General features: G+C 45.2%; 3 protein-coding genes and 1 long non-coding RNA gene across 4 annotated transcripts; 3 read left to right on the top strand and 1 right to left on the bottom strand.

Annotated features, from left to right (window-relative positions):
- Nucleotides 1-34,999: 34,999 nt before the first annotated feature.
- On the top strand, nt 35,000-41,514 carry LOC123134105 (cytokinin dehydrogenase 7-like). Its single transcript, XM_044553445.1, has 4 exons — nt 35,000-35,810; nt 37,512-37,699; nt 37,854-38,257; nt 41,190-41,514. Exons 1-4 carry the CDS (start codon nt 35,079-35,081, stop codon nt 41,498-41,500), a joined length of 1,635 nt encoding a protein of 544 aa, XP_044409380.1. The 5' UTR covers nt 35,000-35,078; the 3' UTR covers nt 41,501-41,514.
- Nucleotides 41,515-49,675: 8,161 nt separating this feature from the next.
- LOC123134104 (uncharacterized) lies at nt 49,676-51,560 on the top strand. The gene is made up of 3 exons (XR_006465498.1): nt 49,676-49,824; nt 49,934-50,303; nt 50,894-51,560. It is a non-coding gene; the product is annotated as an uncharacterized lncRNA (long non-coding RNA).
- A 1,054-nt stretch (nt 51,561-52,614) lies between these two features.
- On the bottom strand, nt 52,615-54,216 carry LOC101290671 (cytokinin dehydrogenase 7). The gene has a single exon (XM_044553444.1). The coding sequence runs from the start codon at nt 54,214-54,216 to the stop codon at nt 52,615-52,617; it is 1,602 nt and encodes a 533-aa protein (XP_044409379.1).
- Nucleotides 54,217-65,324: 11,108 nt separating this feature from the next.
- LOC123136999 (nicotinate N-methyltransferase 1) lies at nt 65,325-67,713 on the top strand. Its single transcript, XM_044556530.1, has 2 exons — nt 65,325-65,782; nt 67,476-67,713. The coding sequence occupies exons 1-2, from the start codon at nt 65,566-65,568 to the stop codon at nt 67,538-67,540; spliced, it is 282 nt and encodes a 93-aa protein (XP_044412465.1). The 5' UTR covers nt 65,325-65,565; the 3' UTR covers nt 67,541-67,713.
- The last annotated feature ends 4,376 nt before the right edge of the window (nt 67,714-72,089 follow it).

The raw sequence follows: 72,089 nt of genomic DNA, 5'->3' as shown, positions 1-72,089 counted from the left end.
TTTGATGTTCATCATCTTTATTAGTAAAATTAGCTTCCAAAGAAATCGCTCATTTCCAAATGAATGACGACCGTTGTTAGATCATGAGTTGGAATGTGCAGGGTCTGAATTCACCTGCAAAGGGGAGCCATGGTCTATGAAGCCGCATGGGAACACAAGCTCACCATTCTCTGGCTCCAGGAGACAAAGATAGATGCCTGGACACCTGCCTTAGTTTGAGACATAGGCGGCCATTCACGAGATGGCTGCGCGCCCTCCCGTCGATCGGGACGTGCGGTGGGTCTGCCATCTTCTGGGAATCCTCCATCGTTGGCCTAGCCACCCACATGGCAGGACGCTTTTCCATCACTGCTTGGGCCACCATGCTGCACTCCAGTAGCGCTTTCTGGCTAACAACAGTTCATGGGCCGGCTGATGAGGCGACGAAGGATGATTTCCTTCAGGAGCTGGCCGCGGATGCTCCACCCCGAGGGCAACCATGGCTGATATACTAGGATTTCAACATCATCTACGAAGCACGAGACAAGAACAATGCAATCACAAACAGAAGAATCATGGGAAAATTCCGAGCGGCGATCGATCGGGCGGGGCTAAGGGAGATAAAGGGAAAAAATAGAAGATTCACATGGAGCAACGAGTGTCAAAACCCCACTTCGGTTAGCACTGACAATTTTTCTGCACCACTGAATGGGAGGCTTTATTCCCTTCGCACACGCTAATGGTGGCATCAACGACGTGCTCCGACCACTGCCCGCTGCTTCTGGCCAACGCTAATTCCCCTCGCAGAATGGTTCATTTTCGTTTTGAAAACTTTTGGCCGCGCTTCCCTCAGTTTCGGCAGACAGTGGAAAGGGCTCGGGAGAGGCCAATAAACCATGATTTCTCTCTCGTAAGGATCAAAACCAAGATTCAGAGAACAGCGGTGGACCTGAAGATCTGGGGGAAGGCCGTATTCAGCAACGCAAAGCTGCAGTTCTAGCTGACGTCTGAACTTGTTATGCAGCTTGACGTAGCCCAGGAAAAGAGGGCGTTGACCCCGTCGGAATTCTAGCTCAGAAAGGCACTCAAGCTGTGGGTGGTCGGTCTGGCTGCGCTGGAACGTGAGCGAAAGAGACAAGCATCGTGGGTAACTTGGCTGAAGGCCGGGGATGCAAAGACAGCATTTTTCCAAGCAAAAATCTGCTCGAGATGAAGGAAAAACTTCATCCAATATCTGCAGCAGGGGGAACGCAGGCAATAGTTCATGAGGACAAAGCAAAATTGGTGCAAGATCACTTTGATTCTTTGCTAGGGCAGAGGGAAGCACGCCCGAGCACAATCAACTGGGATGAGCTCGACATGCCTGTGCTAGGGAACTGCGACATCGATAATCCTTTCTCTAAACCCGAGGTGTGGGCAGCAGTGTGTGTGTGTGTCGTCGGAGGAGAAGGCGTCGGTGCCGGATGGTTTCACGTGCACTTTCTTCAGGGCATGTTGGGGCACGATCAAGGGTGACATTATGGTCGTGTTCAACAAGTTCCATTGCCTTGCAGCGGGGGATTTCCGAGAAATCAACGAGGTAATGGTCACTCTGTTACCAAAGAAAAGCGAGGCTATGCAGATGGGGGATTTCCGGCCAATTAGCCTCATCCACTCGGTCGCCAAACTAATTGCTAAGGTACTCTCCATGAGGCTGGCGGGCGTCATCGATCAGTTGATTTCGCCAGCACAGAGTGCCATACAGAAGCGCAAGGGGATACATGACAGCTACATGCATGTCCAGAACACGGTCAAGCTACTGCACAGGACAAACAAAGCTCGCACTTCTGATGAAATTGGACATAGCCAAGGCCTTCGACAGTGTATCTTGAGAATACCTCATGGAACTTATGCAAAAGCTCGGCTTCCTTGTGCGCTGGAGGGATTGGGTTGCTCTCCTACTGTCATCGGCGACTTCTTCATGCTTCTTGGATGGCGTCGAGGGCGCGCCCATCCTGCACAGGAGGTGGCTGCAAGAGGGCGACCCGCTATCACCGTTGTTGTTCATTCTAGCGATCGACCCGTTGCATAGACTGATCGAGACGACATCGCGCGCAGGGTTGCTCCAACACATGCCGGCGGGCGCCGGTCTGCTTCGTGTCAGCCTCTATGCTGACAACGTAGTCGTCTTCATTAATCTAGTATGAGATGAGGTAGATAGGATTGTGGAGCTGCCGCAGGGATTCGACAATGCTTAGAGGCTGCACCTCAACCACACCAAATCCACCGTCGCGCCAATTTGCTGCGGTGACATCGACCTGCAACATGTCCTGCTCAATTTCGGGGTCCAGATAGTTAGCTTCCCCATTCATTACCTCTGGTTGTCACTTACTCTTGGTCGAATCAAATTGGTCCACCTGCAATACATACTAGATAGGATCCGAGCTCGGCTTGCCGGCTGGAAGGGGCGCCTCATGCCACTCTCGGGCCACCGGGTGCTTGTCAGTTGTGTACTCTCGGCGCTTGTGGAGTTTGTGATTACCGTCTTACGAGCTCCGACAAAGTTCTTCAAGGATGTAGACAAGGCACTAAGGAAGTTACTGTGGGCGCAGGACGAAGGGACTATGGGTGGCAAATGCAAGGTTAGCTGCCTGGTCGTCACATCGGCGCTCGATAACACTGGCCTGGGCATCCCAGGCTTATTAAAGTTCATGTGTGCGCTGAGACTGCGATGGCTCTGGCTCAGCATGGAAGCACCCTGGTCGGCCAGGGGTGGGGTTGGGCACACCATGTGATGGCAAGGACCAAGCACTCTTCTCCTCCGCTACGTTCGTCTCCATCAGAACCGGCAAACAAGCGAAGTTTTGGCACTGCCACTAGTTAGGGGACCGGCCGCTGCTGCTGCAGTTTCCCGACATGTTCAGACACTCCAGCCGCAAGAATCGAACTGTAGCGGCAGCTCTGCAGTAGGATCACTAGATTCAAGACCTCCAGCATGGCAACATCACCGGCATCCTACCGTAATTCGTCTCCATGTCGAGGCTGATCAGGACAGCGAGCATCATGCTGCAGGACGACACGCCTGACAAGATCGCCTGGATGGCCAGAGGCGGCGCTGAATACTATGCACGGTCGGCATTGCCGACCAGCCACGGACGAAGCTCAGGTCCCTGGTCTGGAGGACGTGGGCGCCCGACCACACAAAAATGCTCAACTGGTTGTTGCACCACAACCTGTTGTGGTGCAACGATCATCTCTAGTGCCGGGGGTGGGAAAACAGTAACTTTTGTGCTCTATGCAATAGGAGCCTAGAGTCATCGGTGCATTTGTTCTGGGAGTGCCCATTCGCTCAGGTGATCTGGGCACAAGTGGCGTCTTGGAGGGGGTGCGAGGCACTCAAACCAGATGTGCAGACCTAGGGGAGGTCCACGATGGAGATCGTGAGCTGCATGGTGGACAGGGCAGCCCCAGGAACACGAAGAGGGAGGAAGATGATGTTGGCCATGGCTATCTAGCGCATCCGGTTGCAGAGAAATGGTTGCACCTCTAGAGAGTAGATCCCAAGCTCCACGAAAGTGATAAATGCAATCAGGAGTGACTTAGAGCAATGGCGACTCGCCGGAGCAAAATGTCTAGCGCCCTCGTTCGGGGACCCGATGTGAGTAGTAGACATTTTGTGCAGAGAAATAGAAGGCACCCCTTCTATTGTCCCTTTGGTCGTCTAGCGCAAATTTTCCCTGCCTTTGTCCTTCTAGACAAAAACTTTTTGTAATCCCCCTCTAAATTAATGAAAAGCCAGTGATATGCTGGATCTTTCAAAAAAAATGCGGGATTCTATACAACACATAGGTCACCCGCTAGCGACATAGTGCACACCCCCCGAGCACCCCTTTCAGCGTATGGGCCGGCCCGTTTTGCGGCTTATTTTGCCATCGATTTTTGGAAGGTTCTAGAACCTTCCCAGAACCAGCTTTTTTGTTTTTTATGTTTTCTATACTGGTTTTTCATTTTTCTTTTCTTTTCAACTTTTTTCTTTATTTTCTTATTTTTTTCTCTTGTTTTTCCTTTTCCTTTTTCTTATTTGTTTCCTTTTTATTTTCTATTTTCTTTTTCTTCACTTTTTAACTATTTTTCAAATTCGTTAACACCTTTTTTACTCATCGAATTCAAAAATGTTCAACCATGTAAAAAAATGTTCAACAATCCAATAAATGTTCATCGGATTCAATTTTTTGTTCATCGGATTTAAAAAATCGCTTGTTTCCTAATGAACGACAATCGTTGTTAGATCATGAGTTGGAATGTGCAGGGTCTGAATTCACCTGCAAGGGGAGCCATGGTCTATGAAGCCGCACGGGTGCACAAGCTCACCATTCTCTGGCTCCAGGAGACAAAGATAGATGCCTGGACCCCTGCCTTAGTTTGAGACATAGGCGGCGGTTCACGGGATGGCTGCGCCACCCTCCCGTCGATCGGGACGCGCTGTGGGTCTGCCATCTTCTGGGACTCCTCCGTCGTTGGCCTAGCCACCCACATGGTGGGACGCTTTTCCATCACTGCTCGGGACACCATGCTGCACTCCGGTAGCACTTTCTGGCTAACAACTGTTTATGGGCCGGCTGATGAGGCGAGGAAGGATGATTTCCTTCAGGAGCTGGCCGCGGCTGCTCCACCCCCAGGGCAACCATGGCTGATATACGGGGATTTTAACATCATCTATGAAGCACGAGACAAGAACAATGCAATCACAAACAGAAGAATCATGGGAATATTCCGATCGGCGATCGATCGGGCAGAGCTAAGGGAGATAAAGTGAAAAAATAGAAGATTTACATGGAGCAACGAGCGTCAAAACCCCACTTCGGTTAGCATTGACAATTTTTCTGCACCACTGAATGGGAGGCTTTCTTCCCTTCGCACACGCTAATGGCGGCATCGACGACGTGCTCCGACCACTGCCCGCTGCTTCTGGCCAACGCCACTTCCCCTCGTAGAAAGGTTCATTTTCGTTTTGAAAACTTTTGGCCGCGTTTCCCTCGGTTTCAGCAAACAGAGGCAAGGGCTCGGGAGAGGCCAGTAATCCATGATTTCCCTCTCGTAAGGATCAAAACCAAGATTCAGAGAACAGTGGTGGACATGAAGATCTGGGGGAAGGCCCTATTCAGCGACGCAAAGCTGCAGTTCCAACTGGCGTCTGAAGTTGTTATGCGGCTTGACGTAGCCCAGGAAAAGAGGGCGCTGACCCTGTCGGAATTCCAGCTCGGAAAGGCACTCTAAGTTGTGGGTGGTCGGTCTGGCTACGCTGGAACATGAGCGAAAGAGACAAGCATCATGGGTAATGATACGTCTCCAACGTATCTACTTTCCAAACACTTTTGCCCTTGTTTTGGACTCTAACTTGCATGATTTGAATGAAACTAACCCGGACTAACGTTGTTTTCAGCAGAACTGCCATGATGTTGTTTTATGTGTAGAAAAGAAAAGTTCTCGGAATGTCCTGAAAATCCACGGAGGCACTTTTTGGAATTAATAAGAATTTCTGGGCGAAAGAAATACACCAGGGGGCCCACACCCTGTCCACGAGACAGGGGGCACGCCCCCCGCCCCCTCCTGGGCGCGCCCCCCTATCTCGTGGGCCCCCTGGACCTCCACCGACCTCAACTCCAACTCCATATATTCACGTTCGGGGAGAAAAAATCAAAGAGAAAGTTTCGTCGCGTTTTACGACACAGAGCCGCCTCCAAGCCCTAATCTCTCTCGGGAGGGCTGATCTGGAGTCCGTTCGGGGCTTCGGAGAGGGGGATTACTCGCCGTCGTCATCATCAACCATCCTCCATCACCAATTTCATGATGCTCACCGCCGTGCGTGAGTAATTCCATCGTAGGCTTGCTAGACGGTGATGGGTTGGATGAGATTTACCATGTAATCAAGTTAGTTTTGTTAGGGTTTGATCCCTAGTATCCACTATGTTCTGAGATTGATGTTGCTATGACTTTGATATGCTTAATGCTTGTCACTAGGGCCCGAGTGCCATGATTTCAGATCTGAACCTATTATGTTTTCATGAATATATGTGTGTTCTTGATCCTATCTTGCAAGTCTATAGTCACCTATTATGTGTTATGATCCGACAACCCCGAAGTGACAATAATCAGGATACTTCTCGGTGATGACCATAGTTCGAGGAGTTCATGTATTCACTATGTGCTAATTCTTTGTTCCGGTTCTCTATTTTTTTAGAGAAAAGGCCTAAGCCCGACTTTATAAATAAAGCCACAAGGCAGCGTCATAAGACCAACATCAACACCCAGGGCTATACACCCACCAACCACAGTAATAGAATAAAACCAGGACACACGAGAGTATAAGGGGTACATGGCAACCTGCCAAACACGGCACGCAGGCCGGAGGGATAACATAAACACCAACAGATAGGAGGGACGATGAACCACCAAACAAGATTAGACGTCATGAGCCTGCCCAGATATGGAGGACGCCGAGGCCCGAATTTTAGAGATTAGCATGTCCAGAGCTCCCCGATCGCCCTCTTTAGTCAATGATCTCCACTGCTGCAAGAATATACAAGATTTGAAAAGAACATCAACCGCTTTCGAAGGAAAGACGTGCTTAATAGTAAATTTGTTCCTAATCGTCGAGAGAGACCAGCAAATCGCACCCAAGCCAACCCAAAAAACCCTCTTAGTGACCCCAACCAACGAGCTGGCAAGGTTTCTCATCTCATGAAAGGAGGAGGGGTTCCAAGTAACCTGAAGCCATGACCGGACACAACACCAAACAACCTTAGCCAAAACACAATGAAAGAAGATATGCTCCGTGTTTTCCACCACACCGCAAAGAGCACAAAATTCCGAGCCCAGACCATTACGCTTGTGGATTTGATCAGCAGCTGGGAGCCGGCCCCTAAAGGCTTGCCAAAGAAAGATTTTAACCTTAGGAGGAACTTTGGCCCTCCAAATGCAAGAGAACCTGTTGGAAGGGACACCACCGATGAGCCTCGCGTACAAAGACTTAACCGAAAACTGACTAGAGGCAGAATGAGGCCAGACAACAGAGTCCGGCGACTCCGAGAGCGTGGGGAAGAAGGTAGTAAGACTTTGCCAATCTTCCAACTCTTCAGGAGATAGGGAGCGGCGCAAGGCCAAATCCCAGTTATTGGCTGCCACTCCACGATGGAGATGTGAGGGTTAGGACAGAAAGAAAACAAAACAGGAAACCTACTAGCCAAAGGGGCATCACCACACCACCAGTCGCGCCAAAAACGGACCGAGGTGCCATCACCAACAACAAACTTAACATGATCCAAGAAAAGAGGCCTGACTTTAATAAGATCTTTCCAGAACTGAGAACCCCGCCGGGATCCCGCAAACATAGGACTCGAAAGGGGAAAGTATTTAGCCTTAAGAATAGAATACCAAAGAGAGCCGACCCCAGTGGTCATAATTTTCCACCACCATTTAATTAACAGGCACTTGTTCATGACCTGGGTATTAATAATGCCTAACCCTCCAAGGTTTTTTGGCCTGCACATCAGCTTCCATTTAACCAGCGTATACTTACGTTTATTATCAGCAGCGTTCCAGTAGAAAGCACCCCTCTGTTTGTTGAAACCAGCATGGGTGCCAACCAAAAGGAGATAGAAGCCCATCAGAAACATTGGGAGGGAGGAGAGGCAAGCATTAATGAGAGCAACTTTTCCTGCATTGGTATTGTATCTACCACGCCAGGGGAGAACCCTGTTTCCCACCTTAGACACAGCCGGAGCAAAGTCCTTGGCATGAAGCACCACAGGAGATATAGGCAGCCCCAAATACTTGAAGGGGAAGGAGCCCAAAGAGCAGTTTAGCAGCCTAGCAACTCTAAGGCCTCAGTATCGTCGACGCCAGTGACAAGAACCTCACTTTTGGAAAAGTTGATTTTCAGACCCGAGACAGCCTCAAAGCAAAGCAGGATGAATTTAAGGTGGGCAATGTAGGCATCATTCAGCTCAACCATAATGATGGTGTCATCAGCATACTGCAGGTGGGTAATACCATCCGGAACTAGGTGAGAGGCCACAGGCAAGATATGCCCATGCTGAGTCACCCTAAGAAGAATGCGGGAGAAGGCGTCGGCCACAAAATTAAAGAGCACAGGGGAGGAAGGGTCCCCTTGACGCAGGCCTCGGCTGTTAACAAAGAAATACTAATATGATCGTTCACAGAGACTGCGGTGTGCCCGCCCGAGACCAGCTGCATAATACGATGCACATAAGCCCCATCGAAGCCTTTCGCAAGCAAGACCTGCCTTAAAAAAGGCCAGCTAACCGAGTCATAGGCTTTCTCGAAGTCAAGTTTTAAAATGATCGCTTTGGAGTTGCGAGCCCGTAAGTCATGCACAATTTCATGAAGACAGAGAACCCCATCTAGAATGTAGTGCCCTTTGATGAAAGCAGACTGGTATGGGCTGATGACTCTATGGGCAACGGGGGATAGACGATTAGCGAAACCCTTCGCAGGGAATTTAGCAAAGTTGTTAATCAAAGCGATGGGTCTAAACTGAGAAATCAATTCAGCACCTTTAACCTTAGGAATCAGGGAAATCATTGCATAATTAAGACGAGAAATATCAACCGTGCCTAGGCAAAACCGTTGAGTGACATTACAAACTAGCTGCCTCAACTGAGGCCAAAACTTCCTGAAGAAAGGAATAGAAAAACCGTCCGGCCCAGATGCAGCGTTCGGGTTGGCAGAGTTAACGACATCCCAGATTTCCTTATCCGAGAAGGGAATCATCAACGCAGCGTTCTCCTCGGTCAAAACCCTCGAACTAAGGTCCCATAGGGAAGGGGAGATGGACAGACCTGAAGGGGGTTTAGCCCCTAATAGTGTAGAAAAGAACTCAACCACCTGCGAAAGAATTAACGATTGGTCCGAAGTACGCACACCATTAATGATCAGGCTATTAATACCACAACGCCTTCGCCTTCCATTAGCAATGGCAAAGAAGTAAGCCGTGGGGGAGTCCCCTTTTAGTGTCCAGTTAAGAGTGCCCCACTGACGCCAGTAAACTTCAGTCTGATGATGCAACTGCATCAAGGCAGCCTCTAGGTTATACCTTAAAGACCACCCATCGTCAGAGAGCCCGGAGGAGTCAGCCGCAAGATCAAGAGACATGATTTGGGCTTCGAGAAGATCTTTGGAGCGACGCTCCTCTGCTGCATGGTTACGGGACCACCCTTTCAAAAATTTCCGCACACCGTAAGAGCACGAGTGCCAATCATCTAAAGGATCGAAAGAGCGGGCATTGGAGGAGAGGAGGAGGGTAATCTTCAAGGCGAGCATGTCACTGAAGCCATCAATCAACAGCCAAGAAGCGTCGAACTGGAAACGGGCAGTGGTCTATGAAGCTGTGATCCATCGTCCATAAGAAGAGGAGTATGATCTGAACCCACAATACATTTGGCAATGAGGGAGGCCCTGGGAAATAACGAGTCCCACCTAGAGCAAACAAAGACTCTGTCTAGAACCGATCTGATTGGGTTAGTCTGGTGATTAGACCAAGTGAAGCGGGCTCCAACCCTAGGAAGCTCGCGGATGGCATTAGAACTGATAAAGTCATTGAAAGCATTAGCCAGAGGCCAGGAGAAGTTGTTATTATTTTTATTAGAAGGGGAACGAAGGAGATTGAAGTCTCCACCGATAACCATCGGTAGGTTACAAGCCTCAATCTTTTCAGAGAGCTCGTCCAGAGATAGAGAGGACAGAGAATGATCAGCAGGCCCATAAACTACAATGAACTCCCATAACAAATTAAGGGCTTTGTGGCAAACAACTGTGCTGGCCCAAAAAATACCGTGATCAAAGGCAACGAAATCAAAAACATCTCTTTTGGAGCCAATGAGGATGCCACCCAAATGGCCTGATGCGGGTAACACATGCCAATCAAATCTATCCATACCCGCAATAGATGACAACTCATGAGGGGAAAAAGAAGTTTTGAAAGTCTCCATGAACCCTACCAAATCAACATTATTCCCACGCACCAAATCTTTAATTTGATCACGGCGCCCCCTAGCACTGAAACCCCTAATGTTCCAGAATAAGGCCCTCATTTATACGACAGGTTTTTAATGCGGAGGCTAGACCTGCTAGGAGCCATGCAAGGTTTTGAGCGTTTGGAAGGGCCCGTTTTAGAAGTGCTAGACAAAGGTTGGCCACTACCAACCTCCACCCCCTCACCCTGAGCCCGAGTATCTACGGAAGCAGCAGCCGAAGAGGCAACGACCTCTTTAGCTTTAGCAATAGCCGCCTGGGCTAGCTCGTTAGCCCGAATAGTAGAAAGAAGAGTAATAAGAGAACAAACTTTAGGATCTACCGACACTCCCACATCCGACATAATATTTAACAAGAAATCATCAGATAAAGATGGAAGGACTAGCCGGGGTGGGCAAAAAGAAGGGCAGGGGCCATGTTGATTACCTGGAGGAGGAGGAAGATCCTTAGCAGCAGCCCGCCTTTCCGCCCGCTCCATGATGGAACCACCCACATCGGCGACCTGCCTACCTATGCGAGCCGTGGACGCGGGCGACCGAATCGCAGGAGATGGAGCCATAGGAGAAGCCGGGACGGGGCCAGAGCGACACATCGAGCCGAGATCCTTGTCGAGGCGGCGACAAACGCCAGTCATGGACTGCTTGGAGCCCAAAGAGTTTCTGCTCTTGGTCGAAAACTTGCGCACAGAGGATTTCTTCTTTTTCTTCGACTGGGCTCCCACCACATCATGATCAGGAGAAACAGGCAGGTCCTCAATCCCAGAGCGAGTGGGTGAAATCGAGTGAACCGGGAGGTTGGAGCAAGCACCAGAGGTGGGAGTAGCAGAGATCGGCTGATCCTTTAGATGCACATCATCAACAGGGGGAATCAGGGAGTCATCCTTGGGGATAGCCGCCGCCTCACGCGGAGCCGTACCAGCAGGGGCCTGGGAATGAAACAACTCACGCTCCGACTTAGCCAGCCCATCCCATTCAGACTGGGTAAACCTTAGGTTAGAACCGTCACTAGGATTGTGACCACCAGTAGAACCATCACCCTCCTTGTCATGCTTGTCAGAGGGGTTGGAAGGGGGAGGAGGGGGGAGGGGGTTGAAAAGCAGTCGCGCCCTCCACCCGAACCCGGAGACGAACACCACTTGGGGAAGGGAAGACATCAATACATCCATGAACACACAACGGATCCACGCACCAAATCTTAATCCGAGCAGGGCCAACTTTGTCCAGAGATTCAAGGTCCACCTCCACAGGTTTCCCGATCAACACCCCGAACGCCATGAGAAAAGCAGACGAGCGAAGCCCCACTGGCAGATCATCAATCAACACCCAAACCTGGGACAAAGGGCCAACCGTCCTGGAAATGCAAGAGGCCGGATTGACAGAAACCACCAACTGGTTTAGGGGGAGGGTAAAGCTTGTATATGAAGCAATCATCCGCAGGCATTCTTTGGAGGGGAAGACAACAGAGAATTCAAAGTCCAAGATCTGATTGACTTGCCAGTCCCATCCCTCAATATCCCAAATCCGAAGCCCTTCCAGAAGAGTCTGAGGCGAGATCTTTTGGTCTTTCACAGTCACAATAGCAGCATTAGAGAGGGAGGGCGCTGCCGTAAGGACAGGAAGGTCACTGTTCAAGGCAAAGAAAGCGCAACCAGGGAGCCCCAACCCAAACTGGATGACCGACGGGGGTTTTAGGAGGTTCATGCAGTTGACAGTAAGGTGTCCGTCAGAGCGGCAAATCAGGCAAAACGGTGGATTGGTGCATCTGGACTGAAAGTGCCCAGGCCTATGGCACGCGAAACAGGTGAGCGCAGACGGATTGCTTGGGGTGCAGGAAAAGGGCGAAGCTATGGGAGGGAGGCGGGAGGTGGCAGAAGACCGTCCCCCACCCCCGACGAGGAGGAGGCACCAGGGAAAGAACCACCAGGCCGGCGTGCCGGCCCCACAAAGGAGCGCGGCAGAGGACGAGGACCCGCACCCGCACCGACCGGGCGCGGAGGAGGAGGGGGGATCCGAGCCAAAGCTGACGCGCCACGCCCTGCACCAAGGGTCGGAGCAGCACCAGAGGAGGAAGAGATCCCCCCACCAGCCACCGCCGCTGCCTCCCAGGGATCCATCGTCAGAGAGAGGGAGGCCCCAGATCCAGACCCTTGCGGGCCAGATCCGGACGCACGCTCCCGCTCCGAACGCTGAAGCCACTCCAGGCCGGCAGCCCAAGCCGCGCGGTCGCGAGCCACCTGCTCACGAGCCGCGTGCTCTGCCACCAGCTTGGAGCGGAGCGAGGCCTCAAGCTCCAGATCCGCAGCGGAGCCCGGCGAATCCTCCCGCCTCCGCTTGCTACCAGACATGGCCTCACGGGAAGAGCCCCACGACTTGTCCATGGACAGCACCGAGGCGAAGGAGAGGAGAAGGGGAGGGGGAGGGCTAGAGCGAATGAGACGGGGATGGGCAGATGGTGGTGACGCAGATCTGCGGAGGAAGCAGGAAACCCTAATAGAGGTGGAGAGGCACCGCGGGGGATCCATATATACCCTGACCGTGTCGTGCCCTCCAGGGCTCGACGGGCCAGGCGGGCCGAGGGGAGAGAGGGAGGGCCCAAAGAAGAGAGGGGCCGCACTGGGTCCACAGAGGGGAGGGAGAAGTCGACAGTAGACGCCAAAGGGGGGGGAGCAGGCCGACAGGACACCTCACCGCCAGGCGGCCCAACAGGCCCAACAGACGGGCCAGCCCGTGATCCACTGGTCAACAAAGAGGAGACCAGATCTAGGGCAAGCGGAACCAGCGCCGCGCCCAGCCCCGGCGGCGCCGCTGCCGGCGTCGGGGAGGCCGAACCAGGGGAAGAGGAGGGGGAGGAGGGGCAAGCCATGCCCGGAGCGGCCCCCAAAATCCCAGGGGGCAGCGAGCAGAAGGAGACCTTACTAGATTTGCAACGGCAACGACACACCTGAAACCAACCATCAACAGACGGAGGCAACGGCACCGGCCGTCCCCGGCCCCCCGGAGCGAACTTGCGGAGGTGCGGAACAGCAGCGGGAGCCGGGGCCCACCCCGGCCAAGAGGGAGAAGGGCGCGGAGATGGAGCTTCATCCGACGAGCCGTCCCCATCAAGGGCGAGAGCCCAGAAGCGGGAGCCCAGCGGAGACGGCGGAGCCACCAGAGAGCACCCCACCACCGAGCGAGCTGGAGAGGAGCATCCAGACGCCTGGGGGGAAAGGGGAAGCATGGCCCAGAACACCGTCGAAGGAACAGGGGGCGAGGGAAGAAGGGCCGGGGGAAGGGAGCGATGGCGCCGGGAGGGAGGGAGCGAGAGGAGAGAGCAGAGCCATCCCAGTCCTGAAGCACTGTGGTGTGCTTTCCGGTTCTCTATTAAAAGGAGGCCTTAATATCCCTTAGTTTCCGCTAGGACCCCGCTGCCACGGGAGGGTAGGACAAAAGATGTCATGCAAGTTCTTTTCCATAAGCATGTATGACTATTTACGGAATACATGCCTACATTACATTGATGAATTGGAGCTAGTTCTGTGTCACCCTTTGTTATAACTATTACATGAGGAATCGCATCCGGCATAATTATCCATCACTGATCCATTGCCTACGAGATTTTCATATATTGTTCTTCGCTTATTTAGTTCCCTGTTGCTACTGTTACAATCACTAGAAAACCCAAAAACATTACTTTTGCCACCGCTACTTTTATTATCATACTACTTTGCTACTAAATACTTTGCTGCAGATATTAAGTTATCCATGTGTGGTTGAATTGACAACTCAACTGCTAATACTCAAGAATATTCTTTCGCTCCCCTTGTGTCGAATCAATAAATTTGGGTTGAATACTATACCCTCGAAAGCTGTTGCGATCCCCTACACTTGTGGGTTATCAAGACTAATTTCTGGCACCGTTGCTGGGGAGCATAGCTCTATTCTCTGATTCACTTGGGATTTATATCTATTGATCACTATGAAGAACTTGAAAGACGACAGAACTACGATTTTGCCCTCAACTACGAGGGCAGGTAAGGAACTGCCATCTAGCTCTGCACTAGATTCTCCTTCTGTTATTAGTAGGCTTGCGACACCTAAACCTGCTACTGTTATGAATTCTGATATGTCGCATGTTATTGATGATGCCACTTCTGCTATGCATGATGAAACTACTTCTGTGCGTGATACTACTTTGCCATTAGGTGAATTTCTTGATGAACAACTTGCTAGAGTTAGGGGGAATGAAATTATTGAAGATGCTATTATTGATGATAGTGATGATGAAAGTTCTCCCAATGATTATGAATTGCATGTTGTTCCTGAGGGTTATGTTATGAATGAAGAAGCTGCTAGAGCTATCTTTACTTGCAATGATAGATATGATCTTAAAAAATTATTAGCTAAATGGAAGCAGCAGTCTCTTAATGCTAGAATGAAACCTGACCCTGCTTTTGCTACTTCACCTATCTGTGTTACTGATAAGGATGATGAATTCTCTGTTGATCATGAGATTATTACCTTAGTTGAATCTGATCCTTTTTATGGCCTTGAATCTGAAACTGTTGTGGCACATCTTACCAAGTTGAATGATATAGCTACCCTGTTTACTCATGATGAGAAGTCTCGCTATTATTATATCCTTAAGATATTTCCGTTCTCATTAAAGGGTGATGCTAAGACTTGGTATAATTCTCTTGCTCCTGGTTGTGTGCGTAGTCCCCAGGATATGATTTATTACTTATCTGCTAAATATTTCCCTGCTCATAAGAAACAAGCTGCCTTGTAGGAAATATACAATTTTGTGCAAATCAAAGAAGACAGTCTCCCACAAGCTTGGGGGAGGCTTCTTCGGTTACTTAATGCTTTGCCTGATCATCCTCTCAAGAAAAATTAAATACTTGATATCTTTTATAATGGACTAACCGATGCTTCCAAGGACTACTTGGATAGTTGTGTTGGTTGTGTTTTCAGGGAAAGAACAGTCGATGAAGCTGAAATATTATTGAACAATATGTTGATTAATGAAAATAATTGGACTCTTCCTGAGCCAATTCCTGAAGCAATTCCTGAACCAACTGAGCCAACTCCTGAGCCTATTCCTAAACCCACTCCGAAGAAGAGAGGTGTTTTATTTCTCAGTCCTGAAGATATGCAAGAGGCAAAGAAATCAATGAAAGAAAAAGGTATTAAAGCTGAAGATGTTAAGAATTTATCACCTATTGAAGAAATACATGGTCTTAATATACCGCCTGTTGAAGCACCATATTTTCTTGATAACCCGACACAGGTAGTAAAGGTAAATTCTCTCTATAGATATGATAAAGTTGAAAACCCCTCTACTAAATTTCATAGCCCATGCTTAGATGAATTTGATGACTTTATGGCTAGACAAGAAAGTTTTAATGCTTATGTTGGTAGAGAGTTAAAGAATAATGCTTTCGAGATAGGACGTGTGAGCGATAACATGGCTAGAGTTAAAGGTGAACTCAAACTCATTAGCAAATATACTTCTATGGTTGCTACTCAAGCTGAGCAAGTACTCAAAGCTCAAAATGATTTTCTTGATAAATTAAATAAGAAAAATGACTTTGCTGTTAGAGTGGCTACTAGAACTGGTAGAATGACTCAGGAACCTTTGTATCCTGAAGGCCACCCTAAGAGAATCGAGCAAGATTCTCAAAGAAACAATTTAGAGGCACCTAGTTCTTCTAAAAAGAAGAAAAAGAATAACGATAGAACTTTGCATGCTTCTAGTGAACCTACTCTAGACACACCGGAGAATCCCAATGATATTTCTATTTCTGATGCTGAAACACAGTCAGGTGATGAACATGAACCTAGTGATAATGTTAATGATAATGTTCATGTTGATGCTCAACCTAGCAAAAACAATGATGTAGAGATTGAACCTATTGTTGATCTTGATAACCCACAATCAAAGAATCAACATTATGATAAGAGAGATTTTGTTGCTAGGAAGCACGGTAGAGAAAGAGAACCATGGGTTCAGAAACCCATGACCTTTCCTCCTAAACCATCCAAGAGAAAGGATGATGAGGATTTTGAGCGCTTTGCTGAAATGATTAGACCTATTTTCTTACGTATGCGCTTAACTGATATGCTGAAAGTAAATCCTTATGCTAAGTATATGAAGGATATCATCACAAATAAAATAAAGATACCGGAAGCTGAAATTTCCACCATGCTGGCTAATTACACTTTTAAGGGTGGAATACCAAAGAAACTTGGAGATCCGGGTGTACCAACTATACCATGCTCCATTAAAAGAAATTACGTTAGAACTGCTTTATGTGATCTTGGAGCCGGTTTTAGTGTTATGCCTCTCTCTTTATATCGTAGACTTGAATTGAATAAGTTGACACCTACTGAAATATCTTTGCAAATGGCTGATAAATCAACTGCTATACCTGTCGGTATTTGTGAGGATGTGCCTGTTGTGGTTGCAAATGTCACTATCTTAACGGACTTTGTTATTCTTGATATTCCCGAGGACGATAGTATGTCGATTATCCTTGGTAGACCTTTTCTTAATACTGCAGGGGCTGTTATTGATTGCAACAAAGGCAATGTAACTTTTCATGTTAATGGTAATGAGCATACGGTACACTTTCCGAGGAAACAATCTCAAGTTCATAGCATCAATTCTATTGGAAAAGTTCCAACTATCATTATTGGAGGTTTTGAATTTTCTCTCCCTACTGTCAAGAGAAAGTATGATATTCTTATTGTTGGGGATTTTCATATCCCCGTTGAGGTAACTTAGTGTTATTCGAAATTTCTCCGGTTCCGTGTTATTCGTAATGAGTTTGTTAACAAGACTTGATCAACCTTGTTAGTGGATTCATTTTGATGATCATGAGATGGATGAAACTAGAAGGCACAACCTTCTGTACCCACTTTTTACTTTCTGTTATTTAGAATAAATAAAGAAAAAATAGTATTATCTGTCTGCTTTCTGAATTATCCGTGCATTAAAAAAATATCCCGAAAATAAAAGTGCTCCAAATGCCCTGCAAATTTAGTATGATTTTTTATGGAATATTTGAGGATTTTAGGCACTGAAAACACTGCAGGAGGGGCAAGCACCAGGCCACGAGAGTGGAGGGCGCGCCCACCCCACCTGGGCGCGCCCCCTGTCTCGTGGGCCCCTGGTGGCCCCCCTCCACTTATGCCAGCACCCACAGACTTCATCTTCTACCCAAAAAATCCCCATCCAGCTCAAGCACGAGTTCTAGCTCATTTTGCTGCGATTTTCGATCTCCTTGCTCAAAGCTCCATTCAAAAAACTGATTTGAGAGATTGTTGCTTGGTATGTGACTCCTCCTTTGGTACAATTAGTTTTTGTTCTAGTGCTTTATTCATTGCAAATTTTTGTTGCATAGATGACCATGTTCTTGAGCTTGCATGTTAAATTTATGAGGTCCCAAGCAATTCTGATGCATGATATAGGCTCTAGGCACTTGTAGGAGTAGTTGCTACCAATCTTATTTGGTTTTATTCACTTTTATTTTGAAGTTACTAAAATTTCAGAAATTTTCAGAAAATATTAAGGAAACTTTTGAGGGGCTCTTCTAGCCAAAGCTCTCGGGAAAAACAAGCCAAAGAGAAGGAAAAAGCCAAGTATATTCTTCCTCGCTTAGCGGAAGTGCGGTCGTGTGAATGGCCACGCAATGATTTCTTGAAAGAAGCTGGAATTCATGAAGATTTTTATTCTTTGATCGAGACTGTAGGCCTCACCTGTTTCATCAACGACCGGATCGATCAGTATCTCTTACTCACCAATACTTTTGTGCAAAACTTTTATCATTATCCTAAGTAGTCACCGCCTGCAGTATCATTTCATTTATATGATGAATTCAGAGAAATGTCTTTACATAATTTTTGCATCGTGTGTAGGATACCTTATGAGGGAGAATTAGAGGAACCCCATCGTAACGATGTGGATGGCTTTGTTAATACCATCGCTGTAGAGGAGCCAAAGAAGGGTTCCGAGGCAAAAGTCTCTAGCATACACTTTCCTATTTTATGCTATTTTGCCATATTTGCTAGTAGATGCTTGATTGGTCGTGGAAATAGTGGAAACTTGAGTGTTCCTGATATTATCATTCTTCAACATGCTTTGCTTGGAGATAATACTTTTAGTATAGGTGTCGTCATTGCTAAACGGCTAGCCCTGAATCGTATATAAGGCCCCATATTTGGAGGTATCTATGTTGCACGTCTTGCTAGACATTTTCAGATACCCATTAGGCACCATGAGAAAGAGGAGACAAAATTGCCTCCTCACATTTTAGATTACATGAGCATGGTAGCACACAAGTTTATTGTTGACAACGAAGAGAGGATGCTCTTGTATAAACTTAGATTTAATAAGAAACACTTTGAGATTATTATTTTGCCTGCGCCTTTGTTGTTTGATTTGCTTGCAGAAAATTTTCTTGTCACACCGGAAGCGGTGAACAATCATTGAGCTCAAGCTTTTACTCCAGAACCTGAACCTGAGCCGGAACCTGAACTGGACCCTTACCGTGCATCATCTGTCCAGTGGGATCCGGAGATGACCAGCCAGTGGTATCCTGATTACACCTCCCATTACACCGGGGAGAGTAGCGGTGGTCCTTGGCACTAGACCAACTTAGGCCAAAATCCTAATCTTGGGGGAGTACGTATTTCTCACCGACTTTACATTCATGTTCACACACTAGTCATCGGTGCTCATACTCTTTCATTGTATTATCCATGCTAGTTTCTTTTTCTAGTTTTCTTCTTGTGTGTTTGATAAACCTTAAGAAAAACCAAAAAGATTAGTTAGTTTAATTTCCATGCTTGTAGTAGAAATTAAAATGAAAACCCAAAAAGATTTCTAGTTCTTCTTCTTACTTGTTGGGAGCTTTCTCGTGTAAATAGTTTTATTTTCTTTTCTTTCCTTTGGGGGTAGAGAAGACCATATTGAAAATTTTTAGTGGCTCTCATATGCATGATTGTTTATTTAACTTAAGAGCCCATATTACTTGTCTTCTCTCTTGAGTTGAATGCTTGCAGATTCCGGCTTAGTCCAATGCACGTGCACTCTTATTATTATACACATCGTTCGGTCGTGCAAGTGAAAGGCAACAAAGGCGACTCCCTAGGCGACCACCGCCGGTGGCCACTCCGGCGCCGGTGGCCACCACCACCCCTTCCCTTGTCACGGGCCACTCCGGCCGTGGCATCCACCATCTACTCATGGAGAGTCTCCTTCATTGGGATTTCTCTCCGGGATTGGCGATTGAATCTCAGGTACGTGCCAAGTTTGGGTCTTCGGTGCACTTCTCTTCGGCAAACCCTGGATCCTCCAAGGAATTCTTCCTTGTTGTTTCTTTCTCGTCGGCTTCATTCAAGTTGACTGAGGAATCTGTGGCCCTAGCGCTCCAATCTTGCATTGGCGGCCTCGCCTCAAGGTTTAGGGTTTTGCAACTGAGTGGTCGTCGTTTTCGGTTCTCGGTTGCCTCCAACCGTGTGGGACACTTTATTTATGGTCTTAAGGATCGGATTTGGCCAGATTTTATCTGTCATTTTCATCTGTTTCGTGGAGTCCCTGATCACGCTGGTGTTCATCATGAAGTTGGTTGGCATGCGGATAGTTTTCTTCATGAGGTGGGATCCCGTTCTTTGGCTATCAAATCCAAATGGCTCCATGATCAACAAAGTAAATTTGACCAGCTGAATTCAGTTGCTCAACATTTGGCGCCTTCACATGATGATACACAAAGTTCCTCGCCGGAGTTGAGTCGACCGCCAGCCGCCGAAGGAATCTTTTTTGGGCAGTTCAATTTTCCGGTGATTGCGGATCAAGAGCTGAAAATCCGATTGGGAGATTTTGTTTGCTCTGGAAAGGAAAATGTGCATGTCATGCCTTCTTTCAAGGGATCTCGTTTTCGTGATTCATACTGGGATTCCATTTCTGACGAAAAGTTATACCATATTATGGACGGTTGGCAAGCGGGTTATTCTAATGCTGAAGTCGCCTCTATGGTCCAGATTGTTGATGTCCCAACTCAAGATTATATTGATTCTCGTTTGCTCAAATGCTACAAATGCTCGTGTCATGGCCACCTTGCCCCGGACTGCCCAGGTATTTTTTGCCAACATTGTATCCGCCTTATCGATCAATGTTTATGTCCAGAATATCTTCCTGATCGGGGCGGCGCATGCATGTTGGGTCGTAAACTCCAAACCTGTCTAGCGTGTAACAGCAGGAACCATTTGAGCCGTAGTTGTCCTGGCATCCAGAGATGCAGCTCGTGTAACTTGTTGGGCCATGTTGCTTGTCGGGGGGTTGGATTGGGCCCGCCTACTATTGGCGGCCCAAGACCTTCAAACTGCCTAGGCCTCATCTAGTGGAAGGGAATGATATCAGCTGCCAGGGTCGGCGGGATATACACGGTAAATACCAGGGTTTGTTATGGAAGGTGAAACAGAAAATCCCATGTACCTCTGACGTGTCCACTCCCCATTGCTTGACACTCCGAATACCCCCCCCCCCTCCATTGCAGCTGTCAACTCCACCACCCTGGGGGGCCAATCAGAATCAGTCTCCCCAGTTTCATCCGCCTCCTCCTTCTCCTCTGCCCCTGCATCCCCTGCTCCAAGACCGGAGTCCTCGAAAAACCCTACTGGCATCGCCATGGCGAACTTTCCAGTCAGGCCGTTCGCCTTCACTCCCGTCGGCTCACACATTGAGCGAGGGCCAGATCATCGCTTGCAGAGGAGCACCATGGTGGTGGATGAGGCGCCGCTGAACCACGAGAGGTATGCTCTGATTGAGATCACTCCCCCTGTTCCAGATCATCAGAAAAGGTTTTGGTTAGAAGAAGTCTGTCGGATTATTAGGGAGGATTTGGAGTATCAGATTGAGGACGAGTTTGTTTATCCGATCGCGGTGGGTTGTGTTGCTTTTGTTGATGTTCATAGTAGAGATGATGCCATTAGAGAGGGGCCGCATGCATTGACCGATGATTCTTACTTCACTTTAATCCCCCATGACAAGGGGATTAACATGAGAATGCCTGCTTTTCAATATGAAGTCTGGATCTTGATGCTTGCTTTTCCTATGGATTACATGACTGAACATTATGTTCATAAGGCGGTCTCGCGTTTTGGTAAACTGCTGTCGTGGCCAAGACCGAACGAGAATAAAGCTAGGGTTCTAGTCAAGTGCCACATTAAGGATATTGATGAAGTCCCCCATAGTCTGCTTGTCACTAAAGTTGGATTGTTGCTGGGTTTGGGCCGCTCTTGGTCTGTCCCCGTTTATGTCTTGAATGGCAGAGATACTATACCTGGTCTGCAAGGAACAGAGGATAATCCCCCTCTCCTTAATGCTTCTCTATACCCGTATGCTCTGCCCTACTATACAATCATGCAACAAGCTCAAATCAATGAGATGGAGGCCCAGCAAGCAGCTAATGAGGCAGCGTGGAATGGCAATCAGCACGTCCAGGATTAGGATCATGCCATTGGCTGGAGTCCGTGGCCAGTGGTGCCACCGCCGTACACAGGATTCAGTTTCAGAATTTATTTTGAGTATGATGGTCCGTATTTGATGGATGGTGTGCAGCAAGAACATAATCTAGTTGACAATCTGTCTGATGTGTGGTCTGAGCTTTCTTATGTCGAGGAGTTGGCTGATAATTTCATAAATGGTGTCCCTTCTGCAGCCCATGCCTTTGTCCGAGCTGGAGGCTCTGTTTCTGTTGTGTTCTTTGTCGCTGACAGTGATTTGCTCTCATGGATGGGGGGATGTTAAATAGGATATACACCAGAGCTATACTACCTGCTGAGATCCCTCAAATAGCGTGCTATCCTCTTAACCCTTTCACTGGTTTTCAGCTCCATTTTGATCGTATGCGCTTGGTTGTGCTTGCTCATATGCGGCCTGAAGTTGATGTCTTCGAACGCATCTTTGGTTCAGTATTTCAGATGGGTAAGGTGACTGTTCTGTCTGCTTGGTTTGGAGAACCTACATCTGATCTGCCTTTGCTTGACACCCCAAGGTTGGCCCCCAATGTGAATTTGGAAGTCCCTAATTCTGTGGCTCAGGATGTAGGCCCAATCGGGCGTATGATGCTCAAGGAGACAGCCAATGTGGACACGGTTCTCCTTCGTCGTAGTGCACGCGCAAACAAATATGATGGGTTCAGGGTGCCACCGATGTCGGACAAGAGATTGCCAATTTCCAAGGTCAAGCCCAGGAAGGACCCTTCTATTACTGGCCTTTCTACTGCTGGCTCTTCTTCTGCTAGGAAAAATGAAAAGGTATCTGATACTGTCCCACCTCCCACTCCTATCTATGCTATTCAGTCCATTGGGACTAATATGTGTGGTGTTCATCCAAGCCAGTTGAGTGAAGACAAGTTGCTTGCTACGCAAGAGATGCACAAGAGCAACACTGGTGGCCTGGATGCAGCTTAAGGCGTGGAAAGTTCTATGCTGGAATGTCCGAGGGATTAACTCCGACAAGAAGGTTTTGGCACTGCGCAATGCTATCAGTTATAGTGGATGTTCTGTTATTTGTCTGCAAGAAACTAAGCGTGCTACTTTTGATCTAGCTTTTGTTAAACTATTCTGTCCGAAAATTTTTGATAAGTTTGAGGTTGTGCCCTCCCAAGGGGCCTCTGGTGGTCTTATTGTGTTATGGGATAGCTCTGTTTTCTCTGGTTGTGTTTTTTGCTCTGAATTTTTTGCATTGGGCATTTAGCTAACCTCTGTGCACACTGGCAAGTCCTGGAAAATTGTTAATATCTATGGACCTTGCGTTGGGCAAGGCAGATCCGATTTCACATCTTGGCTGTTTGATCTGGATATACCTGACGATGAGGACTGGTTATTTTGTGGATATTTCAATTATATTAGAGCGCCAGATAATCACAACAAGACAGGAGGGGATGCAAATGATATGCTCACGTTTAATGATTTCATACATGCTCAGGCTCTGGTTGAGTTACCAATTAAGGGCAGGCAATATACGTGGAGTAATATGCAGTCTGATCCATTGCTTGAACAAATTGACTGGTTCTTCACCTCGTCTAACTGGACCTCCAACTATCCAAACACCACAGTGGGTCCCCTTCCCAAACCAGTGTCTGATCATACACCCTGTGTGATTTCGATTGAATCCTCGGTACCTAAGTGTAAGATATTTAGGTTTGAAAACTTCTGGATTTCTCATCCGGGTTTCTTTGAGCTGGTTCGATCAACCTGGGAGAAACATTGCTTTGCACCGAACTCAGCTCAACTCTTGTGCAAAAAGCTCAAGAATCTAAGGTATGCCCTTAAACATTGGAGTAAACGGATCTCTAGGCTGAACCTGTGTGTTGATAACACCAACTGGGCTCTCCTGGAACTTGACAATATCGAGGACAAAAGGCCACTCTCAGTCCCAGAAGCAAACTTCAGAGATATTCTAAAAACCCACCTAGTCACCCTCCTTGACTACAAACGAGAATATTGGAAAAAGAGGTATACGGTCCGATGGTTTTCTTGCAGGAGTGACAACACCAAATTCTTTCATTCGGCGGACTCGGAAAGATATCGCAAGAACTCCATAGCCTCGCTGAAACTTCAAGACGGTTCACTGGTAATGGATCATTTGGGTAAAGCCAATGAGCTGTTCAGTACCTATAGAGAGAGATTGGGCACGAAAGGTGAGTTTGAGATGAAATTTGATCTGTCTAGAATCATTAAGAAGGTGGAGGGACTGGAGGAACTAACCACACCTTTCACACACGAGGAGATTGACACTGTGGTTAGAGAGATGCCATCGGATAGAGCGCCCGGTCCGGATGGCTTTAACGGGTGTTTTCTGAAGTCGTGCTGGCACATTATCAAATATGACTTCTACAGATTATGTAATGACTTCTATGAGGGTGCCATTGATCTCAGGAGTCTGAACTCGGGTTTCATAACTCTCATCCCGAAAACCCAGTCGCCTGAAACCGCCAATGATTTCCGACCCAACACGCTACTCAATTGTTGCCTGAAACTGATAACTAAATTGCTGGCTAACCATCTGCAGAAGCTGGTTCTCAAAATCATACATCGGAACCAATACGGTTTTTTGAAGGGGAGATCGATCCAGGACTGCCTGGCCTGGGCGTTTGAATACATACATCAGTGCCAGTCGTCGGGGAGAGCGTGTTGCATCTTGAAACTAGACTTTGCGAAGGCCTTCGATACCATCCAGCATGAACCAATGATTGAGATCATGAAACATATGGGTTTTGATGAGAGGTGGTTGGGGTGGATCAAATGCATTTTTTCTTCTGGTAGCTCCTCGGTTTTGCTCAATGGAACCCCTGGGAAACAGTTTGATTGCCTTTGTGGGGTCCGACAGGGAGACCCTTTGCCCCCTGTGATCTTTGTCCTCGCAGCGGACCTGCTCCAGTCAGCAATCAATGATGCCATGCGGAATGGATTGCTTCAGCTACCTCTCCCCACTTCTGACAGCAACTACCCCATCATTCAGTATGCAAACGACACGATCGCTGTGCTCCCGGCCTCTGTCTCGCAAGCGCAAGTTCTGAAGTCCATCCTAGTTGACTACGCGAAGTCGGTGGGGCTAAAAATTAACTTCCACAAGTCGACTTTAGTGCCCATCAATTCTGACCCGGTGCTGGCAGGGGAGATTGCTGCAATTTTTGGTTGCTCCATTGGCAACATGACGTTCACTTATTTGGGCCTGCCCATGGGTACCACACGCCCGAGCTTGAATGATCTAATGCCAATGGTAGCCTCCGTTCAGCATAAGATGCCTGCTGCAGTCTCGCTTCTAGACTATGGTTCCAAGCTTACGCTGCTCAACTCTGTGGTCACTTCCCTGGTTGTTTATGCCATGTGTTCCATCAAGATAAACCCCAGGATCATTGAGCACCTTGATAAGCTGAGGAGGTCATGTCTTTGGGTGAGAAAATCTGACGATGGGATCAAGGGTAGCTCCTTGGCAGCTTGGGATATGGTGTGCAAACCCAAGAGCAAAGGTGGGCTGGGGATCATTGACCTTAAAACCCAAAACCAAGGGCTTCTGTTAAAGCAACTTCACAAGTTTTATAATAAACATGATGTTCATTGGGTCAAACTGATTTGGGACTCATACTATGTGGACAAAATACCTCATGCCTCTGACCCGTGTGGATCCTTCTGGTGGAGAGACCTTATGTCAATATCTGATATATACAGAGGAATCACTAAATCTGAAGTGTTTTCTGGATATACGATCTTGTTTTGGAAGGACAATTGGAGCATAGATACTCTTCAAGACAGATACCCGAGAGCTTTTTCGTTTGCTCGAAATCCAGATGTGTCTGTTAGACATCTCCTGTCTTCGGAAAGATTGGGAGAGGTGTTCCACTTGCCCCTATGATTGGAAGCTAAGAATGAAGTAATTCAGATACAGTCGGAAACCCTTGATATGGCATTGACTGAGGACAGGGATGTATGGTCCTGTGTTTGGGGAGGAACAAAATTTCGATCTTCCAAATATTATGAGTACTGCTTTAGTCAGGTTCAGGCAGATGAGGTCTTTGGTTTGATTTGGAAAACCAAGTGCACGATGCAATGGAAGGTGTTTCTGTGGCTGTTGTTGGCTGACAGGCTGAATACCAGGAATATGCTTCGGCATAGACACTTCAGAATCCATAATGATAACTATGCCTGTCTTCTCTGTAACCAGCCACCAGGAAGACATTGCTCATCCCTTTTTCACTTGCCCTTTCAGTCAGAGGTGCTGGGCTGCGCTGGGGATACATTTTCCAAGTGACCCTGACTGGATTAAAATGGTGCATGAAGGCAAGGACAGGTGGACAAGGCCGATGTTTTTGTAAGTCTTCACAGTTGCTGCTTGGGGGATCTGGAAGGAGGGAAATGACAAACACTTCAGGAGAATTCAGCCTTCCTTTGATTCCTGGAGGAACAGATTCAAGAAGGACTTTGCTATGCTGGTTCATAGAGCAAGGCAGGAGTTGGCCCCCTGCATCACTTCCATTGTCAACTTGCTTTGATTTTCTGTTATGTTGAGTTGTATAGATAACACCCCCCCCACACACACACACACACTCACACAACATGTAATTTTGTACAGTCCTGGACACTCTAACCCCCCCTAACCTTTATTATTTTAATACAAAGGCAGTGAGAGTTGCTCACTGTCATCAGTTCTCAAAAACGATATATGATGGACTTATTGGGATGAGAAAAGCTGGTATGAACTCGACCTCTCTTGTTTTTGTAAATATGATGAGTTCATCATTTCTGAGTCAGCCTATTATGAGGTAAACATATTTGCAATGACATTTAGAGATTATAGTTGCTTGTCCCATGCTTGATTAGCTATGAGTTATAATGGTTTACCTTGCGTGCCAACATGCTATTAGAATGATTATGATGTGGTATGATGGGATGGTATCGTCCTTTGAATGAATTGAGTGACTCGACTTGGCACATGTTCACACATGTAGTTTAATCAAATCAACATAGCCTTCATGATATTTATGTTCATGGTGGATTATATCCTACTCATGCTTGTATTCGGTGTGAATTAATTTTAATGCATGTTCATGACTGTTGTCGGTCTCTCAGTTGGTCGCTTCCCAGTCTTTTGCTAGCCTTCACCTGTACTAAGCGGGAATATTGCTTGTGCATCCAAACTCCTTAAACACCAAAGTTGTTCCATATGAGTCCACTATACCTTCCTATATGCGGTATTTACCTGCCGTCCCAAGTAAATTTGTATGTGCCAAACTCCTTTGTATGCTCGAGCAGCTCATGTTACAACTAGGGATGCCTATATCTTCCATGTCAGGTGGATTATTCCCAAGAGGAGTGGACTCCGCTCCTCATTCACGAGAAAGGGCCGGTAACCGGGATGCCCAGTCCCATGATCCAAAAAGATCAAAACAAATCAAAATAATTAAACAAAACTCCCTCGGGGCTGTTGTTAGTTGGAGGCACTCGTTGTTTCGAGCAAGCCATGGATTGATGCTTGTTGGTGGTTGGGGGAGTATAAACCTTTACCATTCTGTTTGGGAACTGCCTATAATGCATGTAGTATGGAAGATACATCCATCTCATAGTTGTTGCGTTGACAGCAAAAGTATGCCGCTCAAAATGTTATTCAATCTCTATTTTAAAATCGAGCTCTAGCACCTCTACAAATCCCTGCTTCCCTCTGCGAAGGGCCTATCTATTTACTTTTATATTGAGTCATCACCCTTCTTATTAAAAAGCACCCGCTGGAGAGCACACTGTCATTTGCATTCATTACTATTGGTTTATATTGGGTATGATTTGACTGGATCTCTTTTACCATGAATTAAAATGTTTAGTCAGTCCTTGATCTTTAAAGGTGCTCTGCATTTATGTTTTGCGGTCTCAGAAAGGGCTAGCGAGATACCATTTTGTTATATCATGTTATGATTGTTTTGAGAAAGTGTTGCCATCCGAGTTTTATTATTATGGCTTGCTAGCTGATTATGCTATTGATATGAGTAATTGTGATACCTAAGTGTTACTGTGAGTATGGTTAGTTCATAATATTTGCTGAAACTTGAATGCTGGCTTTTCATGTTTACAACAACAAGAGCAAACAGAGTTTGTAAAAGTTTTTCTTTATCACTTTCAGTTTATCAACTGAATTGCTTGAGGACAAGCAAAGGTTTAAGCATGGGGGAGTTGATACGTCTCCAATCTATCTACTTTTCCAAACACTTTTGCCCTTGTTTTGGACTCTAACTTGCATGATTTGAATGAAACTAACCCGGACTAACGTTGTTTTCAGCAGAACTGCCATGATGTTGTTTTATGTGTAGAAAAGAAAAGTTCTCGGAATGTCCTGAAAATCCACGGAGGCACTTTTTGGAATTAATAAGAATTTCTGGGCGAAAGAAATACACCAGGGGGCCCACACCCTGTCCACGAGACAGGGGGCACGCCCCCCGCCCCCTCCTGGGCGCGCCCCCCTATCTCGTGGGCCCCCTGGACCTCCACCGACCTCAACTCCAACTCCATATATTCACGTTCGGGGAGAAAAAAATCAGAGAGAAAGTTTTATCGCGTTTTACGACACGGAGTCGCCGCCAAGCCCTAATCTCTCTCGGAAGGGCTGATCTAGAGTCCGTCCGGGGCTCCGGAGAGGGGGATTCGTCGTCGTCATCATCATCAACCATCCTCCATCACCAATTTCATGATGCTCATTGCCGTGCGTGAGTAATTCCATCATAGGCTTGCTGGACGGTGATGGGTTGGATGAGATTTACCATGTAATCAAGTTAGTTTTGTTAGGGTTTGATCCCTAGTATCCACTATGTTCTGAGATTGATGCTGCTATGACTTTGCTATGCTTAATGCTTGTCAGTAGGGCCCGACCGCCATGATTTCAGATCTGAACCTATTATGTTTTCATGAATATATGTGTGTTCTTGATCCTATCTTGCAAGTCTATAGTCACCTATTATGTTTTATGATCCGACAACCCCGAAGTGACAATAATCGGGATACTTCTCGGTGATGACCGTAGTTTGAGGAGTTCATGTATTCACTATGTGCTAATGCTTTGTTCCAGTTATCTATTAAAAGGAGGCCTTAATATCCCTTAGTTTCCGCTAGGACCCCACTGCCATGGGAGGGTAGGACAAAAGATGTCATGCAAGTTCTTTTCCATAAGCACGTATGACTATTTACGGAATACATGCCTACATTACATTGATGAATTGGAGCTAGTTCTGTGTCACCCTATGTTATAAGTATTACATGAGGAATCGCATCCGGCATAATTATCCATCACTGATCCATTGCCTACGAGCTTTTCATATATTATTCTTTGCTTATTTACTTTTCCGTTGCTACTGTTACAATCACTACAAAACCCAAAAACATTACTTTTTCTACCACTACTTTTATTATCATACTACTTTGCTACTAAATACTTTGCTGCAAATATTAAGTTATCCAGGTCTGGTTGAATTGACAACTCAACTGCTGATAATCAAGAATATTCTTTGGCTCCCCTTGTGTCAAATCAATAAATTTGGGTTGAATACTTTACCCTCGAAAGTTGTTGCGATCGCCTACACTTGTGGGTTATCAGGTAACTTGGCTGAAGGCCGGGGACGCAAAGACAACGTTTTTCAAAGCAAAAATCTGCTCGAGATGAAGGAAAAACTTCATCCAATATCTGCAGCAGGGGGCATGTAGGCAATAGTTCATGAGGACAAAGCAAAATTGGTGCAAGATCACTTTGATTCTTTGCTAGGGCAGACGGAAGCATACCCGAGCACAATCAACTGGGATGAGCTCGACATGCCTGTGCTAGGGAACTGCGACATCGATAATCCTTTCTCTAAACCCGAGGTGTGGGCAGCAATGTGTGTGTGTCGTCGGAAGAGAAGGCGTCGGGGCCGGATGGTTTCACGTGCACTTTCTTCAGGGCATGTTGAGGCACGACCAAGGGTGACATTATGGCCGTGTTCAACAAGTTCCATTGCCTTGCCGCGGGGGATTTTCGACAAATCAACGAGGCAATGGTCACTCTGTTACCAAAGAAAAGCGAGGCTATGCAGATGGGGGATTTCCGGCCAATTAGCCTCATCCACTCGGTCGCCAAACTGATTGCTAAGGTACTCTCCATGAGGCTGGCGGGCGTCATCGATCAGCTAATTTCGCCAGCACAGAGTGCCATACAGAAGCGCAAGGGGATACATGACAGCTACATGCATGTCCAGAACACGGTCAAGCTACTACACAGGACAAACAAAGCTCGCATTTCTGATGAAATTGGACATAGCCAAGGCCTTCGACAGTGTATCTTGAGAATACCTCATGGAACTTATGCAAAAGCTCGGCTTCCCTGCCCGCTGGAGGGATTGGGTTGCTCTCCTATTGTCCTCGGCAACTTCTTCATGCTTCCTGGATGGCGTTGAGGGCGCACCCATCCTGCACAGGAGGTGGCTGCAGCAGGGTGACTCGCTATCGTCGTTGTTCTTCATTTTGGCGATCGACCCGTTGTGTAGACTCATCGAGATGGCATCGTGCGCAGGGTTGCTCCAACACATGCCGGCGGGCGCTGGTCGGCTTCGTGTCAGCCTGTATGCTGACAACGCAGTCGTCTTTGTTAATCTAGTATGAGAGGAGGTAGATAGGATTGTGGAGCTGCTGCTGGGATTCGACAATGCTTGGAGGCTACACCTCAACCACACCAAATCCACCATCGCGCCAATTTGCTGCGGTGACATCGACCTGCAACATGTCCTGCTCAATTTCGAGGTCCAGATAGTTAGCTTCCCCATTCGTTACCTCGGGTTGCCCGTTACTCTTGGTCGAATCAAACTGGTCCACCTGCAATACATACTAGATAGGATCCGAGCTCGGCTTGCCAGCTGGAAGGGGCGCCTCATGCCACTCTCGGGCCATCGGGTGCTTGTCAGTTGCGTACTCTCGGCGCTCTAGGCGTTCTTGATTACCGTCTTACGAGCTCCGGTGAAGTTCTTCAAGGATGTAGACAAGGCACGGAGGAAGTTACTGTGGACGCAGGACGAAGAGACTATGGGTGGCAAATGCAAGGTTAGCTGCCCGGTCATCACATCGCCGCTCGACAGCGCGGGCCTGGGCATCCCAGACCTATTAATGTTCATGCGTGTGCTGAGACTGCGATGGCTCTGGCTAGCATGGAAGCACCCTGATCGGCCAGGGGTGGGGTTGGGCACGCCATGTGATGGCAAGGACCAAGCACTCTTCTCCTCTCGTCTCCATCAGAACCGGCAAACGGGTGAAGTTTTTGCACTGCCACTGGTTAGGGGACCGGCCGCTACTACTGCAGTTTCCCGATGTGTTCAGACACTCCAACCACAAGAATCAAACTGTAGCGACAGCTCTGCAGTAGGATCACTAGATTCGAGACCTCCAGCACGGCGACGTCATCGGCATCCTGTCGTAATTTGTCTCCATGTCGAGGCTGACCAGGACAACGGGCATCATGCTGCAGGACGACACGGCTGACGAGATCGCCTGGACGGCCGGAGAGGCGCTGAATACTACGCGCGGCCGGCATATGGCCTGCAATTTGCCGACCGGCCACGGACGAAGCTCAGGTCCCTGGTCTTGAAGACGTGGGCGCCCGACCACACAAAAATGCTCAACTGGTTGCTGCACCACAACAGGTTGTGGTGCAACGATCGTCTCTAGCGCCGGGGGTGGGAAAACAGATACTTCTGTGCTCTATACAATAGGAGCCTGGAGTCATCGGTGCATTTGTTCTGGGAGTGCCCATTCGCTCAGGTGATCTGGGCACAAGTGGTGTCTTGGAGGGGGTGTGAGGCACTCAAACCAGATGTGCAGACCTAGGGGGAGGTCCACGATGCAGATCGTGAGTTGCAGGTGGATAGAGCAGCCCCAGGAACACGAAGAGGGACGAAGACGGTGTTGGCCATGGCTATCTAGCGCATCTGGTTGCAGCGAAATGGTTGCACCTTTAGAGAGTAGATCCCAAGCTCCACGGAAGTGATAAATGCAATCAGGAGTGACTTAGAGCAATGGCGACTCGCCGGAGCAAAATGCCCAGCGCCCTCGTTCGGGGACCCGATGTGAGTAGTAGACATTTTGTGCAGAGAAATAGAAGGCACCCCTTCTATTGTCCCTTTGGTCGTCTGGCGCAAACTTTCCCTGCATTTGTCCTTCTTTACAAAACCTTTTTGTAATCCCCCTCTAAATTAATGAAAAGCAAGTAATATGTTGGATCTTTCAAAAAAAATTGCGGGATCCTATACAGCACGTAGGTCACTCGCTAGCGACATAGTGGGGCACCCCCCGAGCACCCCTTTCAGCGTATGGGCCGACCCGTTTTGCGGTTTCTTTTGCCACCGATTTCTGGAAGGTTCTAGAACCTTCCCAGAACCGGCTTTTTTTGTTTTTTATGTTTTCTATGCTGGTATTTCATTTTTCTTTTCTTTTCAATTTTTTTCTTTCTTTTCTTATTTTTTCTTTCGTTTTTTCCTTTTTCCTTTTCCTTTTTTTGTTTCCTTTTTTTCTATTTTCTTCTTCTTCACTTTTTGACTATTTTTGGCATTTTTTATTTTCAAATTCGGTAACACCTTTTTTATTCATCGAATTCAAAAAATGTTCAACCATGTAAAAAAATGTTCAACAATCCTATAAATGTTCATCAAATTCAATTTTTTGTTCATCGGATGTAAAAAATGTTCATAAAAATTCAAAAATTGTTCATTGAACTAAAAGAATGTTCATCGGATTATTTTTTTGTTCATTGTTTTCAAAAAATGTTCATCATTTTTTTCAAAAAAATGTTCATCAATTTCAAATTTTGTTCATAATTTTTTCAAAAAATGTTCTTGAATACAAATTTTGTTGATCAAATTTAAGAAGTGCTCATCAAATGCAAAATTTGTTCATCCATGTTCAAAATATGTTCATCAAATTCAAAAAAGGTTCATTCCTTTGAAATCATGAACATTTTTTGAATTCAAGAAATGTTAATTTTCAATTCGGTGAACATTTTTTAATTCCGTCAGCATTTATTATTTTGCAAACATTATTTCAAATCATGAACAATTTTCGAATTCACAAACATTTCACAAGTTGTAACTTTTTTGAAATCCCGAATTAGTCTCACAATGGAAAACAATTATAAAAAAACATGCTTCCACTTTCCCGCCCCACACATGGGCCGGCCCATGAGGGAGCGGGGGAGGGGTGTACGCGCATCGTCTCTGCCCCCCCCCCCCCCCCCCCCCCCCCCCGCGCGTTCTCCGCCCTCGTGTGAGAGAGTTCCTAAAGGGCTCATTTTACGGCCCTAGGAGCTCTCTAAATCCTAAACCCTAACCTGATTCAACATATGCTATATCATACAAATGAGCTTAATCTGTCTACTTTGATGGTTTCTGGGTGTATCACTAATTACCGTTGGTAGTGACCTAATTATAATGGGAAGAACAATCATTAGGGCCAAGGCCTAACAATTGATATGGACATCTATACCCGTTAGTGGAGTGACTTACGACAATGCCACACGATTTTTTGTCGCCCGTGAGAGGCTACATTACCAATAAAAGATTATTTTTTTTGCCTATTAGTGTTGACGGTAAAAAAACAATTCAGCATACACCGCATTTCATCCACATTCATGGATTAGGAGCAGTTGCATTAATTTGTAGATCTAAAGATACAACAAACATAATTAATAGATTCATAAACAATTGCCTCTTAAGATTTGTTATACATAGAAAATACAAAAAATATGCTTTTCAAGGACTGTATTTTGCGATCCAAGAAAACTTCTTTTGGTGACCTCACCTACTACCTATCCTGGTTTCTTTTTTTTCCGCAAAAAGGAAAAAACGAACTAAAGTAGAACATTCCTGGGAAAATATAACTCTACTCATGATTTACCTACGGACTGTGAATCTCAACAAGGAGACATGGACGGTTCATAGCATTGGCTTAGGCCTAAAATATCTCATACGGATGTAGTACTAAAACCAGAAAATTAAATGCTTTTTTAAACACGGTTTTTATCAGACATAATAATAATGCAATGCACTAATATATGAGACATGAATATCTAGCCGCTTGTATGTATGAATTAGCAATAACTGTAAGACCCTGATTGGACTGCCGTATTTCCTCTAAATACAGCTGTAAAAAAATACAGATATCGGTTCGTTGTTTCGTTTCTAGCCAAAATTTGTTGGGCGGCCGGTACAAGTGTAAAATAAATACCCCTTATTTAATTTCAACCATTCCAAATGCGGCCTAAGCGTTTTTAATAGCGCATCAATTTGATCAGACATAATAATAATAGAAAAATGCACTAATATACCAGTCATCAATATATAGCCGTTTGAGTGCATGAACCATAGGGGCATTGCTCTTTCAGTTGGCCTTGGAGCTTCTTTGAAGGACAAATACTAGTTGTGAAGTGATCACCACTAACCCGTGGAGATTATTCAAGGATTGATGTATCTGCAGATTTGATTTGGTCTGGATATATATTGCCCTCCACGTTCATGCACCCACCCAAACTGCAATATCATGTGGCTTGTTTATAGTTACATCTCCAGCCGTCTCCGGAATTTTTAAAATAAAATAAAAACCATACTGACCTCACATGAACCAGGAATACTTGTATTCCGGACAAGCAAATAAATTTACTTGTGCCGGACATCAACAAACCAGAAAGTCAACTTGACATACATGATAAACAAAACTTGGTCAGCAGTTACCTATGACGCCAAGCCTGATTGATCGGCGGACGCTCCATACCAATCAATCCTACATACACAGTAGGAGTAGCAGAGAGATTTTATTGTTAAATAATACGCCGAAGCAAATGGCGTTAGAAATTGAGTGTTAGTTTCTAGTTTAACGGCATGTAACATCACTCTGTTAGTCAGCATCCCTGGCAAATTAATCTTCTCCAACTTCACTTGATTCATTCAGATTTCATCTGTCCCCTCTAAAGTTACCGTCAAATTCATGCAGTATGAATTTCTGTTTACAGAATTACTTCTGACATGGCGTAAAAAAAAGAGTGAGAATTGGGACAGTTTATACATGTTGTATTATTCAAAATGAAATGGGCTGATGAGTTTTTGCCCACGATGTTGATAAAAATTATACGTGTCCAGCCGATGGAGCTCCGAGTCAAATCTAAGAAAAAAGAATGAAATGCTTGGAGTCTCTTCTCAATAATCATTAGTTAAGTGCTATCCAAGTCAAAACCAAGAGATGCAGCTATCCCGCTAACTTTCTTTTTTCTCAACCATGCTTTCGGCACCCTTAATTATTTTCCCCTCTAAAGTCAATACATTCAAAAGAATATTAGAGAGAGAAAATACAAGAACTCTGCACGACCTACATTTGTCAACTTCTGCGAGGCATAATGCTACCCTATAAAATGTCATCAAAGTTCTTGACCTGAAACAACACAGACGCATCAATCTTTCTCTCTACTCACCTAAGCAGCAGGCAAAGCCAGCGCCACTGCAATCGTCAGTTCCAAATCAGCGCCACTGCAACGACATGGCAAGAACTCGCCTCGCAGCGTTTCTTATCGGCATGGCGAGCTTCTTCTCCATCGTTGCCGGCCAACTCCGACCAATGCCTGCGGGTGGCCTTCCCGGTGATCTCTTTGCCCTAGGAATCGCCTCTAAAATCCGCACCGACTGCAACTCAACGGCGAGCGCGTCGTCAGACTTTGGCCGCATCATGGAGGCCGCCCCGGAAGCTGTTCTACACCCTGCCACGCCCGCCGACATCGCCGCGCTCATCCGGTTCTCCGCGTCCTCGCCGGTGCCATTCCCCGTGTCAGCGCGCGGGCAGGGCCACTCCGTCCGCGGGCAGTCTCTCGCTCCGGGTGGTGTTGTCGTCGACATGTGCATGCTTGGGCGCGGTCACCACCGCATCAACGTGTCTGCGGACTACGTCGACGCTGGCGGCGAGCAGCTGTGGGTCGACGTCCTCCGCGCGACGCTGAAGCACGGCCTTGCGCCCCGCTCGTGGACGGACTATCTGCAACTCACCATCGGCGGCACGCTCTCCAATGCTGGCATCGGCGGGCAAGCATTCCGGCATGGCCCGCAAATCGCCAATGTGCACGAGCTTGACGTGGTTACCGGGACGGGTGAGATGGTGACATGCTCACGGGAATATCCTATTTCCCGCTCGTTGCGTCAAACTACCGGCGCTTCGCAAAGGCGAGCGTCCGAGCAGCGACACAACGGGGCGGCCCATTTAACTGTTCAAACGCCACCGGTTTTGGGAACCTTCTAGAGGTTCCCAGCTGGTTTTTTCTGGTTTTGGGAAATTCTAGATGGTTCTTTGAATCGGTTTTTTCTTTGGTCCGTTTTTCTATTTTCTTTTTTCTTTTCTTTTCTCTTATTTTCCCTTTTCTAGTTTTTTCTTTTGTTTCTTTATTCTGTTTTTTATTTTTCCTTTTTCTTTTCTTTTCTCTCATTTTCCTTTTTCTGTTTTTTCTTTCTATTTCGTTTTTTATTAATTTAAAAATTGTGCACAATTAAAAAAAATCACGGATCCAAAGTTTGTGCATAATTTAAAAAATGTTCACTGTTTCAAAAAAAATCACAATTCAAAACAAATTACGGTTTTAATATTTGTTCACAATTTGAAAAATGTTCACAATTTTTAAATTTTGTTCACGAATTTTGGAATTGCATCATATTTCAAAATTTGTTCACAATTCAAAAAATGTTCGCAGTTTAACGAAAAATGTTCACAATTTTATAATTTGTTCACGAATTTGAAATTTGTTTATGTTCCAAAATTTGTTCACAATTCAAAAATGTTCATGGTTTTCACAATTTGTTCGCTGATTCAAAAAATGTTCACAATTAGTGTTCATGAATTTGAAATTTATTCATGTGTTAAAATTTGTTAACAATATAAAAGAAATATGGTTTCAAAATTTGTTCGGAATTCGAAAAATGTTCACAATTTTAAAATTTTGTTCAAGAATTTGAAATTTGTTCATGTATAAAAATTTGTTTGCACTTTGAAAAATGTTCGCAGTTTCAAAATTTGTTCATATATTCGAAAAATGTTTGCATTTTTCGAATTTTGTTCATGAATTCGAAATTTATTCATGTTTCAAAATTTGTTCACAATTCAAAAATGTTTACAGTTTTCAAAATTTGTTCGTACATTCGAAAAATGTTCATAATTTATAAAAATCCACAAATTTGAATTTTCTTCATGTTTTAAAAGTTGTTCAGAATTAGAAAAATAATTACGTTTCAAAATTTGTTAAGAATTTTTAAAATGTTCATAATTTTATAATTTTCTACACAAATTTGAAATATGTTCATGTTTCAAAATTTGTTTACAACTCAAAAAATGTTCGCGGTTTAAAAAAATTTGCAGATTAAAAAATGTTCGTATTTTATAATTTTGTTCACGAATTTTAAATTTATTCATGTTTCAAAAAAAATTCACCATTTGAAAAATGTTTACGGTTTCAAAATTTGTTCGCTATTCGGAAAATACTCAATTTTTCACGAATTTGAAATTTGTTCATGTTTCAAAATTTGTTCACAATTTGAAAAATGTTTGCCGGTTCGAATTTTTTTTTCACAATTCAAAAAATGTGCGGTTTCAAAATTTATTCACATTTTGAAAAGTGTTTGCGGTTTCATCAATTTGTTCAAACGAAAAGGAAACAAAAAATAAATTTGTTTGCATTTTCACAAAACTATTCGTAATTTCTAGAAAAGTTCTCCTATTCAATTTTTTGCTTTTTTCCATAAATACAATTATTTTACCAAATAAAGTTCATGGTTCAAAAATTCATGTTCAAAATTTTAGAAAAAGATCAGATCTGCAACGGCTTATGGTTTGTGTTTTTTAAGTTTTATAGCTAGGTTCTTTAATATTCGCGATGGCAAGTTAACACGTGAGGTAGCTAGTTGAGGTGGCTAGCGCAAGGCGCACGTTACCGAGAGGTTGTGTGTTCGAGTCGTATTGCTGGAGCATGTGGTTGCGTTCACCAGAGACCAGGAGCTGCTCATTTCTAAGCAGGCTAGCGAAGCCGGCTTCGACTATGTCGAAGGCCAAGTCCAGCTTAACCGGACGCTAACTAAGGGCCCCAAGTCAACGCCCTTCTTCTCCGAAGCCGATATCAACAAGCAGTGGCGTAGCCAGCCCAATACACCAGGGTGGTCCATTAATAAAAATATTAACATAAGTTATTTATTTTTTAAAAAAATATTTATTTTACTACATTATATACAAGCTATGGGGAAATTCCAGGGTGGTCCATGGACCACCCTGGCCACCCCCTAGCTACGCCACTGTCAACAAGCTTGCTGGCCTCGCATCCGAGACTGGCTCCGGTGCGATTTACTTCTTTGAAGCCGCCATGTACTATGATGAGACAACCGCCCCATCCGTCGACCAGAAACTAGAGATGGTGCTAGCTCAGATGAGCTTTGTGCCCGGGTTCGTGTTCACCAAGGATGTGACGTACTTCCAGTACCTTGACCGCGTGCGCGTGGAGGAGGCTGTGCTTCGGTCGGCTGGCGTGTGGGATGTGCCACACCCATGGCTGAACCTTTTCGTCCCCCGGTCACGCATTCTCGACTTCAATGCTGGCGTGCTCAAAGGCATCCTCGGGGGTGACAACCCAGTCGGGCTCATCCTCATGTCCCCTATGAACACGGCCAAATGGAACTCCCAGATGACGGCGGTGACGCCACCCAGGGCCGGGCCCACAGTGGTGCCAAAAGTGCAGCCCGCACAGGGCCCAAAATTCTGACGCCCCAATTTTTTATACAGACCTAGTATTAGAAAAAAAAACTAAGCACTATTGGGCCTTGTGACGCTAGAGTTGGGCTGGAGAGGCGACGAGGCCATCGATCGAGCGCACGCCTCATCATATCGCTACAGGGATTGGGATTCCCTAAAAAAAGCTACAGGATCAGGATCGGCAACCGGCAACTTTCGAATCGATCGTGGGAATATCCTATTTGCCGCTCGTTGCGTCAAACTGCCGGTGCTTCGCACAGGCGAGCGACCGAGCAGCGATATAACGGGCCGGCCCGTTTAACCGTTCCTGCACTCCCGGTTTTGGGAACCTTCTAGAGGTTCCCCACTGGGTTTTTTCCGGTTTTGGGAACCTTCTAGAAGGTTCCTGAACCAGTTTTTTTATTTTCCTTTCTTTTTCTATTTCTGTTTATTTTTATTTTTATTTTTATTTTGTTTTTCAAGTTTATGTTTTCTCTCTAAAAAAATGTTCACGCTTTTACAAAAATGTTCAAAATTTGAAAAATGTTCGTGTTTTCAAATTTTGTTCATAAATTCAAAAAAAATCGGAATTTTCAAAAAATATTTTGTGTTAACAAAATTGTTCAGAATGTTTTTGCTCAAAATTTTGACAACTTTTAAAAAAATGTTCGCGATTTCAAAAAATGTTTCCGTTTCAAAAATTGTTTGCAACTTTCCAAAAATGTTCTTTTAAAAGCACGAACATTCTTTTAAAAAATTTGTTCTCAAGATTCAAAAATTGTTCATGCTTTCAAAAATTGTTCGAGCTTCCAAATTTGTTCTCCATTTCAAAATTTGTTCTCAACATTCAAAAATTGTTCGTGCTTTAAAAAATTGTCCGTGCTTCTAAATCTGTTCTCCATTTTAAAATTTGTTCTCAACATTCAAAAATTGTTCGCGCTTAAAAAATTGTTCTCCATTTCAAAATTTGTTCTCAACATTCAAAAATTGTTCGTGCTTTCAAAAATTGTTCGTGCTTCCAAATTTGTTCTCCATTTCAAAAAAAAATCTCAAGATTCAAAAATTGTCCGTGCTTTCAAAAATTGTTCGTGCTTCCAAATTTGTTCTCCATTTCAAAATTTGTTTTCAACATTCAAAAATTGTTCATGCTTTAAAAAATTGTCCGCGCTTGTAAATCTGTTCTCCATTTCAAAATATGTTCTCAACATTCAAAAATTGTTCGCGCTTAAAAAATTGTTCTTCATTTCAAAATTTGTTCTCAATATTCAAAAATTGTTCGTGCTTCCAAATTTGTTCTCCATTTCAAAATTTGTTCTCAAGATTCAAAAAATGTTCATGCTTTCAAAAATTGTTCGAGCTTCCAAATTTGTTCTCCATTTCAAAATTTGTTCTCAAATGCAAAAATTGTTCGTGCTTCCAAATTTGTTCTCTGTTTCAAAATTTGTTCTTAAGATTTAGAAAATGTTTGTGCTTTAAAGAAATGTCACAAATTCCAAGAATATTTGGGAAATTCAAAAGTTGTTTGTGTTTCCAAATTTTGTTTTGAAAATTGAAAAATTGTTCCTGTTCAGTTTTTTGGGTAGTTTAAAAAATGTTTCCGTTCCAAAAAAATATGTTCGCGTCTCCAAAATTCGTTTGTGTGTTGAAAAAATGTTTGAGTTTTCTCAAAATTTGTAAAATAAAACTAATAGTGTTCGCGTTTGATAAAATATTCACCTTTTGTTTTTGCTATTTGGGAAATCGTAAAGTATGTTTTTCAAACAGTCTTATACTTTCTTTAGTTCTTGTAGGTACCCGCTGCAGTTTGGTCAAATGAGCTCGTCCATCCTAGTGGCTAGTAGGGTGCGCGTGCGAGTCGCCAGTGCTGAGTTCGATTCCCAACCGTCGCACCCTACTATTTTTTGCAATTTATCACCTGGTATTTGCAGCGCACTGCAATGGGCCGGCCCAATCAGCGCACCGACGACGTGCCTGTGCGAAAGTGCAGCATTTTGACGCAAAATGCGTCACATAGGAACTCCCTCGATCGTGCCTACAGGAACCGAAGAAACGTCGCCTCCTGGAGGAAAAAGAGAGGGAAAAGCCCATAGTAAAAGCCAACTAGCGGCCAGTCGAGAACGTAATCTTCGATCTAGTCTCCTGGACTCCGTTCTTTCATCCGTAATTAGCGTATTATCTAACTCTGCCACACGTCTAACTCTGATCTCCCTACTACCTACTCTGCTAAGGTACTTCACTGCTTCAGCCAACAAACTAGTAGGTTAGCACATCACACTATATTAATTTTTTTTATTCTCATCTCATATATGCGTCCCGGGAATTATCCTGATGCAAATTATCCTGTATGAGCTCCTATTTTTGATGTAAAAATTTCTATGTCAACCATATGAGTTTAGAATTCAGAAATTAAAATTCCTCTGCCAAACAACACAAAAGTTAATTTGTTTTCTAAGCTGACTTGCTTCTGAAACTGAGATTCCTCAATTTTGAGGAGTGAAAACGCTGCCAAACACCATTTAGATTAATTCGTTTTCTTATTGAATTGTCAACGCACTGAAAATGTTAATGAAGCTAGTGTGCAAGTTCTCAACCTTGTTCTCGATAATTATCTTTTGTACTGGATTTTTTTATCCATACTTGGCTTGGCCCCCTATACCCAAATCCTGGCTCCACCCCGCCTCGTCCCTCGTCATTACTCATTAGATCAATCGGATCATCGGAATTTGGATAGGTATGGCTTTTTTTTTCATATGTCCAATTGTTATGTAAGACATTATATTATGTACATCATATATTATATATATACGCATTATAATAGCTCGTTAGTTCTTTTTTGTGAGATAGGGCCCCATTTTTTAGTTTCGCACAGGGCCCCGAATTTTGACGGCCCGGCCCTGACGCCACCCACTGGCGGGGACGTATTCTACACTGTGGGACTTCTTCGGTCGGCTCTATCTGCCGATGAACTAGAGCGACTACAGAGGGAGAACCAATCAGTGCTGCCATTTTGTGACAAGGAGGGCATCGAGTGCAAGCAGTATCTGCCATACTACACATCACAAGATGGATGGCAGCGACATTTTGGGGCCAAGTGGAGCAATATCGCTCAGCTCAAGGCCAAATATGATCCCCACGCGATAATGTCACGGGGGCAGAGAGTTTTCCCCTTGCCAGGTGTGCCAGCGGCAAGCACGACAACCACATAGTTAGTGCAGACACTGGTGACATTTCCTCCATTAGATACGCTCATATGTCTAACAATATATAGCAGAATTTTTTGGTGTATTGACTATACAAAGATTGTCTTTTGGTAGAATGTTTCCAGAATTTTGAAAATAGGAAACATTGTAAAATTTTAAATTTATACAATAGTATTCCAGAAGACGTCTCCACACTTATTTGGAAATATGTTAAAACACATTGTATATTAAATCAATGTTTCAAATTTGTTGCACCTGTTGAAGTTGTTTTGACAACTCTACGTCTAGTTGGAGGGGTTAAGATTTAACTTCCAAGACCAATGTCTCCACCTTGTTCCCCTTGAGGTAAAATCACTTGGACCCGACTCAATTACTCGTGATAGATCTTCGAGTCTCCAAACCTTTACAGAGTTGTTCTTTGCCGATCCACAATTACTTTAGAATGCTTTCAACTGACATGTAACCACCTGGAAGATCACTTTCTGGAGAGTAACAAGTCTTCAGTGAACTCGGACGGATTCTTCAGGGTTGCTCGAACACTTTGGTTATCAGGCATTGAGAATTTCCTCACTTAGGATTCACTCGAATTCATCGGGAGGATGGGGTGATCAGACAACACTTGTATGAATTTCACATAAAGCCAACCAACATGGTGGAGGGGTTGGCTATTTATAGGTGGGGTCGCAAGTCGAGGGGCAGATTTGGCTGTTGGACGTGGCGTTCCCACCAACATGTTGTTGCTAGCTCGCACAACGGTTGGAAATTCGAATTGTCAATTTTCTCACAGCAGAAAATGCCAAACTGATAGTTTCCTAATTCTTCGGCAAGGGTGTAGGTCCTTCCAATTGTGAAGATGCATGCACAATCCACTATCCAGGATGTGTGATCCACGTTTGAAAATAATCCTCACAATGATTTGTCCTCACATGAAGATTCGGTCCATACAACCGAGGAAGCTCGACATGCGGTGCGGGTGCAATATGGTCAATATACTCGTGGCGAAAGGAATCCACATGAATAGACGTTTTTTTTCTTGGGTAATTTTGCTATCACGCACCTATGATCGAAGGAGGTATATATACATACCACTTTCCTCTACGTTTCTTGCCAACGCTCCAAGCAACCCCCCCCCCCCCGGGGGGGGGGCGTGGCCGAGAAATCCTCCAAGATTGTAGCATACAGTAGCACTGTACCTCACTGTAGCATAAGCCCTGCTTGGGGTGTTAGCCTATCCAGGCTCCACCATTGTTCGTGGTGGTCTCCATAGCTATGGTGGCGGGGGAAACATGAAGAGATTTGCTCACGCCTTTGGTAGTAGGATCTCCTCATCCCTTCATGTCACCATCGATGTAGATTTGCCCGATATCATAGTTGAGGTCGTCGTTGACGTCGTCGACCTTCGCGAAAAGGTTGTCCAACTTGGCTGAACTTTCGTCGAATATCTTACGTACCTCCTTGATGGTCTCCTTCGCTGGTCCTCAAGCTTGCGATCGATGCCCTCATTGAAGCCACTCCAAAGAAGCTCGTAGATGCGCCTGCCTATTGTGGTGATGTCCTCCATCACCTCTCGCGTTGTCCTAGTAGCTTGTGGCGGGTGAAATGTCCATGGTCTGGCAGCATCAGGATGTGACTCTGCATACCTAATTGTTAGCGCTAATCTTGTTTTGAAGCTAGACCTAGATTACGGAGCCCGATTTCATGGCCGAAAACTAGGGTTAATTGCAGCAGAATTCCGCCCAACTTGCATCACCTCTGTCCAATGCAATTACAAGCCGACCAAGTGGCCCCTTCTTTGGAGCGGCCCCATCCGTCGATCAGAAACTAGAGATGGTGCTAGCTTTGTGCCCGGGTTCGTGTTCACCAAGGATGTGACCTACTTCCAGTTCCTTGACTGCATGCGCGTGAAGGAGGTTGCGCTTCGGTCGGTTGGCGTATGGGATGTGCCACACCCATGGATGAACCTTTTCGTCCCCCGGTCACACATTCTCGACTTCAGCGCTGGCGTGCTCAAAGGCATCTTCGGGGCTGACAAACTGGTCGGGCTCATCCTCATGTACCCTATTAACACGGCCAAATGGAACTCCCGGATGACAGGGGTGACGCCACCCACCGGCGAGGATGCATTCTACACCGTTGGACTTCTCCGATCGGCTCTATCCGCTGATGAACTAGAGCGTCTGCAGAGGGAGAACCAATCGGTGCTGACATTTTGCAATAAGGAGGGCATCGAGAGCAAGCAGTATCTGCCACACTACACGTCACAAGATGGATGGCAGCGACATTTGGGGCCAAGTGGAGCAAAATCTCTCAGCTTAAGACCAAATATGATCCCCACATGATAATGTCACGGGGGCAGAGAATTTTCCCCTTGCCAAGTGTGCCAGCGGTAAGCACGGCGACCACATAGTTAGTGAAGACACCGCTAACATTTCCTTCATAGATACGCTCATATGTCTAACAATATATAGGAGAACTTTTGGGTGTATGGACTGTACAAAGATTGTCTTTTGGTAGAATGTTTCGAGAATTTTGTAAATAGGAGGTAAATGTTGTAAAATTTAAATTAATATAATAAAATTTCAGTACTTATTGGGAAACTAGTAGAATGCCCATGGCGTTGCTATGGTCCTTTTAATTTTGTTCATTGTTGTATAAAACTCGGTGAATTTTTGGCCCCTTCTAACGGTACCGCCTCGACACTTTTATCGATGAATTCTTTTTTAACATTGACAATCCATCTTCATCTCTCTCATACTCCGCAGAAGTAAGCATACATAGAAATTCAACTTTTGTATTATCAAATATATAAAGGAGAACAATTATTTATATGCATCTCATTTGATTGTGTAAAACTCAATGAGTTTCAGTCTAGTTCATCAAAAAGCTTTGTCAATCGACATTTGTAAAGCATCACATGAAGTCTCAGTTTTTATCTCTGATATACAAAAGTGAATATATACACACATATTAAAAGAACTAAGATAAGCTCATATACAAATGTCGATTGAAATTACCCCTAGAAATCCCTATTCAACCAATGGAAGAATATGCACATGAGCAAGCAAGATAATGAAATTGTGTGTAATTTGCATAAGATAAGAAAATTAGTTATCCATACTTACCAGTCATGATAAACTCCAATCAGGTGCATGTCATTTACTACCCCAAGTGACAACGGTATTTTAGCAGGAACAAGATTCATAACCCACACATGATCAGACAGTACAACATTGACTGTCCTCCAAATAATGCACTCATGCCCATGACATTACGTAGTGCAGGCATCTTGAAACAAGTTTACACCATCATCCGTAAGGGAGGCCGTAGCAAAAGGTCTAGGCCCTGTTTGTTTGAGCTTTTGCTTCTGCTTTTGCAGCTTTTTTATTTTGGCCAAAAAGCCACAAAAGCTCTTAAATAGGTGCTTTTGAAGCTTTTATGGCTTTTGATAAATCAATATAACAATATTTAGCTCCAAAAGCCAGAAAAGCTCTAAAAGCACCTATTTAGGAGCTTTTATGGCTTTTTGGCCAAAGTGAAAAGGCTGCAAAAACATAAGCAAAAGTCCAAACAAACAGGGCCTTATACTGCCTAGAAACCTATGTGTCACTTTTAATTGCAAAGATGCAACCAAAGTGCAGTATTCAAAAGCAAGCGATGGTATGACTGCACTTGCAAAATACTAATTGTTTGTATTGCATTATGGCAAACTACCTTGCTGATTAGGAAGAAACTTTTCAGACAGCTTGTCCTTGCAATCAATCGATATACGACTGCTTGAGGATGTCGTTCCATGCTTGCCAAAATTACAATTTTTTAACAAGATATGGCTAGTTGCACCTTCATAACACTGAACCGCAAAGCTTATGAGAAGAAATACATTGATCAATAAACTTAACATTCTTGTTCTTCTTCCTCCTCCACCCACTACCACCGCCTCCCTAATCTGACCACCCACACATACTTTGAATTCAAACACTTACCCATGTATTTATGTTATATTTTATAATGTGCTTTTCTTACGAACGCATGGCTCTAATTTTTTATTGGATCAGATAAATCTTTCTCTCTCTCTCTCTCACACACACACACACACACAAACACACACACAAAGGAGCCATATTAGTAAACGATATTAAGAAAAAATCAGAAATTTTAGTAAACAATATTAAGAAAAAAATCAGAAATTTGAAGAAAACATTCACCAAGTTGAACGAAGCAACATGTAACGAACAATCACCAAGTTCAATAACTACTTTGATTTAGTAGCTTGACCCTAGTAGGTTAATTAATATATTTTTCAAGGATTTACATACCATGGAGTTTAACCACATCAGGCAAGGATACTTCAAACATTATTTCTTTATCTTATGGCTTATTTCGCAATGTAAATGGTATAACTTTGTCACACCATACATCACAGAAAAATGCAATTTCAACCATGGCATAAATTCCTGGCACACCATACATCCCCAATTCACATACAATTATACACAATGACTTCACATGCTTATATCCAATTAACAGGAAAAATTAGCATCTATGGTACAATAGTACACATACATGTGGATCCACATAAATCCTGATGGAAGCGGGAGACACCGCAGAAGATAAAGGCGGCGGCCGCGTACTGTAACTACAGATCCTGAATATCTACTTTTCCGCAGCCTAACCTCAGGCATGCGCTTCACTGAGCTCCGGCCGGTACCGACACCGGCCCCGATGCCAAGCTCTTGCTTGACAAACTCCAGCATGTCCTCCCCTGAAACCTCTGCGAGGCCCTTGTCCGCCCGGCGCCCGAGCGCCACGACGCACAAAACCTGACTATTTGGAGTCTCTGTACGGATGTTCAGTAGCGTAGTGATAACCTATAGTTCACAACATTTAAGTATGTGATTGGAGCAAGGAGCAGCACTTTCATGTTGTTGTCTCATTCTAGTTTTCAAAGTATAACCACATGATACTCCCTGTTCGATCCACGTCGGGGACGAATTTCTGGAATTCTCATGAGGGATGCTTCTTCTATATCAATAAAACCGTGGGTGCTAGTGCCCATGGAGTTTCATTTTTTTTTTGATACTCCCTCTGTCCGGAAATACTTGTCCAAAAAATGGATGTATCTAGACTTACTTTAGTTATGCGCAAAAAAAATAAAAAAATAGACTTACTTTAGTTATAGATACATTCATTTTATCCATTTCGAGGACAAGTATTTTCGGACGGGGAGTAGTAATCAGTACTTCCAAATTGGATCACGAGTGGAACAGGATCATGAGTGGACTCACTGGAGTAGTAGTGCGAGAAACAGAGCTGTATCGCGCAGACCATCTCGAGGTCGTCCTCGTCATCATCCTTGAGGCTTGCAGGAAACTGCTCGTTCAGAACAGTGAAATATGTTTTTCCCTGTCCACCCTTATCCGAATGAATGATGACGAACAAAGCCCCATATATCTGAACATTATAAGGATGAGACCAACACATTAGTAGTGAGTGAACAAAACAACACATGGTGTAAACACAAGCAGTTGCTAGTAAGCATGCTTTAGTGAACTGCAAGTTCTACTTCTAAAAGTAAGAACATTTTGCCAAGTCACAACAATGGGAGAAATGCAGTACTTTCAAATTCTTAGCAGCATTATCTCGGGCAACAATCATACTTTAGTTTTATGAGTTAAACTTGTAGCTAAAGAACGAAAATTGGTTAGGCGATTGATTAACAGACTTGCAACCTTCAATATTGACCCTCTGCATCACATCCTTCAAAAGGCCACTGAGCAAGGCAAGTTACACCCTCTTGATGGAAATGCGATGGTTATCCGTGCCTCCTTATACGTGGACGATGCGGCGGTTTTCTTGCGCCAATTAAATCCGAGGTCAATTTTTTTGTGGAAACCCTTGCCTGTTTCGGTGAGGTCACTGGTCTAATCACGAACTGCTCTAAAAGCATGGTTGCCCCCATCAGATGTGATCACTTGGACCTTGATGATATTCTGCATTCCTTTTCGGCTAATCGATCTACCTTCCCGATGAAGTACCTTGGATTGCCTTTGTCGGTCAAGAGGTTGAATAGGATTCACTTCCAGACCCTGGAGGACAAGATTGCGTCCAAGCTTTCTCCATGGTTGGGCATGCTAATGGCTTCTCCGGGAAGGGTTGTGCTGGTCAAGTCTGTCATCACGGCCATTGTCATATATTATATGACAGTGTTAAACCTTCCGATTGAGGTTCTGGAAAAGATTGATTCTCTTTGGCGTGCTTTCCTTTGGGCTGGTTGTGACAAGGTCACTGGTGGCAAATGCAAGATCAATTGGGTACATGTCTTCAAGTCCAAGGTCCATGAGGGGCTAGGTATCCTAAATCTGAGGAAGTTTGCGTCCGCGCTTCGTATCCGGTGGTTTTGGGCAGAATGGTTGGATCCGGTGAAGCCGTGGGTTTGCTTGGGTACCCCCTTTGATGAGAATGATAAAAACATTTTTGCCGCTGCCACCAAGGTGTTACTTGGCAACGGTATTCGTGCTTCCTTCTGGGAGTCTGCTTGGCTAGATGGCATGAGACCCAAAGACATCGCCCCAAAGATTTTTGACCTATCAAAAAGAAGGGGATGTTCGGTTCAGAAGGCTTTGAATAATAACTTCTGGGTCTCTCAAGTCAAAACAGATGGGATCACCTCCGCTACACACCTGACCGAGTTCGTCAACCTTTGGAAGAAATTATCTGTGGTGCACCTCAACCCCGACGTGGCTGATTCTATCTCTTGGAAGCTTTCTAATGATGGCTCTTACTCCGCGTCCTCGGCCTACAAGGTCCAGTTCCTGGGCTTAGTTGACTCCAACATGCAACAGTTGGTGTGGAAGATCTGGGCTCCCCCTAAATGCAAATTCTTTGCTTGGCTTGTGATCAATAATAGGATATGAACAGCCGACAGGTTCCAACGCCGTGGATGGCCTAACTGTGATCGCTGCCCCCTCTGCAAGCAAGTTCAGGAAACCGCGGCTCACCTCCTTTTCCAATGCCGCTAGTTCGAGTTTGGGAAATGATCAAATCTTGGCTTGGCTTGGTTGATGTGAACCCTACATCTTGGGTGACGGTCCATTCGGTGAAAGCCTGGTGGAACCTCATTGACTCCAACCCGTCGCAGTCTCGCCGGGCGATGATGTCTCTTATTATGTTGATCTCGTGGGAAATTTGGAACGAGAGGAATGCACGCGTCTTCCGTAACACCGCAGTGTCGGTTGGGGTTCTGGTTGCAAGAATCAAAGATGTTTCAAAGTGTTGGTGCCTTGCAGGGGCCAAATATTTGAGTACTATAGTGCTGCGAGAGTGACGTCTTGTAATTCGGCCTTTGGCCAAAAATACTCTAAACCTTCTTCTTAATCAATGAAAGTGGCAAATCTTTTGCCCAGTTTCAAAAAAATATCAGCAGCTCCCGGAAAGAATGATATTATCATTAGTGGTGCCCACTAAATTCGAGTACTTTGTAGTGAAGCACCATCATCAGATCAGCTATAAACAAGAACGGAAGGTACTCAATATCTTAGTCATGTACAAGCCTTCCACTTTGACTACAACATTGCCACAACCCACAGTATGTGTACCATGATTGGGTTATGTAAACTTTCCCCAAAATCTTATTTTTGGACATTTATTAAAGTAAATATGTTTTTCCTCGCCCGGTCTAAGTGATTTTACCTCAAGGGGAACAAGGTGGAGACATTGGTCTTGGAAGTTAAATCTTAGCCCCTCCAACTAGACGTAGAGTTGTCAAAACAACTTCAACAGGTGTAACAAATTTGAAACATTGATTTAATATACAGTGTGTTTTAACATATTTCCAAATAAGTGTGGAGACGTCTTCTGAAATACTATTGTATAAATTTAAAATTTTACAATCTTTACGAGAGAGGCATTTTGGTGGCCGCGCACCATGGAGGCCGAAATCTGGCCCGTGTGTAATAGCGCTGTGATGTGTGCTGCTTATTTTTCATTTTCTTATACACACACCATTAATTGCAAATACATCGGTGCCATGGCCTCCCGTGCTGTGTTTATACACGGGCCTACGCACTTGTGTACCAACTGGGCTGGTTTGAACATGGCACAGGTAAGCGCGGGCTGGTGGGTAATTAATAATCTTTAGATTGGGCCATCTGTTCGCTGCAGATAGCTTTGCAATTACTTCGACACAGTGAGCAAGTTTCCCTTCCTCACCAGAGCATTAATCCCCTTGCGGCGGCAGCTGGGCGTGCGATGGTTCGCCATGGATGGGCTCGAGTTCTTCTTCGAGGAAACCGAAGCATGATCTTTCCCTATATGGTCTTGTGCTAGTGCTATGAGTAAGTTATGGCTGTAACGCTTGTTGCCTGTGCTAAGCTAGTGTTGTCCGGTTCCACTCTCCCCGGGGCATTGAATCTGACGATATGATTTTCCCGTGATTCGTTGCAGTTTCATTCCTAGGGTCGTCGCCGGGGATTTGTTGGGAGGAGATGTGGCTACTGTCCAGTCCGTGGTTGCTTCAATCGATGAAGCTCGCGCGGACTGCGAAGACCTGATTTCCACTGATCCCACATTTGTTGACTGTGATGGAGAGCAGTGCAGTTCTGGCCAGCGCGTTGAAGAGGCAATGTGGGGACTGCTTCACACGCCGCGTAGCTAGCGAGGTTGTTGCCGATTCAAACGATCTGGCTCATGAGGATGTCAGCAATACACTGATCAGACAAGATGGAGATGCAGAGGGCGTGGTCTCCAACTTAAAAGGCTCCCTGCTGGTCTTGAATGTAATTAAATTCATAGCTAATGCCTGCTGGTCTTGAAGGTAATTAAATTCGTAGCTAATGAAAAGAACACTGCTTAGATGATAGATTATTGCTTGCTTGGAATTACTAGTTAGTAGTTAGTTATCCTCGGTTGATTTTTGGGGGTGTGTCTGGAACTCTGGATTAATATTTTTAGCTACTTATCGTCATTTTTTTAGATACACCTGACCGAAATGTGTATGCAACAATGGACTAAAAACTACTTACAAGATTAGGATTGGCAAAGCGTCCGATGAGAGGGAAAGGAATCCAGGCCGAGTCCCTGTGCTCGAGGCTTCGATGCGTGCTGCAGAAAAGAAAGCTGCTACTGTTATTAATCCTGTACTGGGATCAAGTTTTGCTCGGTCGAAGAAGCTTACCACTTTTACAATTTGTACTCGTGGGAGACTGGGTTTGGTGTCAGATATGCTAAAAGCCGGTTGAACGTCCATCTGAAAAAATGCATGCAGGAAATTGTGTGCGCGTGTGCAATAAGCAGTAAAGCACTCATAACGTAAAAGCTGCACTGAATGTTTTATGTATTAGATTTCTTGAACAAGCTGTTGAATATGAAGAAAAACTTACGCAATTTTTTTGAATCCTTGCACAGGGTAAACCGTTGCAATCAAACAGGCATTCCACACTTTTTGGGTGTACTGCCATGATGAGGATCCTCAGGTCAGATGACAAAGGATGGTACGTTTGCGAACACAGGGCAGAGCACAACCATAAACTTTCTGTCAACTGTATGGAGAAATTACACTGGAAGTCTCATCGGCAGATAGATAGACACACAGAGGACCTTCTGAAACAGCTGAGGGAAAGCAATGTAAGCATAAGCAAGGTTTACAGTGTTGTGGGCAGTTTTTTTGGATCAGTGAAAGAGGTGACGTTCACCAAAAGGTCTCTGAAGAATCTATGTGGGAAGCTTAACCGCGAGCAACCAGAAAATGATGCAACTAAGACCAGCTGGACGCCCTAGCACAATTGGCGACAAAGCACCATATGAGCAACCAGCTAAGAGGTCTAGGTTCTGTTCTATCTACAAAGGTCAAGGTCGGAAGAGTACCAATGTCCGCAACGAGAAGATCTTCCAAAGGCGCCGAGGAAGTCGCCTCGATGCTCCAGATGCAGCTTACGAGGTCATAGGAGGAACACATGCCCCAACCAGACTTTCGAGATGGATTTTAGAATAGCCTGTGTCTAAAAGTTCAGTTTGTTTACTCTACAAAATCCACATTTGTCAAGTTTGCACTATAATGCTGCTATGGGTGTGATTTGTTTTGTGTGTTGTGACACTGTTGCCGAGTCCTTGGTTAAATGATGTAATACACTGCAATGCGGCAAGCGTGGTAAAAGTAATCTCAAATTGGCAAAAAAAAGATGTAATGCACTGAAATTGTGGTGTTGCTGTGAGCAGGTGACATTTAGTTTAACTTTTTCAGTTTGGAAATCTTCCAACCCTTGTTTCTGAATCATATTGTCATCAGATTCTTCTGAATCCAGAAAATACACTAAAAATGTGGTATGGCTGTGAGCAGCTCTCCCCTAGTTTGAACACTTTGTGTTTGCAAAATATTTCCACTCCTTGTTTGTGAATCACGTGGTCGTCATTGTTTTCTGAATATTGTGGTGTGCATTTGCATAGACAAAAAACACCTATTGTTCGCATCTTCAGTTTGCACGCCAATTTTCTTTGCCACTGATGTTGGTCTCGACGCAAGCTTCTCTGCAATCTGGGCACATGATGAGCGGCAGATGACGCCTGTTCCTGGATCCTTCCGATGAAGAGGAAGACGCCATGGATGGAGTTGGGTTTGAGTTGGGAATGGATGTGGCTGTTCTAGACAGGGTCGCTGCTATAGATAGAAGAACTGCCTTTGGCAACGGCAGGATTCTCACAACGATCGACTAAAACGGCTCTCGGCTTCGCACAGGTAGGAACATGACGACTGAATCAATCCCATGTACTTTCCCGTGACTCCTTCCCTTTGAACTATGCGGCCCTGCTGTCCTGATTCGTCTACATGAGCTGTCGTCTGTTTATTTACTAGCAATACGGGATAGTAAAAAGGGTGTGACGCTGAAATACGGCAGCGGGCTGGTTGCGTGGCGCTCATCAAGACAACAGCAGACGACACAGATTTCGGCCTTCATGGTGCGCGGCCACCAAACGGCATTTTCGCAATCTTTACCTCCTATTTTCAAAATTCTGGAAACATTCTACCAAAAGACAATCTTTGTACAGTCAATACACCAAAAAATTCTGCTATATATTGTTAGACATATGAGCGTATCTAATGGAGGAAATGTCAGCAGTGTCTGCACTAACTATGTGGTTGCCGTGCTTGCCGCTGGCACACTTGGCAAGGGGAAAATTCTCTGCCCCCGTGACATTATCGCGTGGGGATCATATTTGGCCTTGAGCTGAGCGATGTTGCTCCACTTGGCCCCAAAATGTCGCCGCCATCCATCTTGTGATGTGTAGTATGGCAGATACTGCTTGCACTCGATGCCCTCCTTGTCACAAAATGCCAGCACTGATTGGTTCTCCCTCTGTAGCCGCTCTAGTTCATCGGCGGATAGAGCCGACCGAAGAAGTCCCACAGTGTAGAATACGTCCTCGCCAGTGGGTGGCGTCACCGCCGTCATCTGGGAGTTCCATTTGGCCGTGTTCATAGGGTACATGAGGATGAGTCCGACTGGGTTGTCACCCCCGAGGATGCCTTTGAGCACCCCAGCGTCAAAGTCGAGAATGCGTGACCGGGGGACGAAAAGGTTCAGCCATGGGTGTGGCACATCCCACACGCCAGCCCACCGAAGCTCAGCCTCCTCCACGCGCACGCGGTCGAGGAACTGGAAGTACGTCACATCCTTGGTGAACACGAACCCAGGCACAAAGCTCAGCTGAGCTAGCACCATCTTTAGTTTCTGGTTGACAGATGGGGCGGTCGTCTCATCATAGTACATGGCGGCTTCGATGAAGTAGATCGCGCCGGAGCCAGTCTCGGATGCGAGGCCAGCAAGCCTGTTGATATCGGCTTCGGAGAAGAAGGGCGTTGACTTGGGGCCCTCGGTTAGGGTCCGGTTAAGCTGGACTTGGCCTTCGACATAGTCGAAGCCGGCTTCGCTAGCCTGCTTAGAAATGAGCAGCTCCTGGTCTCTGGTGAACGCAACCACATCTGAGTAGGCAAGTCGGACCCAGCGCACCTGCTTTGGGGCCAACTCGAGAGCGATCCGAGCCCGAGTTATGATCCCGAACTGGCCCAGCCCACCCAACGCCGCGAAGAACAGGTCCTTCCTCTTGTCACGTGAGCATGTCACCATCTCACCCGTCCCGGTAACCACGTCAAGCTCGTGCACATTGGCGATTTGCGGGCCATGCCGGAATGCTTGCCCGCCGATGCCAGCATTGGAGAGCGTGCCGCCGACGGTGAGTTGCAGATAGTCCGTCCACGCGCGCGGCGCGAGGCCGTGCTTCAGTGTCGCGCGGAGGACGTCGACCCACAGCTGCTCGCCGCCGGCATCGACGTAGTCCGCGGACACGTTGATGCGGTGGTGAGCGCGCCCAAGCGTGCGCATGTTGACGACGACACCGCCCGGAGCGAGAGACTGCCCGCGGACGGAGTGGCCCTGCCCGCGTGGTGACACGGGGAATGGCACTGGCGAGGACGCGGAGAACCGGATGAGCGCGGCGATGTCGGCGGGCGTGGCAGGGTGTAGAACGGCTTCCGGGGCTGCCTCCATGATGCGGCCAAAGTCTGACGACGCGCTCGCCGTTGAGTTGCAGTCGGTGCGGATTTTAGAGGCGATTCCTAGGGCAAAGAGATCACCGGAAAGGCCACCCGCAGGCATTGGTCGGAGTTGGCCGGCAACGACGGAGAAGAAGCTCGCCATGCCGATAAGAAACGCTGCGAGGCGAGTTCTTGCCATGTCGTTGCAGTGACGCTGATTTGGGACTGACGATTGTAAGCTACTGGCTTTGCCTGCTGCTTAGGTGAGTAGAGAGAAAGATTGATGCGTCTGTGTTGTTTCAGGTCAAGAACTTTGATGACATTTTATAGGGTAGCATTATGCCTCGCAGAAGTTGACAAATGTAGGTCGTGCAGAGTTCTTGTATTTTTTTTCCTCTAATATTCTTTTGAATGTATTGACTTTAGAGGGGGAAATAATTAAGGGTGCCGAAAGCATGGTTGAGAAAAAAGAAAGTTAGTGGGATAGCTGCATCTCTTGGTTTTGACTTGGATAGCACTTAACTAATGATTATTGAGAAGAGACTCCAAGCATTTCATTTTTTTTTTCTTAGATTTGACTCGGAGCTCCATCGGCTGGACACGTATAATTTTATCAACATAGTGGGCAAAAACTCATCAGCCCATTTCATTTTGAATAAAACAACATGTATAAACTGTCCCAATTCTCACTCTCCTTTTTTACGCCATGTCAGAAGTAATTCTGTAAACAGAAATTCATACTGCGTGAATTTGACGGTAATTTCAGAGGGGACAGATGAAATCTGAATGAATCAAGTGAAGTTGGAGAAGATTAATTTGCCAGGGACGCTGACTAACAGAGTGATGTTACATGCCGTTAAACTAGAAACTAACACTTAATTTCTAACGCCATTTGCTTTGATGTATTATTTAACAACATAATCTCTCTGTTACTCCTACTATGTATGTAGGATTGATTGGCATGGAGCGTCCGCCTATCAATCAGGCTTGGCGTCACAGGTAACTGCTGACCAAGTTTTGTTTATCATGTATGTTAAGTTGACTTTCTGGTTTGTTGATGTCCGGCACAAGTAAATTTATTTGCTTGTCCGGAATACAAGTATTCCTGGTTCATGTGAGGTCAGTATGGTTTTTATTTTATTTTAAAAATTCCCGAGACGGCCGGAGATGTAACTATAAACAAGCCACATGATATTGCAGTTTGGGTGGGTGCATGAACGTGGAGGGCAATATATATCCAGACCAAATCAAATCTGCAGATACATCAATCCCTTGAATAATCTCCACGGGTTAGTGGTGATCACTTCACAAGGTAGTATTTGTCCTTCAAAGAAGCTCCAAGGCCAACTAATAGAGCAATGCCCCTATGGTTCATGCACTCAAACGGCTATATATTGATGACGGGTATATTAGTGCATTTTTCTATTATCATTATGTCTGATCAAATTGATGCGCTATTAAAAACACTTACTCCCTCCGTCCTTTAAAGAGTGTACTTCCAACTTTGTTGGAGGATCAAACTATCTCAATGTTTGACCGAGTTTGTGCAAAAATATATCAATGTTTATGAAACCAAATAAGTATATGATGAAAATATATTTTATCATAAATCTAATGCTACTAATTTAATGACATAAATGTTGGTGCATTATTGTATAAATACGGTCAAACATAAAAATGTTTGACTTTTCAACAAAGTTAAAAGTACACTCTTCAAAGGACGTAGGGAGTAGGCCGCATTTGGAATGGTTGAAATTAAATGAGGGGTATTTATTTTACACATGTACCGGCCGCCCAACAAATTTCGGCTGGAAACGAAACAACAAAGTGATATCTGTATTTCTTTACAGGTGTATTTAGAGGAAATACGGCAGTCCAATCAGGGTCTTACAGTTATTGCTAATTCATACACACAAGCGGCTACATATTGATGTCTCATATATTAGTGCATTATTATTATGTCTGATAAAAACCGTGTTTAAAAAAGCATTTAATTTTCTGGTTTTAGTACTACATCTGTATGAGATTGTTTAGGCCTAAGCCAATGCTATAAACCGTCCATGTCTCCATGTTGAGATTCACAGTCTGTAGGTAAATCATGAGTAGAGTTATATTTTCCTAGGAATGTTCTACTTTAGTTTGTTTTTTCCTTTTTGCGGAAAAAAAACCCGGGTAGGTGGTAGTTGAGGTCACCAAAAGAAGTTTTGTTGGATCGCAAAATACAGTCCTTGAAAAGCATATTTTTCATATTTTCTATGTATATCAAATCTTAAGAGGCAATTGTTTATGAATCTATTAATTATGTTTGTTATATCTTTAGATCTACAAATTAATGCAGCTGCTCCTAAGCCATGAATGTGGATGAAATGCGGTGTATGCTGAATTGGTTCTTTTACCGTCAACACTAATAGGCAAAAAAATCTTTTATTGGTAACGTAGCCTCTCACGAGCAACAACAAATCGTCGGCATTGTCGTAAGTCACTCCACTGACGGGTATAGATGTCCATATCAGTTGTTAGGCCTTGGCCCTAATGATTGTTCTTCCCATTATAATTAGGTCACTACCAACGGTAATTACTGACACACCCAGAAACCATCAAAGTAGACAGATTGAAGCTCATCTGTATGATATAGCATATGTTGAATCAGGTTAGGGTTTAGGGTTTAGAGAGCTCCTAGGACAGTGAAATGAGCCCTTTAGTAACTCTCTCACACGAGGACGAAGAACGGGAGGGGGGGGGCAGAGACCAAGCGCGTACACCCCTCCCCATGCTCCCTCATGGGCCAACCCATGTGTGGGGCGGGAAAGCGGAAGCATCTTTTTTAAAAAAATTGTTTTCCATTGCGAGACTAATTCGGGATTTCAAAAAAGTTACAACTTGTGAAATGTTTGTGAATTCAAAAATTGTTTATGATTTGAAATAATGTTTGCAAAATAATAAATGCTGATGGAATTAAAAAATGTTCACTGAATTGAAAAACATTTCTTGAATTCAAAAAATGTTCATGATTTCAAAGGAATGAACCTATTTTGAATTTGATCAACATATTTTGAACATCGATGAACAAATTTGGCATTTGATGAACACTTTTTTAATTTGATGAACATTTTTTGGAAAAATTATGAACAAATTTTGAAATTGATGAACATTTTTTTGAAAAAAATGATGAACAAATTTTGAATGTGATGAACATTTTTTGAAAACAATGAACACAAAAAATAATCCGATGAACATTCTTTTAGTTCAATGAACAAATTTTGAAATTTTATGAAAAAAATTTACATCCAATGAACAAAAAATTGAATCCGGTGAACATTTATTGGATTGTTGAACATTTTTTTACATGGTTGAACATTTTTGAATTCGATGAATAAAAAAGGTGTTAACGAATTTGAAAAATAGTCAAAAAGTGAAGAAAAAGAAAATAGAAAAGAAAAAGGAAACGAAAAAGAAAAAGGAAAAGGAAAAACAAAAGAAAAAATAAGAAAAGAAAGAAAAAAATTGAAAAGAAAAGAAAAATGAAAAACCAGTATAGAAAACATAAAAAAATAAAAAAGCCGGTTCTAGGAAGGTTCTAGAACCTTCCAAAAATCGATGGCGAAATAAGTCGCAAAACGGGCCGGCCCATATGCTGAAAGGGGTGCTCGCGGGGTGCGCACTATGTCGCTAGCGGGTGACCTACGTGTTGTATAGGATCCCGCATTTTTTTTGAAAGATCCAGCATATCACTGTCTTTTCATTAATTTAGAGGGGGATTACAAAAAGTTTTTGTCCAGAGGGACAAAGGCAGGGAAAATTTGCGCCAAACGACCAAAGGGACAATAGAAGGGGTGCCTTCTATTTCTCTGCACAAAATGTTTACTACTCACATCGGGTCCCCGAACGAGGGCGCTGGACATTTTGCTCCGGCAAGTCGACATTGCTCTAAGTCACTCCTGATTGTATTTATCACTTTCATGGAGCTTGGGATCTACTCTCTAGAGGTGCAACCATTTCTCCGCAACCAGATGCGCTAGATAGCCATGGCCAACATCGTCTTCCTCCCTCTTCGTGTTCCTGGGGCTGCCCTGTCCACCATGCAGCTGACGAGCTCCATCGTGGACCTCCCCTAGGTCTGCACATCTGGTTTGAGCCTCGCACCCCCTCCAAGACGCCACTTGTGCCCAGATCACCTGAGCGAACGGGCACTCCCAGAACAAATGCACCGATGACTCCAGGCTCCTATTGCATAGAGCACAAAAGTATCTGTTTTCCCACCCCCGACGCTAGAGACGATCGTTGCACCACAACAAGTTGTGGTGCAACAACCAGTTGAGCATTTTCGTGTGGTCGGGCGCCCAGGTCTTCCAAACCAGGGACCTGAGCTTCGTCCGTGGCTGGTCGGCAATGCCGGCCGCGCGTAGTATTCAGCGCCGCCTCCGACCGTCCAGGCGATCTTGTCAGCCGTGTCGTCCTGCAGCATGATGCTCGCTGTCCTGATCAGCCTCGACATGGAGACGAATTATGGCAGGATGCCGGTGATGTCGCCGTGCTGGAGGTCTTGAATCCAGTGATCCTACTGCAGAGCTGCCGCTACAGTTCGATTCTTGCGGCTGGAGTGTCTGAACACGTCGGGAAACTGCAGCAGCAGCGGCCGGTCCCCTAACCAGTGGCAGTGCCAAAACTTCGCTTGTTTGTCGGTTCTGATGGAGACGAATGTAGCGGAGGAGAAGAGTGCTTGGTCCTTGCCATCACATGGCATGCCCAACCCCACCCCTGGCCGATCAGGGTGCTTCAACGCCGAGCTAGAGCCATCGCAGTCTCAGCGCACGCATGAACTTTAATAGGTCTGGGATTCCCAGGCTAGCGTTGTCGAGCGGCGATGTGATGACCGGGCAGCTAACCTTGCATTTGCCACCCATAGTCCCTTCGTCCTGTGCCCACATTAACTTCCTCAGTGCCTTGTCTACATCCTTGAAGAACTTTGTCGGAGCTCGTAAGACGGTAATCACGAACGCCGCGAGCACCGAGAGTACGCAACTGACAAGCACCCGGTGGCCCGAGAGTGGCATGAGGCGCCCCTTCTAGCCGGCAAGCCAAGCTCGGATCCTATCTAGTATTTATTGCAGGTGGACCAATTTGATTCGACCAAGAGTAACCGACAACCCGAGGTAACGAATGGGGAAGTTAACTATCTGGACCCCAAAATTGAGCAGGACATGTTGCAGGTCCATGTCACCGCAGCAAATTGGCGCGACGGTGGATTTGGTGTGGTTGAGGTGCAGCCTCCAAGCATTGTCGAATCCCTGCAGCAGCTCCACAATCCTATCTACCCCATCTCGTACTAGATTAACGAAGACGACTGCGTTATCAGCATAGAGGCTGACACGAAGCAGACCGGCGCCCACCGGCATGTGTTGGAGCAACCCTGCGCGCGATGCCGTCTTGATTAGTCTATGCAACGGGTCGATCGCTAGAATGAACAACAATGGCGATAGCGGGTCGCCCTGCTGCAGCCACCTCCTGTGCAGGATGGGCGCACCCTCGACGCCATCCAAGAAGCATGAAGAAGTCGTCGAGGACGGTAGGAGAGCAACCCAATCCCTCCAGCGCACAGGGAAGCTGAGCTTTTGCATAAGTTCCATGAGGTATTCTCAAGATACACTGTCGAAGGCCTTGGCTATGTCCAATTTCATCAGAAGTGCGAGCTTTGTTTGTCCTGTGCAGTAGCTTGACCGTGTTCTAGACATGCATGTAGCTGTCATGTATCCCCTTGCGCTTCTGTATGGCACTCTGTGCTGGCGAAATCAGCTGATCGATGACACCCGCCAGCCTCATGGAGAGTACCTTAGCAATCAGTTTGGCGACCGAGTGGATGAGGCTAATTGGCCGGAAATCCCCCATCTGCATAGCCTCGCTTTTCTTTGGTAACAGAGTGACCATTGCCTCGTTGATTTGTCGGAAATCCCCCGCGGCAAGGCAATGGAACTTGTTGAACACGACCATAATGTCACCCTTGATCCTGCCCCAACATGCCCTGAAGAAAGTGCACGTGAAACCATCCGGCCCCGACGCCTTCTCTTCCAACGACACACACACACTGCTGCCCACACCTCGGGTTTAGAGAAAGGATTATCGATGTCGCAGTTCCCTAGCACAGGCATGTCGAGCTCATCCCAGTTGATTGTGCTCGGGCATGCTTCCCTCTGCCCTAGCAAAGAATCAAAGTGATCTTGCACCAATTTTGCTTTGTCCTCATGAACTATTGCTTGCGTGCCCCCTGTTGCAGATATTGGATGAAGTTTTTCCTTCATCTCGAGCAGATTTTTGCTTTGAAAAACGTTGTCTTTGCGTCCCCGGCCTTCAGCCAAGTTACCCATGATGCTTGTCTCTTTCGCTCACGTTCCAGCGCAGCCAGACCGACCACCCACAGCTTGAGTGCCTTTTTGAGCTAGAATTCCGACGGGGTCAGCGCCCTCTTTTCCTGGGCTACGTCAAGCCGCATAACAAGTTCAGACGTCAGCTGGAACTGCAGCTTTGCGTCACTCAATACGGCCTTCCCCTAGATCTTCAGGTCCACCGCTGTTCTCTGAATCTTGGTTTTGATCCTTACGAGAGATAAATCATGGTTTATTGGCCTCTCCCGAGCCCTTGCCACTGTCTGCTGAAACTGAGGGAAGCACGGCCAAAAGTTTTCAAAACGAAAATGAACCTTTCTGCGAGGGGAAGTGGCGTTGGCCAGAAGCAGCGGGCAGTGGTCGGAGCACGTCGTCGATGCCGCCATTAGCGTGTGCGAAGGGAAGAAAGCCTCCCATTCAGTGGTGCAGAAAAATTGTCAGTGCTAACCGAAGTGGGGTTTTGACACTCGTTGCTCCATGTGAATCTTCTTTTTTTCACTTTATCTCCCTTAGCCCCGCCCGATCGATCGCCGCTCGGAATTTTCCCATGATTCTCCTGTTTGTGATTGCATTGTTCTTGTCTCGTGCTTCGTAGATGATGTTGAAATCCTAGTATATCAACCATGGTTGCCCTCGGGGTGGAGCATCCGTGGCCAGCTCCTAAAGGAAATCATCCTTCCTCGCCTCATCAGTCGGCCCATAAACTGTTGTTAGCCAGAAACCGCTACTGGAGTGCAGCATGGTGGCCCGAGCAGTGATGGAAAAGCGTCCCGCCATGTGGGTGGCTAGGCCAATGACAGAGGATTCCCAAAAGATGGCAGACCCACCGCACGTCCCCGATCGATGGGAGGGCGGTGCAGCCATCCCGTGAACGGCCGCCTATGTCTCAAACTAAGGCAGGTGTCCAGGCATCTATCTTTGTCTCCTGGAGCCAGAGAATGGTGAGCTTGTGCGCCCGTGCGACTTCATAGACCATGGCTCCCCTTTGCAGGTGAATTCAGACCCCGCACATTCCAACTCATGATCTAACAACGGTCGTCATTCATCTGGAAATGAGCGATTTCTTCGGAAGCTAATTTTACTAATAAAGATGATGAACATCAAAGTACACTTGCCCTGACTAACCGTGTCACGCCAACAACTACCAGTAGCGCCCAAACACATGTTGGCGACGAACTAACCTACTAGCCCTAGTACAGTACATGATGATGAAACCTAACTCGATCCGACAGAAGGCCGGACGGCACCGGAGACTAAACCTACAACTAACAAGCACTAACATGATCAGGCATGTCCTCCGTCCGTGCCGTCAGGGCCGACGAGGCTAGCCATGGCAGGCAGGGCTTCCACATCCAAACGCGTGAGCTTGGCAATGGCAAGGATGTCCTCCTCCATGAGCAGCTCCCTCGAACTGGCGAACCAGAGCTTTGACCGCCTTGATAGTCATCCTCTCCTTGGGGCCCAGGCCACCCAGCTCCTTCACCAGCCTAAGTGTGGCACGCCGCGCCACTGGTACCGTAGAGCTATTGGCGGCCTGACGCGCGCTCTGCCGCATGGGAACAGAGACCGCCCTCGACTAATTCTGCAGAAATATAGTAGGGGCTAATAAATATGCGTATATGTTTTTTAGAGAAAAGACTAGAGCCCGACTTTATAAATAAAGCCACCAGGCAGAGTCAACAACGTAGCCACGCCAAACGAAATGACACACCATCCACAAAGTATCAACGCCAAACACGGCAGACAGAAGTTAACATACATGGCTCCCAGGCCAGTACACGGCACACAAATTGGAGACTCGGGAACGACAATAGTAGGGCCATCAACTCCTAACCGTCGGCCTGAACTCGAGGAAGGGAGGTAGCTGTAGCTCGAATCCTGGTAGCCATATCATCAAAAGCGTCCCGATCCTCCTCCTTAGTCAATAATCTCCACTGCTGCAGAAATATGCAAGTTTTAAATAAGAAATCAGCGGGTTTAGCAGGAAAATGTGTTCAATGGTAATCTTGTTCCTAGTCGTCCAGAGGGTCCAGCACATCACTGCGAAACCCACCCAGAACATTCTTCTCTAGGCCCCAACCAGGTTAGAAGCCAAAAGACGAAGTTCTGAGAAGGAAGCAGGTTTCCAAGAGACATGAAGCCAAGATCTGATACAACACCAAAAGAGCTTAGCCAAGACACAGTTGAAGAAGCTGTGAGTTATGTCTTCTCTCTGGCCACATAAAACACATAGATCAGATCTCGGACCATTACGCTTGCGAATTTGGTCAGCTGCCAGAAGGCGCCCATGAAAGCTTGCCATAAGAAGACCTTAACTTTAGGAGGGATGCAAACCCTCTAGATCCACTTAAATTTGGTAGTGGTCGATCCAGATATGAGTTTGCCATATAATGATTTCACAGGAAAACACTCAGACGCAGAGTGGGGCAAGGCCACCGAGTCCTCCTCCTTCCAGAGCACAAGGAAGAGGGCAACAGGACGTTGCCAGTCAACCAACTCTTTAGGAGACAGAGAACGACGCAGATCAAGGTCCCAATTGTTGTTAGAGAGCTCAGAGATTGAGATCTTGGGATTAGGGCAATAAGAAAAAGAATTGGAAAAGAGACAGCTAACGTGGCTGGACCGCACCACCAATCTAGCCAGAACCTAGTGGACCTACCATTGTGGACCAAAAACTTAACAAGGCCTTGAAACACCAGCCGGATCTTGACAAGATCTGTCCAGAATTGAGACGCGTTGTGTCTTGGTGGCTACATAGATACTGGAGGTGGGTGACACCCTCCGGAATAAGGTGGGAGCTAACAGGGGAGATGTGTCCAGCCGACGCGGCTCTGGGCATGATGTTAGAGAGCGCATCCGCAACGAAGTTGAATAGGATAGGAGAAACGGGATCACCCTGCCTGAGGCCTCTGGAGTTTCTAAAAAAATTGCTAGTTCTCCCATTGACTGAAATCGCAGTATGGCCCGCCGAGACCATTTGCATTACTCTATGTACAAGGCCACCATCAAAACACTTGGCCAAAAGAACCTGTCGTAAGAAACCCCAATTAACAGAGTCGTAAGCCTTCTCAAAATCCAGCTTGAGAATGACGGCCTTACTACCAGCCTTGCGAATGTCATGAATGATTTTTGGAGGCAAAGCACCCCATCAAGGATGAATCGGCCTTTGACAAAGGCGGATTGATAGGGGGAGAGGGTACGGTGGGCAACTGGAGTAAGACGTGTAGCGAAGCCTTTGGCTGGAAATTTTGCGAAGTTGTAGATTAGGGAAATAGGTCTGAATTGCGAGATTAGATCCGCACCCTTGACTTTAGGGATGAGAGTGATAACTGCGTAGTTAAGCCTAGAAATGTCAACCGTCTCCAAACAAAATCCCTGGATGATCGCGCATACAAGGGCCCGGAGTTGAGGCCATAATTTCCTAAAAAAGGGGATAGAGAGGCCGTCGGGCCGGAAGCAGAATTGATATTGGCCTTGTTGATGGCAAGAAAAATTTCCTCTTCGGAGAGAGGGATCATAAGAGTAGCATTTTCCTCAGCAGAGACCATGGCACGATCGTTCCGAAAGGAAGGGGCGGTCCTGTAGCCCGAGTCAGATTTGGCCGATACAAGAGAGGAGAAGAAATCAACGATGTGGTTCATAATAAGGGTCTGATCCGTGTTTTCTATATATATCAAATCTTAAGAGGCAGTTGTTTATGAATCTATTAATTATGTTTGTTGTATCTTCATATGTAGCCATGTGTTGAAATCTCTGGATAGACTTATATTTGGGAACGAAGAGAGTACTTAGTTAATGATTATGAAAAGAGACTCTAAGCATTTCATTTTTTTTCTTAGATTTGACTCGGAGCTGGACACGTATAATTTAAACAACATAGTGGGCAAAAACTCATCAGACCATTTCATTTTGAACAAAACAACATGTATAAACTATCCCAATTCTCACTCTCTCTTTTTTTACGCCATGTCAGAAGTAATTCTGTAAATTTGACGGTAATTTGGGGGGGGGGGGGGGGGGGGGGGCGGGACAGATGAAATCTGAATGAATCAATTGGAGTTGGAGAAGATTAATTTGCCAGGGACGCTGACCAACAGAGTGATATTACATGCCGTTAAACTAGAAACTAGCACTCAGTTTCTAACGCCACTAGTAGAATGCCCGTGCATTGTCACGAGCTTTTGAAATATTTTGCTGAAATTATATAAAGATAAGATAATGCATGCTAAATTTTACAGGTAGAGACAATATAACACGGTCATAAGTGCATAATAATTGATTGTAATAAATTTCAATGACTACAATATTTATAGGGGTACAAACAGAGCATGTCGTCATGATGCAAAAATAAGCCAAATCAGTATAAAAAATAAGTCTAAGTTAGTACAATACAAAAAGCAATATGATTAAGAGCAGGTCGATACCAACATTGAAAAAATACCTTGTGTGATAACTTTTAAATTGGCATCTTTTTTGGTTATTTATGAGATATCGTTGGTTATTATGTTGTAAAAAACTTGGTGAATATACGGCCCCTTTCTGCGACGCCGGTTTAGAACCTCGATGGGTTCTTTTGAACATATATAAAATCCATATCTATGTCTTCTATATTATGAAAAATAAATATAAAATGCATCTTTTGTATTATCATATAAAACATACATACAAAGAAGGATTAGCTATATGCACCTCTTATCGTGATGTTTCGGTTCGGTCAGTGAACGTTACATTAGTGCATATGTCAGAACTCATTTTGCACTGCATCATATAACAAAAGAGGAAGATTTAAAATATAAATGATATTTTTAAACTGCATCATGTAAACACATATGATATATAATAAAAAAAAGAACTAATACAACTGTTTTAATAATTTGTAAAAAGCAGTTTTTCTTTTTTCACTTAACTTTTTTCGAAAGGTTTTCACCTAACCTTATCACTCCAGCCAGTCCACTTCTCTCCCTCTACTCATCTCCCCGCCGCGTCGCCCCCATCCTCCTCTCCCCCACATCGCCGCCGGCGGCCGGAGGCGGTACACACTTGTGCTGGCGTGGCCGCGGCTCCACGAGGTCGTGCTCGACCCCGCTGGCGCTGAGCCCTTCACGCGCGCCCATGCCAGCATCCCCGCCTACGCCTACTACAACCAGGACCGGGAGGCGAACGAGGTGATGCTACGGGCCATGACCAGCGTGTCGGAGCCGTTCATGGATGTGCTGTTGGACGGGTACTGCCCCGGCGGAGGGTTCGAGGGCGTGGCCACGCTCGTCGACGTCGGCGGCAGCTCCGGCGCCTGCCTCGCCATGTTCATGCGCAGGGTGCCCACCATCCGCCAGGGAGTCAACTTCGACCTGCCGGACGTCGTCGCCGCCGCGCCTCCCATCACTGGTGAGACCATTGATCCCCCAATCCCCTACCCTACCTGCCCGTTGTCCTTGTCGTTGCCCTCTCCCCTGCAGTCTTCTCCTCATGACAGAGCTTACCCATCTGAATTTTGAGTGAAGAAGGTGCAGGCACGTAGCCACGGGAGCACGAGACGGCTTATTCTAAATGGCAAGCTGAAGTGCAGCGTTCGTGTACTGACAGTAATAAGATAGGTACTTAAGTGCAGCGGTCGTGTGCTGTCAGTAATCTTGTACGTACTGTATGGTGGGTACTTAACTACAGCCGTTCTCACTGACAGTAATCTAGTAAGTTGCATCAGTGATTGAAAGTTGAAGCGGACTAACTAACAAGCAAATCGGCCGAACATAGCACCAAAATTGACAGTGACAATGCCACAACCGACCGGTCGATCCATAAAAAGGGATTTACCACCACCACACAGAGAGAGACTCTAAAGAAACATACCTTGTTTTCGGCATCGACATCTGCTGCTGCCGACGAGTTTGATAACGAGGTTTCAGAGCATACTTGGGGTAAACTATGCATGATGCACTCTTGCTGATGATGGCTTCAAAAAATCAACGAGTTCAGAGCGATGTGCCATCCCTGTCCCTACATAACATGGTAAAAATGAAAGGATAGGCACAATTTTTGCTATATTTTTTGTTAGTTGGTTTTGTAGCACACTTATGGTAAACTATGCATTCCTTACCATCTTGGCTTCAGAATGTTTAACCTGTTCAGAGTTCATGGTGTCAACATGAACAGTAGATGAGTTACAAAAAAAGATGAGTTTGACAACGAGTTTTTTTAGGACTGATATTGTGGTTATTCCATATCCAATAATTATTACACATTTATAGATATAAGAGAAATATACACAGATTTTCATACCTAGATCCACTTGCTTTACTTCTTGACTATCCTTGATGCTCGTTCACTTGTGATGGACGAGGGGGAGGAGGGGGGGGGATGGCAGAGGAGGTTCACAATATATAGGACGACAAAATAATTTTCCCTGTATGAGGCCCATCTCTTTTCCTTTTTCCCTTGATACATTCCTGTAGCAAAGTTATGAACATGATATGTTGCCTATTTTACCCCGACGTGAAAACAAAAACCAAAGATATGAACATGATATGCTGCCAAATTTTGATTAATGCTTAACTCCAGAAGCACACCTGCCAATAAAGTAGTAAAGATCTAAAAAAATCAGAGCTTGCTAAATATTTTAATTAGTGTATTAATTACAATTAGATATTTTATTATTGTTTATACACCAAGATTAGTTACCACAATATTCGTCAACGTTGTTAGCTTCGAGAAAGATTTCTGGGTTGTATTCGTCGACATTTCTCCCCTCACCCTGGGCTGTAACACAATAGTGATTTTAAAACGTAATAATTAGTTGGGAATGATGTTTGCCATGTATAGCAAACTTGATAGCTGAACATATACCTGGACTCCATGTGGAATGTAGGTCAACACATGGTGGTAGAGGTACATTTGACGCCTTTCTCTGTTCCGGTGCCTTGCTATTTGAATTACCTATCAATTTTAAACATTAAATAACATTAGTTCTTGTCGCATAGCAGGTATGTTATGTAGTCAACTTACTGTTCGGATGCTTGACCTGTCCATATCAATTTTCAACATTATACCACATTAGTTAATGTTTGTTGTTGTTTATCTGCAGAACCAAACAATGAAAAAATTTCAGCATGGGGACTCGTAAATAAAATTGGAGGGGGTGAAGACTGAAGGATCAATCTCCGATCTCTGAAGACTCCGAAAACCTTCTTATCTAGCAAGGTTCAAAGATCTATTTGAAATTTATCTGTGATGGTATGATCTGAGAATAGATGCCTGAACTCTTTGGAGTTTGTACATATGCAGCAAAAAATAATCTTTAATACATCATGTTTCTTAGACAATGCTTGAGCCAAGTACCATGACATGCTTCAGGCAGGTACATGGTTCTTGATATGTTCAGCGATTGGGATTTCGGCAAATGCAATGTCTATAGAGTAGGGGATCGCTGGGCATGTCCGAGTCCGACCAAAGCGGAAGGGCGGCAGACGTACCAGGTGTTGGTGTTGCAGTTGCGGCCGCAACAGCAAGCGGAGCTCGCTCCCTCAGACGTTCCCGTTGCAGAGAGTCGGGTGTAGCCCTTGGCTGCCAAACAGCTCACTTCAGGACGTTGAATCGACCGAGCACGGCGTGGTCACCTGAGGCCTGAGGTGATGCTAATTCACGCGCGGCCGCGGCAACGCTCGGTTTAGGACAGGCTCCTGATTTAGAAAGTGCATCGATTAGCCTGGATATATTTATGGCTACTAGTGCGTTTGGATAGTTAAGATGGGCCCCATCCCCCTGAAAATCAGGGGGGGAGATTAGAAGTGGAAAATTTTGATGGGCTTGCAGCGATTCATATGTTAACGAGATGTTTCATGCGCGTAGGACTGCATTCACGTGGTGGGCCCCAAGGGAAAAAGCTGTTGGCTTGGGTTTCCGCTTTGGATCGGTCGATCATTCCAGCGTGCGGGCGTGAAAGAGTCTCTTTGCCTGAGGTACTCCCTTCGTCCGGGTTTATTAGGCCTCTTAACATCATAAACATGTTTCTTTTTATAAGGTCTCGCTTTAAAAAGATGCATGCATGCGACCATTTCATTGGTTGCATTGAAAGCCATTGTTGTTGGTGCCATGGCTGAGAAATTAATACACTTCATGTGTGCTTTTTCATTGGATGCATGCATGTGAGAGAGTGCATTGGGATTGGAATAAAAGAATTAATGTGAACAAATTACTATGTGTCTTGGTCTAAGAGAAGTTGTCTTTAGGCCTAATAAACCCGGACGGAGGGAGTACATCCCTATTGAGGATGTATCTATCATGCATTTATCGTTGGATTGGAAAGCGTTCAATTTTTCCTCCAATAGGAAAGTAATCATGCATTTATCGTTGGATTGGAAAGTAATCATGCTACAGGCCACGGTGATTGATGTCCATCTATTTTAAGGCGTAATTGAAAGAGTGGTGCCGCACGGTTTATTTTTCCTTGTGTGGTTTTTTATTGGGAGGGGGAAAGGTCGAGCGGGAGGGGCTTGTGTGGTTTTTATTGGGAGGGGGAAAGATCGAGTGGGAGGGGGTGATGGGAGGTGAGGTGGAAAAAAAAACCACGGGTACCGGCCTACCAACCGAGACATTAGAACTAGAAATTTGCTTCAACATATTATTTAACAAAAAAATCTCTCTGCTACTCATACTGTGTATGTACGGTTGATTGGCATGGAGCGTCCGCCAACCAATCAGACTTGCCGTGTAGCGACCAGACCCCAAACAGTCTGATCTCTGTGCATCAGTGTCATCCCTGGATCGGTAATGCTGACACGCACAATACTTGAAAAATTTATAACAAAGTAGCAATCACACAATTATTACACCTAATGTCTCAAAAGAAAACTTATTACAAAAAATATGGCTTAAGTTCATCTAAATACGATAACAACGAAAGACTTGGAAGATAAAATGAGTCCATCAACTCCAACGACATCACTGAGTGAAAGATCACGACCTAAGGCACCTTACTCGTCGTCTGAAAAGTCTGCAACATGAACGTTGCAGCCCGAAACGGGTCAGCACATTGAATATGCTGGCAATGTAACACATAGAGTAATGAACTGAATAATGCTATCACTACATGCATATATGGCTGGTGGAAAGCTCTATGGTTACAGTTTTGCATAAAGCCAATTTTCTCTACAACAAAGGAATAAATTTTATTTAACTATCATGGTGGTTGTTAAACATTGACAAGGTTCACCCAACTCAATTCCAATTAAGCATCATCATTAAACCCAATCAAATTATATTAAGAGTGATGAGATCCACATGATAATTCAAGAACTAGATACTCAAAACGTTCATAACCGGGGACACGGCTAACCATGATTAGTTTGTACAATTTGCAGAGGTTTGCGCACTTTTTCCCACAAGACTCGAATACATCCATGGTCGGAGAAAAGAGACACAGTCTTTCTGAAACAATAACTCTTTACTCCGGGTGGACAGTTACACCTATTTTCCCCTACATCTGCTAGCGCACCACTAAAAGAGGTATTGTAACTTACTCAACTATGCTAGAGCCCATAATAGCTTGTGGCTGCACACAGAAATTTTTAGCATGAATAATCTTATGATACCTTTGAGCCTGTGTGGCGGTCCATAGGAGAATCACACGGTACCATGAGATTTCCAAAAATACAGGCAACACTGGGTTCCCCAGGTGCCTCAATCCACCCAGATGTATATTAAAATAGCCACCTTAAGTTAACCATTAAATAACAATAATCACATCTGTCATGGATACACTCACCCAATCCACGTCTACAAGCATAGCATAGCAATATAAGCGACGTAGAAGTAACTCCCAAAGATTTGATAATAAACAGGACAATAGGTACTACCTCATCTACTTCCCCAAACCCACATATTAATCAGTTCCTAATCATGCAATTGTTTGAGGATTGATCTAATGCAATAAAACTGGGTAGTAAAGAGGTATGATCAAAGTGTTACTTGCCTTGCTGATGATCCGTGGAACCTAGAGACTCGTAGTAGCACGCTTCGCACTTCGGGTACTCTACCGCAAATAAACAAGCATACAATAAGCACTCAACTAGAAGCACGGATAAAACTCAAATAAGAGATCTAAGCAGAAATTTCAACTTAAGAACTCCGGTTTGCAAAAATAATAAAATCAAACGAAGCAACGAAACTCAAACTGCGAAAAAACAAGCTCCGTTTACTAATCTGGATTTAAGTCAAATTTTACAGTAGCAAAATCTTGTTTAAGTAGGTTAAAAAGAAAGAGGGCTTAGATCTAGGCGCTTGAATCGCCTAATTCCGATAAACGAGCGAAAAGATAAACTAAAACGAAACTCAGGGCAGAAATTACGATCGAAAATAATCGTGGAAAAATCCCTGGAAAAAGCAAAACTGACGAACAGGCTAACGAACGAACGTTCGTTGTCTGCGGCTAAACGGTGAAAATCGTTCGTTAAAACGAACGAACGAACGGGAGTTCGCTAATTAGCTAAACCAAAAAAACCGATCTATTAATAAAAATAACCGCGGGCTCTTAAAAAAACCGAACGGTTTTTATTAATAAACTGACGGTTACCTCATAGGTCGGAACGGCGGCGGCGGCGGGGCGGCAGTCAACTCCGGCGACGGGTGTCCGGCGGCGGCGGCTGGCGCGGGCAGCGGCGGCGGCTTAGGGTTAGAGTTTGGGCGACGGCGGCGGCTGGGCTCGGGGTGGGCTGGGGGTCGGGGGGCGCGACTTATAAAGGGGGCCGGCCTCGGGAGTCCTGGCCGGTTACGGCTCGGAGTCGGTTAGAACTTTTTTTGAAATAATTCCGCACAGAAAAACAAATAAAAGAAATACTAAACGGACTTTAAAAATCCTAAAATAAATTTTCCCCGTCCTCTAAAAATATAGCGGACAAACTGAACATTTATTTGGGCCTCTAATGCAATTTTTGAAAAACGCATATTTTTCATAATTCAAATAAAATAGCGATAAAACTTCAAATAAAAATCTTATTTGATTTTAATATTAAATCTTCAATATTTCTTTGTTTTGAGAAAGTCATTTTATCCCCTCTCTTTTATTTTCATAGAAGATATATTCAAAGAGAAAATAATTAAAATCAAATGATCCTCTTTTCAAAATTCGAGAAAACTCAAATATGAAAATAACGAAATCCCCAACTCTCTGCGTGGGTCCTTGAGTTGCGTAGAATTTCTAGGATCAAGCCAAAATGCAATAAAATATGATATGCAATGATGATCTAATTATAACATTCCAAATTAAAAATTTGGGATGTTACAAACCTACCCCCCTGAAGATGAATCTCACCCTCGAGATTCGGGTTGGCTAGAAAATATGTGAGGATGGTCCTTCCAAAGGTCTTCCTCTTGCTCCCAGGTGGCTTCATCTTCGGTATGGTGGCTCCATTGAACTTTGCATAACTTGATAACTTTGCTGTGTGTGACTCGACTGGCAAACTCGAGAATCTTGACTGGTTTCTCCTCGTAGGTCAAATCCTATCCAACTGAATCGCTTCCAGTAGCATTGTATCTCTCAGAGGGATGTCAGCCATCTCCGCGTGGCACTTCTTCAACTGGGAAACATGGAACACACAGTGAACTCCTGACAATCCTTCTGGCAATTCCAACTTGTAAGCAACTTCTCCCATACGTTCCAAAATTTTGTATGGTCCCACAAAACGTGGTGCTAACTTTCCCT

Source organism: Triticum aestivum, chromosome 6B (genome assembly GCF_018294505.1).
Source record: "Triticum aestivum cultivar Chinese Spring chromosome 6B, IWGSC CS RefSeq v2.1, whole genome shotgun sequence".
Taxonomy (NCBI): Eukaryota; Viridiplantae; Streptophyta; class Magnoliopsida; order Poales; family Poaceae; genus Triticum; species Triticum aestivum.
The sequence above is the reverse complement of the archived record's forward strand: the minus strand, read 5'-3'. Positions and strand labels throughout refer to the sequence as shown.

Coding starts and splice junctions, on each gene's coding strand:
- LOC123134105 (XM_044553445.1), top strand. CDS start 35,079: ATGGCAAGAACTCGCCTCGCAGCGTTTCTTATCGGCATGGCGAGCTTC. Junction 35,811..37,511: donor TAACTGTTCAAACGCCACCG/GTTTTGGGAACC, acceptor CACGTTACCGAG/AGGTTGTGTGTTCGAGTCGT. Junction 37,700..37,853: donor GAAGCCGATATCAACAAGCA/GTGGCGTAGCCA, acceptor GCCACCCCCTAG/CTACGCCACTGTCAACAAGC.
- LOC101290671 (XM_044553444.1), bottom strand. CDS start 54,216: ATGGCAAGAACTCGCCTCGCAGCGTTTCTTATCGGCATGGCGAGCTTC.
- LOC123136999 (XM_044556530.1), top strand. CDS start 65,566: ATGCTACGGGCCATGACCAGCGTGTCGGAGCCGTTCATGGATGTGCTG. Junction 65,783..67,475: donor CGCCGCGCCTCCCATCACTG/GTGAGACCATTG, acceptor GTTTATCTGCAG/AACCAAACAATGAAAAAATT.